Below are 69,530 nucleotides of genomic sequence, written 5' to 3' on the forward strand. Positions count from 1 at the left end.
CCCTCTGAACCTAGATTTGCAGCCAGGTGCCACTTACCCAGCACTCCCAAAGCCAGGCCCCCCAAGGCGATTCCCATGGCACGCCCTCTCTCATAGTCATCAGTGTAGACACTTGCCAGCATCCCAAGACCTGAAAGGAGAGTATGGAGTTAGCATATAGGAGACCTCTGTCTGCCTCTCTCACTGAATCCTTGATCTGCTAGTCCTTAGTCCACCATCCCTATTATGTCTTCAGGGATCATCTTAGATACAGTTGCAGTTTGAAGGATTTTGTAAAACTTAACCCATAGTATTTTAGAAATATTGGACCCCCCAACACCCATATTTTTTTAAAGATTTATTTATTTATTTATTCATGATAGACACAGAGAGAGGCAGAGACACAGGCAGAGGGAGAAGCAGGCTCCATGCAAGGAGCCTGATGTGGGACTCGATCCTGGGTCTCCAGGATCACGCCCTGGGCCAAAGGTGGAGCTAAACCACTGAGCCACCCGGGCTGCCCTCCCAACACCCATATTGCTCCCTCCTGTTCGCAATATTGTTGGAACTGCAAAAGTCCTTGGCAAGGGTAATATAAAATACCGCTGTCCATTGTTTCAGCATTTCATTGTATTTCCTAGCACATTTCCCTGAATGAATGGATATGGAGTAAGTCAAAGGAAATTCTATAAACACAGAACACTGTTCTATTCAATGGAGGTGCCCAATGAAGAAGAAAGTACAGAAGACATGTAGAAGACAGTATGGACTGGGCTCTCATGTCATTTACTCATGTGTAAAATGGCATAGAATAGCTACTTTTATAGGATTACATTAAATATTGTATTTGATGATACTTTGCAAAATGTGATAGTGTTACTGGTAGTATTAGCATTATTCTTCTTATAAAATGTTAAGGAGGAGGAAGAGAAAAGGTCATAGAAGGGCATTAAATAAAGGCTGGGCTTACTTTTTGGTTTTACCTTGGGCTTGCCTTGACCTTAGCTGGCTATATCTAAATATTATCAGAGGAAGTTATGTCAGACTTAGGGATTTAGAACACTGATGACAACTCTATAATTATCTTGTTTTTGAATCATAATTTCTGCCTACCAGAATACTTTCCTATCTATTCATACAAATCTTAGAGGGTAGTAAGATATGGTAAGAGGTGTGTGTGCAAGTGTGTGTGTGTGTGTGTGTGTGTGTGTGCGCGCGCGCAAGATGTCAGCATTACCTGCAACAGATGAAAATGAGGATCCAATGCCTTGAAGGGTTCGGGCCACAAACAGTAGGGTATAGGTACCAGAAAAAGCAAACACTGTGTATAGAGAATAGTAAGAATGCTCCAGTTAGCAAACTGTCTTTATTCCCTTTCCACCAGAAAATATGCCCATGATATTGTAGATATGAGCCACCATACATATGTTTTAATAAAGCATGATCACTGCTTCCTGTTTTTGGAGTTGTCTTTCTAATATCCCACACCTTAATCAGGATTGCATTTTAATTGACGTGAAGACAGAGAAACCACAGAAGCATAAGCCAATTCATCACTTCCAGTGGATGGAAGTCTGGATTTTCACATTTCCTGCCCAAAGCTCACAACATCCTGTCCACTGGAATCATGGCTGTCTGAAAAGTACAACGCCCTTAGACCCTACTTCTCAATTCTTCATATTCAACACTCCAATTTGACCTTTGCCATTGTTGGGCTTCATTGAGTCATCTACAGTGAGGGAACAAAAACTATATGTAATTGAAGGACCACAGGCATTGGGTAGAAAACAGTATCTTGAGATCCAATCAGATATTTCCTCTTATCTTATACTGGAAAATGTTTTAGCTAAATCAGATCAGTGAGTATGTAGCAAGTAATATCAAACATGGAACTATACTAGAAGATGTGAAATAAAGAGAATATTCAGCTCATGCTCTTTAAGAGGTTCCATCTACTCAAGACTAGCATACACAAGACTAAGTACCAAACAGGAATATGTTATCAAAAACTAAATTACAGGGCATTGGTGGTAAGCTTGGTAAATCCAGACATGTCTCATCTCCATTTCAGGACAATGCCCTCGAAAGAAAGAAGAATTCCTCCCAGAGTATCTGAATCAGCAGAATTTGAATCCCTTTGCCCTTTCATTACAGATGTATTTGGTTGTTTGATGTCTTATAATCTTCTCCCATTACTTCCTGACATGATCACACTGTCTCCCAAACATGCACATGCTTGGTCTCTCTCTCTGCTGAGCTTCCAGTGCTTTCTCCTAGGACTTCTGATTTCCAGTCTGCTCAAGGTTAGCTATTCCTATGTCCTTTTTTTTTTTTAATGTCTTTTAAATATTTTATTTATTTATTTGACAGAGAGAGGGAGAGAACACAAGCAGAGGGAGCAGCAGGCAGAGGGACAAGCAGATTCCTGCCTGAGCAGGGAGCCCAACCCAGGACTTGATCTCAGGACCCTGGGAACATGGCCTGAGGCAAATATAGTTGCTTAACTGACTGAGCCACCTAGGTGCCCCTATTTCTATGTCCTTTGAGAATAGTGTGACCAACTGTCTCAGTTCTCCAAGGACTTTGCATTCTGGGAGGTCCCTGAATTCCAAAGTAGGATGGCTGGTCACCCTATTTAGGAAAACCAAAACAATTTCTTCTTCACTTTACCCCCTAACATTGGTTATCATTTTGCTCTTAATTACATTACTTATGGCTCTCAGCTGGGGGCCCTTAAGGGTAGTAATGGACATCAGCAACTTCTTTTTCTTTTTTTTTAAATATTTAATTTATTTATTCATTAGAGACACAGAGAGAGAGAGAGAGGCAGAGACACAGGCAGAGGGAGAAGCAGGCTCCATGCAGGGAGCCCAATGTGGGACTCAATCCCGGGTCTCCAGGATCACGCCCTGGGCTGAAGGCGGTGCTAAACGGCTGAGCTACCCGGGCTGCCCCTTTTTAGTATTTTAAAAATCTTAAAGACATGCCACATAAGATTCCCTAAAGACCAAACATTTGTTAGAATTAGGCCAATTCAGTATAGTGACACTGGTTATGGTGCAGAAATAATGTAATTGCATAGACTTAAGCAAGGACTTCAAGCTAAAGAGTTTGGGATACTCTAGCATTAACTTATTTTGCAGGGTGTTTGTTATATCTCCCCAGGCAAGTATCATAAATTCCTAGGCTGGAACCAAGTCATTTCATTCTTTATCTTTCCCCAGTGACTTTTGCCATCAAGATGTATGCGTGCCTCATAAAGTTTTTTAGAGAGAATTCGAGTCACTTTGATGAAACGGAGAATCCTATTAGTTTTTAATTTACTGTTTGGCATGGGCTGAGATTTTAGAATTTCAGTGAGCATTTCTAACTTGAATTGCCTCATTTTCTTTGCTTTACCTAGAATTTTCACAAGTAAGCTGCAGTTCTCAGAACTTTACACATCAAGCTTCTGCTCTTTCCAGCCCTGAAAGCAATGGATTCCTGTTAAGCATTGGTTGATAAGAGTCAAAGCTGTACACTGAAAGGGAAGAAAACTTGAGGAGGAGGAATAGAAAAAGCAGAAACGTAACGAAAAGATGACAAGAAAAGCAGGAGGTATGTTATTGGGAGCAGAATCAGCAGAGGCATCAAGGAGCCACTAATGGCTCCAGATGCGGCCTTCTCTTTCAATTAACCTCTAACCCCCATACATCATTCCTTCTTATATTAATTCTCAGGGTCAATTTCCAAACAATATGTTTACTTACTGTTGTTATTCCATCTGCATTTTATTAGGACATTTATCTGATACTGGATAGACTGTCTTTCTCTTTCTTTGTTTCTTTTTTTTTTTATTTTTTTTAGCAAATTTATTTCTCTAAGCTATAACCTTTAATGTCCTTACTTGAAGGCAGTAGACTTTTTGGTATTACCCAGTTGCTATTATCCAATTTAGATTCTTTGTTGGTGGCTCTTTACCTCTGTGTATCAAAATAATAAAACTTCTTCCCAAAGATGGGATGTTTGTACTAACCTCATTCAAGGGACTACTGATACACACACACACACACACACACACACACACACACACACACACACAGAGTCATATCTATTAAGACAGCTTTTACAATTTTCCCCAGCTGAAGGAAGTAAAGTAGCTGTTCTTCTACAGCAGAATATACAAATTCCAACTAGACTGATTTGCCATTAGTGTTCTAATGCCCATATCCCAAACTGCAAACCATTTAAATCAGTGTCATAGGCCATTTAGTCAAATGTCTAATTAGCTAATTTGACCCTACTCTCTTCACTGTAGTGCATGTGATAAAATCAAAGGTAATCAGTGAGAGAAATAAAAGAGGAAGCAAATTACTTACTAACTGTGGAGAGAAAGAGGATAACAAAGCCAGCAAACATGGGGATATGATATCCAATCCTAAAAGAGAATTAAAAAGAAAAAGGATACACTCCCAATAGGCATGCATATACTGAAACTATACTTTTTCATGTAATTCGGAGCAGAAATGCAGTTATTTGAGTACATGATAAAAATATATTTCTGAATGCAAGTGTGCAGATGGGATATGACAACATTAATGTGTATAAGTAAATAAACAAACAAACATGCATATTTACCCATAGACCAGGATCAAAATCCTCATTTCCAGAAAGGATGGCCTAGTCAGAGTGTATATCCCTTTGAAACATCAGGATAATCTCAAACACTGCTAATAAGCCATTGCTCTAGATTGCAGTAGTCCTGCCTTCAAGCCATGTTCCAGAGTACTGAAATAACATCAGCAGTGTACTTCTGATCACTGGTTTGTTTTTGTTTTTTTTTTTTTGGTGGGGTGGGGGATCCTCAACAGTCATTATATTACCAAGAAAATTTGAAGCCCATGGCATTTCATCAATATCACGTTATCTTTTGCGCAGCCAGCTTTCCAAACAGCTGATTTCCCTGGAGACAATGAGTTTTCCCTTATAACTACCTTTATGATACCTTAGCCCATCATTTCTTATTCCTGAGCCAGTATCATATAGAGTATCGCACCCATTGAAATACCTGTTGGTGAGAGGTCCCACAAACGGGTTGACCAGAAGTTGCATCAGAGCCTTTGAAGCAAACAGAACACCAACCCGTACGTTCTCTTCCTCCAAAAACTCTGTGCCTTGGAAGCAGTTGTTTTGTTGTACTGGGATGGCTGCAGTGACTGGAGGGGGGATGGTGCCAGAATTGTCATCTGTCCATGTTGTGCCACTGGGTGCACTTTCTTCAACAGTCATGGTGTTGTTATCAAAGGAGAAGATGGTGGAAAAGGCAGAAGTAAGGACATGCTGAGAAATTGTGGTGGGGCCAAGGTACAGAGGAGTGTTGATTTCTTTGAACTCTGTGGCATATAGGAAGTTGGGTACAATGGGCACTGAAAATCAAGAAGAACAAGTGATAAGAACTAAGGATACTTTTTAACACTAATTGGTTCAGGGGGATTACTATGAGCTTTATATTCATGGTCAAGGAAAGTGTCTAAGTGACATGATTTGAAGTCTATTAAAAGACTGTGCCAATATATTGGTAAGTTGAATTTAAATAAAAAAAAAAAGATTGCCCAAATTCCAACCTGTATACAATTGATCCTCATTCTCCAAAATTCTGTATTGGCCAATCAGCTACTTGCTAACATTTAGTTGTAATCACAAATCAATACTCACAGAGTTTTCATAATTTTTCTTAGACACACATACAGAATAGGGGAAATTTCAAGTCATCAGATGTTTACTTCCACAGCTGAGGGCAAAGAAGGTAGGCTCTGTCTTACTGTTTCAGCTCTAATACAGAGATGACAGCATGAAAATGGTAGAAGCAAGAAAGTATAGTGCAAGAAGCACCAGCCCTGGGGTCAGTTGGACAGGACTTGAACCCCAACTTGGCACCTAAGGCAAGTCACATAACATTTCTGAACCTCATTTTCTATTTTGAGTTTTCTAAGCATAAAAATAGAAATTCTCAAGTCCACTTACTGCTGAGTTTTAGCAAAGTGTTTGTTGCCTGCTGGGGCCCAGAGCAAATTAACCCAAATTAATTATAATTTATTAATTATGAATTGATACAAAGACACCCAAACATACCCACTACAGTTAGCAGCATGTTGTCCAGGAGCAGAGCAACAAACACCACCACCAGTACCAGCTTCCGTGACTTTCTCCCCTCCTTTAGCAAGTGCTGAGGAGTGTCCAAAAACATCCTGAGCATGGTGACAGCTGGGGTGGGGCGTCTTCTCCAGTTTCTTATGAAAGGTCCTGTTACAGCTATAGGTCTTCTGCAGCCTTTATAGAAGAAAGGAGAAATCCTGTTGGGACAAAAGAAACTCACTATTAGAGTGAAAGGTACAAGTAGTTGCAAATACTAGGATGGTGTTGAACCATTTCTATGCCTGTGTCTCTGCTCACTTCTTATACATCTCAATAATTCCACCTGGTTCTCAGATTGCCTTCTAAGAAAGCACCGCTTACCAGCTTTTTGTATCTGGAATTCTAAGCAGATTCTAGCCCTGTTCACCTAGCTCTGTGTCTCAAATGCCTATCATTTCAATGGTTTATGTAGATATCTGAGGCCTACTTGTATTATTACTTGTTCAACCTTTCCTCTAAATCCATTCTTTTTAAAAACCAAAATACTGTTGTTTTAAAAAATAAATGTGCCATACCAAACAAATTATGGTTTGTGTGCATGCACCAACCCAAAATTATAGCCTATATGGTCTGTATTACCCCCAAACATGTCATGTGCCACAAGTGTTACTTGTGCTGCCCACAGAGAAACTTTGGGCTAGACCAACACTGTCAGTTCACAGATGAGAAATCTGAGACTCAGAATGCTAGAAGAGCTGTTTCATACAATTAGTATCAGACTGGAATGAGACTCCAAGCTTTTTAACTTGCAGGGTTATGTTCCACCACCTTCTCTTGTTCTGTGGTACTTAAAACACTTCTCTATTGTCTGAACCATAAATCCCTGCTCAGGAAGGTGTGTTACTGTGTGTAAATGAAATACTATCATAATTAGTTCTCTACTTAGGATTTCATGTCATTAGTCAGCATTAAGTCACAGTATTTTGTGAAACTTCAGGTAATGGGGATGCCTGGGTGGCTTAGCCGTTGAGTGTTTGCCTTCGGCTCAGGGCATGATCCCGGGTCCAGGGGTCAAGCCCCTGCACATCAGGCTCCCCGTGAGGAGCCTGCTTCTCCTTCTGTCTGTGTCTCTGCCTTTCTTGTGTCTCTCATGAATTAATACATAAGGTCTTTTAAAAAAAACCTTCAGGTAATAGTTTCAGGGAAGACTATTTCTGTTTTGGCTTCTGTTGTGGTATCAACAATACTAATCATATACATTTTAAAATATACTACTGTCATGAAATGCATAGGTTCTAAAATTTATGTAACCTTTGATTCAATAACTCTACTTCTAAGAACATATCTTAAGGAAAAGTTCAGAAATATGGCCAAAGATTTATGTTTAAAATTATGAATTGCTGAATTATTTATATTAGTAACTAGTATATTAGAATTATAATTATTTATATTAGTAAAAGCAAACATTTTAGTGGTGGAATATAAACAGCTCTTAAAATCAATTTTTAAAAATAATTTCAATGTCTTAGAAATACCCAATAAAATATTAAGGTAAAAAAGGGTATTAAACTGTTTTTGCAGCTTGACCTGAATAATATAAAAAAAATTATGTGTATACTTTAAAAGGCTAAAAAAATATACACTCAAGAATCAGCTAGTATAATCACTGGCTTAAATTATTTTCTTTTTGCTTTTCTGTAATTTCTAAATATGCTTTAATTAACTATTTTAATACAAGTAGTAAATAATTTTAAATGATTATCACTGGAGTTCAATAGTGAGCCTTGTTGGGAGTGTCCTAAGCCCTGGGTTACTCTGTTCTATTCTAAGACCAGAGCTAGGAGAGAAACATCATCCACACTACAGTTGTAAGTGACTAAGTGGTCCCCACCGAACCAAAATCCCAGATAAGTTTTAACCAGGGAAATGCATGCAGTGATTTCAGATCTTTTAATTCTCTATAAAAATAAGGTGTTTCTAAATGCAAATTTACCTCGGATACATAAGGAAGAAAATAAGAGATGAAAAAAAAAGGCAATAGGCAACTAGAAGATGTAAAATGGATAAGTACGATAAAGATAGATCAAAAAACCACAACCAAACGAAACAAAACCAAACCAAGAATTTGCCAACCAAACTTTACCGTAGAGTCAAAATTCTCTGTTAAGAGACACAAATTATAAGGAAGGATTAAATGTGTCCAGGGAAAGAAACATCTTACCTTAGAGCCCATCTTGTGTGAGGTACTCAGATACTGGCAGCTGTTAGCGGTATAGCAGGGACTCTGTTCTCTGAGTGGTTGTGCTGATGGATTTATTGCCACCTGTTATCTGAAGATGTCATGTGTGCCCTTTGTCCACAATGATTTAATTGGAACTTCCAACAGGTTTCATTCAGAGCCTTAGTTCCCTGCGTCAGAGGCAGGAAAGCAGGACTGGAGAGGATAAAGAGAGGGGGAAATTATTCTAACCAAAGATGGACTGGGCTGGGTTGTTTTTCATCTGTGCTTATCTATCATTGAATTCATTAACTCTTGCATAGGTCTGAATATAAATTGGAAGAGAGAATGAAGCCAGAGTACAGTTCCTATCCTTGCTATTTAGTCGAAGAGACTCCAATGTACTCCAGTTGCTTTCCGGGAAGAAACAAATCTTAAAACATCCACCAGACCAAAAGCAAGAAAAAACAAAAACAAAAATAAATCTATGCATGTTGTTCTCAAATCATAAAAATCCAAGCTCTATATCCTCTGTAAGGCATAGATTGAGCTGCATCTTTGCATCTCAATGCTAGCTGATTGCCTGGAACATAGTAGCCTCCAGTAAATACTCCTTGTATGAATGACTGAATTAATGGCTACAGGAGAGAGTGTGGCTCATCGTTAGGTTCTTGGAGTACCACTACAGTTCTTTATTTTTCTGAGATTAAGAATCATTAGTGGGCAAAAAACAAAACAAAACAAAACAAAACAAAACAAACAAACAAACAAACAAAAAGAATCATTAGTGGGGCAAAGGACATAAACAATTCACCAAAGAACAAGAGCAGCAGTAGAGGTTTCCAACTTATGGCCCCTCCTAATTGTTTTAAACAACTTGGAGACTTTTACTTTTGGCCAAAAAAGGAGTTTTAAAAGAAACCTAGAAAGAGAAATAAGGGGAAGAGGCAAGGAAATTAAGGGAGCATATGAGTTTCTTATTGCTGTGTAACAAATTTAATGGCTTAAAATAATACAAATTTATTATCTTAGAGATCTGGAGGTCAAAACTCCAAAATAGGTTGTATTGGCAAAAAATCAAGGTGTTGGCAGAACTGCAATTCTTCTAGAGGCTCTAGGAGAGAATTTGTTTCCTTGCCTTTTTTCTTTGAGCTTCTAGAAGAGACCTGTATTTCTTGGCTTGCAGCTCCCTTCCACCTTCGAGTCAGCAGCAAGGCGTCAGCTCATTTAACACATATTCTCTAGCTCCCTAATTCTTAGCTTCCGGTCTATTTCCTTCACTTACAAGAACTCAAGTAATTGCATTGAGCCCATCCAGATAATCCAAAATCATCTTCTCCATCTAAATATCCTGAACTTAGTCACATCCAAAAAAGGCTCTTTACCACATAAGGCAACACATTCACAGGTTCCAGGATTTGAATGTAGACATCTCTGGGGGCATTATTCTGCCTACTATAGGGAGCATAGCATACTACCCCCTCACACATGCCTTGGCCTGAGTCTTTATGAAGAGAGAGGGTTGGGGCCAAAAAATGGAGGAGACATATTTATTAAAATGTCTTTATTAGACATTTACAAGACTCCAGGCATAAGGTAGTGTCCTACATGAAACCCAGGGGACACTTCTGCAACCATGATGTCTACCCTAAGTGCAATTCTGGTACACTGAGGGCTTAGGAAAGCTACCAGCAAAGCAAAGCTATGACTAATAGTGAACACCAGCAGCAGAGGGCTTGGTTGGAGCACCTCCACAGTGAAGAAAAAACTGTTCTGAGTTTTTTTCCCAAAAAACCAGGGATGCCCCACATAACTGGAAAGCCATGGCTTATGAAAGCTGAGGGCCTGAGAAAGCAGGTACAGGTTAAAAATCATCATACTTTGTGCACTAATAGAAGCAACAGCAATAATAATAATAATAATAGTTATCATTTTTTGAGCATCTACTATGTAAGGTACGTTTCTAATACATGTATATATTTGTATTTATATAGATTGTGACAATATTAGTACTCACAGGCTAGCCAAGTCTGGGCTGTTCTCACAAATGCTCAGCACTGTTAATATTCAGAGTGTTGTCTATTAAATAGGAATGAGCTTTTATCTTCCTCTTGTTTAATTTTTTAAATATTAATTCCAGTGCAGATAACATATAGTGTTATATTAGTTTCAAGTGTACAATATAGTGATTCAACAGTTCCATATAGTACTTAGTGTTCATCGAGATAAGTGTACTCTTAATCCCCTTCACCTATTTCAACCATTCCCTTACTCACCTACCCTTTGGTAGCCATCAGTTTGTTCTCTATAGTTAAGAGTCTATTTTTTTTTGTTTGTCTCTTTTTTCCTCCCTTTGTGCATTTGTTTTACTTCTTAAATTCCACATATGAGTAAAATCATATGGCATTTGTCTTTCCCTGGCTGGCTTATTTCTCTTAGCATTTTACTCTCTAGATCCATTCATGTTGTTGCAGATGGCAAGATTTCATTTATTATGGCTGAATAATATTCAATTTCATTGCATATATATATATATATATATATATATATATACACCATCTTTTCTTTGTCTATTCATCTGTCGATGAACACTTGGGCTAAACCACTTCCATGGTTTGGCTATTGTAAATAATGCTGCAATAAACATAGGGATATATATATATATATATATATATATCCCTATATATAGGGGTCCATATATATAGGATTCCAGTGTCCATGTCTCCTCTTGCCATAAAGACCGAAAGAGGCTGGGCCACTCTGCTCCACCTTGGACTTCTGCAGCAGCCACTTTTCACGCCCTTCTGATGCCTGCAATGCGCCCCCACCCAAAGACGCTGGGTTGCTCCTCTTGGCTTTGCCCGTTGTGTCACAAGCCCACTTGTGGTTCTCCTCATTGGCGAATTAGTGTTTTTGAATTAGTGTTTTCATATTCTTTGGGAAAATACCCAGCAGTGCAATTACTGAATAGCAGAGTAGGTCTATTTTTAACTTTTTTAGGAAACTCCATGCTGTTTTCCACAGTGGGTGCAACACTTTGTATTCCCATCAACAGTGCATGAAGGTTCATTTTTCTCTACACCAACACTTTCTTGAGGGTTTTTTTAGCCATACTGACAGGTATGAGGTGTTATCTTTGTGGTTTTGATTTGCATTCCCCTGATAGTCAGTGATGTTGAGCATCTTTTCATGTGTCTGTTGGCCATCTGGATGTCTTTTTTGGAAAAAAATGTCTGTTCATGTCTTCTGTCCATTTTTTAATTGAATTATTTGTTTTTTTATAAGTTCTTTCTATATTTTGAATACTAACCCTTTATTAGATATGCCATTTGCAAATATCTTCTCTCATTCAGTCTGTTGACTTTTAGTCTTGTTGATTGTTTTCTTTTACTTGGCAGAAGCTTTTTTATTTTGATGTAATCCTAATAGTGTATTTTGCTTTTGTTTCCCTTGCCTCAAGAGATATATCTAGAAGAATGTTACTATGAACAATGTCTGAAAATTTACTGTCTGGGCTCTCTTCTAGGATTTTTATGATTTCAGGTCTCACATTTAGGTCCTTAACCCATTTTTTAAAATTTATTTATTCATGAGAGACACACACACACACAGAGAGAGGCAGAGACACAGACAGAGGAGAAGCAGGCTCCATGCAGGGAACCCGATGTGGGACTCGATCCCAGGACTCCAGGATCACACCCTGGGCAGAAGGCAGGTGCCAAACCGCTGAGCCACCCAGGGATCCCCCCCTTAACCCATTTTGAGTGTATTTTTGTGTATGGTATAAGAAAATGGTCCGGTTTCATTCTTTTGCACATAGCTCTCCAGTTTTCCCACCACCATTTGTTGAAGAGACTGTCTTTTTCCCATAGCATAGTTCTTGCCTCCTTTGTCAGAGATTAATTGATCATATAATTGTGGACTTATTTATAGACACTCTTTTGTCCTATAGATCTATGTATCTACTTTTGTGCCAGTACCACACTCTTTTGATTACTACAGGTTTGTAATATAACTTGAAGTCTGGAATTGTGATACTTCCAGTTTTTTTTTTTTTTTTCTCTTTCAAGTTTACTTTGGCTATTTGGGGTCTTTTTTCATACAAATTTTAGGATTATTTGTTCTAGCTCCGTGAAAAATGCTGTTGGTATTTTGATAGGGATTGCATTAAATGTGCATATTGCTTTGTGTAGTGTAGACATTTTAAGAATATATGTTTTTCCAATCCTCAACTGGGGATTTCCGTTTCTTTGTGTTGTCTTCAATTTCTTCCATCAGTGTTTTGCAGTTCTTAAAATACAGGTCTTTCACTTCTTTGGTTGAGATTATTCCTAGACATATTATTATTTTTGGTGCAATGTAGGTAAATGGAACTATTTTCTTAATTTCTCCTTCTGCTGCTTCATTGTTAGCATGTAGAAATGCAATGAATTTCTGTACATTGATTTTGGTTTTTTTTAAATTGTTTTTTAAAAGATTTTATTTATTTATTCATGAGAGGCCCACAGAGAGAGGCAGAGACACAGGCAGAGGGATAAGTAGGCTCCCCCTGGGGAGCCTGATACAGAACCAATCCCAGGATCCTGGGATCACAACCTGAGCTGAAGGCAGATTCTCAAACCACTGAGCCACCCAGGTCCCCTGTACATTGATTTTGTATCGTGCAACCTTACTGAATTCATTTATCAATTTTTCATCCTCTTTTTAAATTTCTTAATGTAAAAAAAATAAAGCTGGTGTATATACAATGAAATGCAAATTAATGTACTATTCATGCTATTAGTAGCTATACAAACAGATACAATTCTTTTATCAACCAATTTGGGTTTCTATCTTTTGTCTTTTAAGTCATAAAATGTTCATAACTTTTGACCCAGCAATTTCACTTCTTAGGAATCTATCCTAAGAAAATAAGCTAAAATATGCAGGGAATATTATAGGTACAAAATTCTTATCTTAGCATTTAGGGAAAAATTAAAAATATCAAACATCAAATATCCAACTATAAAAAATCGTGTAAGTATGTGGGCTTGAAGAACTTTAGTTGCTATTAAAACAGAGAAGAAAAGATTATTATGAAGACTACCTAGAAAAATTTATGCATATACATAGATATTATAATGGAAAGTGAAAGGTAGGACATAACACTTTATATATATTCATGGCAGAATTATGCACAATTGTCAAAAGGTAGAGGTAGCCCCAAATATTCATTGATGTATAAATAGCTAAACAAAAAGTAGTATATCCATATAATGGGCTATCAAAAGTGGGATATATCCATACAGTGCTTCCTTAAAAAGGAAGGCAATTCTGGGGCACTTAGTGGCCTAGCAGGTTGAGCAACCCTGTCTTGGTTTCATCTCTGGTGAAGATTTCCTGTAGGTTGGGAGACTTAGCCCCAGAGTCAGACTCCACCCTCAGCTCTGAATCTACTTGAGATTTTCCCCTCCCTCTCCCTCTACCCCGCCCCCCATGCTCTTTCTCTCTCAAATAAATAAACGAATCTTAAAAAAAAAAAAAAAAAAAAAAAAGGAAGGAAGGCAATTCTGACTCTGACACATGCTCATCTTGAGGACGAATCTTGAGGTCATTATGCTAAGTAAAATAAGCCAGTCACAAAAAGACAAATACTGTATAATTCCACTCATAGAAAGTATCTAGAGTAGTGACATTCATAGAAACAGAAAGTAGAATGGTGGTTTCCAGGGTCTGGGGGAGAAGAGGAAATGAGGAATTCTTATTAATTCATAGACTAAACTAATAGAGTTTCAGTTTTGCAAGATGAAAAACTGGATGTGTATAAGTATACAATGTAAGTATACTTAATACCACTGAACTGTATACCTAAAAAATTTTTAAGATAATAAACTTTATGTATATTTGACCACAACTAAAAAATGTTCAAAACTTTATGTATACTGTAATTATATACCCGTAAAAACTCCACTCAAATAGGATAAATACACTTATATTAGTGGTTATGCTAAATGGCAAATTATGGGAGATAATTTATTATCTAAGTTATGTGGAAAATGTAAAGATAAAAAATTGCCAGTAAAAAATAATAGCTCAGTCTATATATTTTTGGACTAGAGAACTCTGAGTCCCTGATATGGACTAATGATTTCTAGCCAGAGCAGCCTATTGAGAGCAATTTGGGACTGAAATGGAAGTTTAAGGCCCTTTGATAGTGGTTCTGTTATCACTCCAGTTAAAGTGGCTGGCACACAGCATCATCAGACAGTTTTTTCTCCAGATCAAATAACATGTATAACCTAATTATACCTACCTTTGCTTATGACTGACATGGCCTGCCAGAGCAGATGGTCCTGTAGCTCAAACCTAGAGGGTGCTTTTGTTTCTCATTGTTTCCTGTTTTCCTCACTGTTGAAATATTGAACAATCAGTTCAGACTTCCTCTTATATCAAGTCTATGTCAGTGTTCCGGCCTCAGACTAGAGGGGTTTGGTTCTCTGTCACAGGCTTCTGAAAAGAAGGCCAGGAAGATGTTACTTTATGGCTATGACTTACATGACATTGTAGACCCTATAGGGGCGGATTTATGTCCCAAAAGGCAGGGAATTGCTGCGCCTAGTAAATTGCTGTGCCTAGTAAAAGAGCTCATTTTAGATGAAGGAAAATGAGGTAGTTTAAAACCAAACTCAAAATAAGCTGGAACTTCATTGAATAATTGTATTGTAGGGACCCTGGTGGCAAACTGGATAATCAACGAATAAGTAGACTTGAGATTAGGAAAATTCAGCACTGCCCCATTCCCAACCGACGTCTCTTGATCCCTAGTGCTCTTGAGGACATAGCCCTGCCTATGGAGATAGCAAACTCAGAAATGTTTAAAACCAAAGAAGATATAAAATCTAGCCCCTGTGAAACTAGCTTCCTTATCCGTAGAGCCAGGTGCCTTCAAATTGCCTTGCCTTTAGCCAGGCCTACCAGAGGAGCCTGCAGCTAGCTGTCCCTTGACAATACTAGAGTGCCTTTGTAGAATTTGCCCTTAGGGGGCTTTTCTAGCTGTGGCTTTTCACCGATATCTCAGTTATTTCCTTTGTTTCCTCAGTATAGACCTAAGCCTCATACCCACAGGACTGCCTATCTTGTACTTTTTACATACTTTTACCTTAACCTGGTAATGTCTCTCCTTTTCTAGTTTCTTATTGCTTTTTAGTATGTCATTTCAAAAATCTTCCCATCAAGTCTCAGCCTGCTGTTTTCCCCCTTGATTATCAGGGTGCATCCTCTCTGCCTAGATTCATGCCCACCATGCTTAGGAAATGCAGCCCCAGCTACCTTTACCAGTCAGTGTTCCCATCTCCTTTCTTTAGTGCCTACCTTGGAGTTATGCAGGAGTTGGTTAAGAACAAGACTGGCCAAAAGCCAGAGCAGAGATATGATATTTTATAACACTTATGGCATTTTTCTTTGATCGCAGTTACCTGCTTCTAGACTGTATACTACTTAAGGGCAAGGTTTTATCTTCTTCATCTTTGCATTCCACGTGGCACCTGGCATCTTGCTCAGTAGAAGTAACTGATAACTATTTGTTGTTATTGTTCTTATGATGATGACAATGACGATGAACTTTCTTGCCTTTTTGAGTATCACTTAAGACTGGCAAGGTATTAGATGCCTTGAAGGAGACTTGCACTTTTCAGAACTTCACTGCTTAAGAATGGAAATAAGGGAATTCCACCTTCCATATGGAATTCAGCTCCCAATCTCACTCACTTTGACTGTATGAGCAGAATTCCACAAGCAGAGTTGAGAGTATTGACATCTATCACTGGCTCTTGGGATCTTAGCCTCAGCAATAGCTCCTTACTAGCCATAATTCATAGAGCCGGGATGGAAAATCTACCATCTCATGCACGACTGCACTGGATCAGAGTCTGTAGAAATATTCATGAATGGTATTGTCTCTTAAAAACAAGGGCCATGTTTTCCATAAATATCTTTCTATAAATACCAGGAAACAGAAAAGAAGCACCTGAATTAGCAGAGTTTGGGGCCTACTTCTGCTATTCACCGGGTATGAAACCTTGGATAAACTACTTGATTTCTTTGTGCCTCAGTTCACAAACTTATAGAATTGATGTGGAGATTCAACGAGTAGATTAACAAGGAGTACCTGTGAGACTGCCTAGCACATAGTAGTCATATAATACTAGAGTCTGTGAACTTATTTATCAGAGAAACAGTAAAACATTGACCCTGCTCCAACTGAACTCTACTTTGGAGTAGAATTTACAAACAATTAAGTTCCCTAAAATAAATTCCTCTTCTTAATGGACCATCCACCATGAACTGCTTCACTGCAGTTCTTGTTTACCATGATAATTTACATGCCTCGCTCAAGACTGTCATCAGACACTGAATTAATGTTCCTCTAATCCAAATGCTCTCCAAATTCTAACTGGAAAGATCTGCCTTTCCATGAAGACCAATGTAACCTAAGTAAATCTTAGGTGACTTTTCCCTTACCAGTTAGACAGACAATCAGTGTGTCATTTTATGCTGTTTTGCACGTTCTTTTGTCAAATCAAATGTGTTAATCTTGTCTCCACCATTTAAACTTAAGCTTCTTAGAAATAAGATTTTAGATACGTCACCTTTACTTTAATGCGACACTGGCCCAAAGAAACTGTCTGCCTGAAAGCACAAGGCTTGATTCAATGGAGTCCAGTCTGCTTACCACTTAGGAACAGAAACATGTCCTCTAGTTCTCCCAAGGCTTTCCAGTGCCTAGCACCATGTTGAGTTCATTATCAGTACTCACTCAATATGCATTTGTTGATAGAAAATTTTATTCAGGCTTTAACTGCACCTCTTTAATGAGTACATTGTAAGTAAATCAGGACTTAAGGCCTTCCCATTTAGGATGGTCAGATTCAGACATTGAGATAGTACAGGTATGTTGTCATGACAACGAGTGGGAAAATAGGGATGGTCCAGATCAGAATAAATCCTTAGAATTTTTCCTGAGAATCCCAGATGTTCTAAGTCTAGCTTGTCCCCAAGTCATCTTTGCAGCCAAAGTAGGAGCTTCAGGCAGACATTAATTCAGTGCCTGGGCCTTGGATTCTTATTTTAGAGAATTAGAATCCCCCGCCCCTCTGAGAAATAATTTAGTCTTTCAAAGGATCCCTAAATAGGGATGGAATAGACCATCTACAATTACCCTTCATCAGAGGTAATTTCCCAGACTTAAAGAAATGTATACATAGGTGACAGAGCTAGAACTGAGCAGCTATGGAAGCTATGGACAAAAAAAAAAAAAGATTCTAAAGTTTAGGAAGGTTAGATTGTCTTCTTAGCCCTGCTACTATCTTGCTTCTGGAATTTGGGAAAATCACTGTACTTCCCTGAACTTCAGTTTCTTCACCTAAAAAATGGAGAGTAAAGTCTAGTTGATTCCTAAGGTCTATTCTAAGCCAAATAATCATGAACTAATCTTAGAGGTAAAACAGTGAGTTCTCATTAAATGCTGATTCTGTGTCATGTCACTACTTTAACCCAGATTACTTCCAGGTCTCTGTAATACAGAACTTTCCACTTGCCTGATTGTATACTTATTTTACCACCCTCTGCCTGTTAAAATAAAAACTCTACCATTTTAACCAGAAGCATCTTAACATTCTTAATTTTATTACTGATTAAAAATGTAATGAAGGCTCATGCAAAAAAAAAAAATATTGACGGAATACAAAACCTCCCATAACTCAGAGACTACCACTGATAATATGTGTTCATATTCCTTTCCAATATTTCCTCTGAGGGTATGTGTAGATAATAGAGATTATACTGTACATGCCATTTCATATGGAATTTCAACTTAATACTGTATTGTGAAAAATTTCCTATGGTTAAAATATTTCTCTTTGTCTTAATGTTTGAATAGTACTCCCACACATAGACACATTAGCATTTATCCAACTGATTTCCTTTTGTTTGGAACATTTAGGATGAGAAAGGCTTTGACAAAGGGCAGAAAAAGAAAGGCTTTTTTTTTTAAGAAAGGCTTTGACAAAGGGCATCGAGAGTTTCAAACTTTTTCCCACTTCACACTAGAAGGCATGATACAGCCACTACCTGGTAAAAGAATTTCATTTCTTTTTCATGGATTTACATGTTTAAACATTTGTACCATTTGTTCAGTAGCCATTGTACTGATTATAGGGGGCCCTCTATTGTTCTCTCTCTTTCCAAACACATCAACGACCCCAGTGACAATGAAAATAACATAGAATAAAATTAGAGATATATTTTCAGGAGGTCAATACAATTTTCAGCCTATAAAGCTCACTTTTCTGTCTGATAGTCAGAAACACAAAATAACCAACACATCAACAACAAAGAGAAAATGCACACAACACACACACACACACACACACACACCCATACACACATGCAGGAATTAATTAGCTTCCTTTCCCAACTGCTACCAAAAATTTTATATTGATGATTTTATACTGGTTTTTGCCATGTTACAGGGAAATGTACAGTTCTGTTTATTTAAACTGCTGTGGTTTGTCTTCATAATGCTTTCCTTGATCAAAAATTTCCAGCAAGTCAAGAGAGAAACACTGCATATGGGGAAAATTAGATCACTGGCATGAGCTTTTCTTTCACTTCCCTTCTCTGATTTTCTTCCCCCAAAATCATTTGTGATAAAAGAATAAGCTTTTGCATTTCTTTTTTGAGATGTTGATTTCTAGAAACCTTCTTTTAAATCGTAGAGAACTATCACATAAAATCTTCCCAACTGCCATTTGGATGCTCAGAGACAGAAGGGATTGAGTCACGCTGTGCATTAGAAGATAGTCCATACTGAGACTGTAGCTGGTGACTCTGAATCTCATGTTTTGACCACATTCCCTAATGCTGGGGCTGGCTGGTCTTGCATTCCTTGGGGATAAAGTAAGGACATGATTTCAACAAATAATAAAGGAACAATAACCTGCATGCAGGATGAATATACCTTAGGGAAGAAAAAAAATCCTTCCACGTGGAAGTATGAGATTGGTGAAAAGCTGCTCATCGTTAGAAAAGGAGTGACACTTTTGGTTCATCTAATAGACATTTATTAAATGCTATGTGCAATTTGCCTTGCTAGGTACTATAGATATAAGACACTGGAAAATTACAACATACAATGTCTGCTTAATACAAACTAGTTAGGGAGACATGCCATTTATAAAAACTCTTAGAAAAGAACCTGACACATAGCAATTAATATGTAAATGTTTGATCAATCAGAGTATATAATAATAATGCCAGCTGATATATATTTAGCTTTTGTTGTTTGTCAAATTAATCTCTTTTAAGGCACTAATATCTCTTAAGGCTTACAAGTTTATGAGGAAGGTAGTCTCATGTTTCTCAGTTTACAAATGAGACCTGGAAAGAATAAATAAACAAATTTTTGTCCACGATCATAGAACTAATAAAATCAGGACTTAAATTAAATCTGTCTGGCTCCAGAGCCTCGAAACCATTCCTGAGGTTACACTCCCCGTGTGAGTAAATGTGAGTTTGGATAGTTAATGTCCACTTAAAAGGGAAAAAAAAAGATACCCCCTAAAAAACTGAAATTATCAATTATTTGTTTCACTACACAATGTCTCCTGATTTTTATCAGGGTACAAAAGTGTTTTATGCTATTGCAATTGGTCTATATTTATGTCTAGCTCTTTTTATTCACTATTATTTTGTACAAATAGTTCCATATACTTAAAATCCACTAGCTGTATATGTATACCAGTATCCATTAAATATAGAATCCTTCTACCAAAAATCTGTTAGAAGTAATAAATGAACTTACTAAAACTAAAGCACACAGAATTAATGTACAGAAATATGTTGCATTTCTATACACTAATAATGAAGTAGCAGAAAAAGAAATTAAGAAAACAATTCTACTTACAACTGCAGTCAGGAATAAACTTAATCACAGGGGTCAAACACCTATACTCTAAAAACTGTAAGACATTGATGAAAGAAATTGAAAATAACACAAATAAATGAAATGATATCCCATGCTCATAGATTGGAAAAATTAATATTGTTAAACTTTCCATACTACTCAAAGCAATCTACAGATTCAATGCAATCTCTATTAAAATACCAATAGCACTTTTCACAGAACTAGAACAAATAATATTAAAATTTGTAGGGAACCACAAAGACCCAAATAACCAAAGCAATCCTGAGAAAAGATAAAGATGGCAGTATAACTATCCTAGATTTTGAGATATCTTACAAAGCTATAAAATCAAAACAGCATGGTGTTGGCACAAAAATAGACATAGATCAACAGAACAGAATAGAGAGCCCAGAAATAAGACCACACTTATAAGGTCAATTAATCTACAACAACAGAAGAAGGAATATTCAGTGGGGGTAAAGACAGTCTCTTCAATAAATAGTGTTGGGAAAACTGGACAGCTACATGCAAAGGAATGAAACTGGGTTACTTTCATACACCATATAGAAAAATCGACTCAAAATAGATTAAAGACCTAAATGTGAGATTTGAAATCATTAAACTCCTGGAAGAAAACATAGGCAGTCATCTCTGACATTAGCCATAGCAACATATTCATGGATTTGTCTTTTGAGGAATGGGAAACAAAAGCAAAAATAAACTATTGTGAGTACACCAAAATAAAAAAAAAAAAGCTTTTGTACAGAAAAGGAAGCCAGCAACAACAACAACAAAAAAGACAACCTACTAAATTGGGAGAAAATATTTGCAAATGATGTATTCAAGTTATATCCAAAATATACAAAAACTTATAAAATTCAACACCGATCCCCCCAAGATATTTTTTCAAAGAATCCCCTAGATATTTTTTCAAAGAATATATCCAGATGGTCAACAGACACATGAAAAGATACTTAACATCACTAATTATCAGAGAAATGCAAATCAAACCACAATGAAGTATCACCTCACGCCAGTCCGAATAACTAGTATCAACAAGACAAGAAATAACAAGTGTTGATGAGGATATGAAGAAAAACTCCATGTGCACTGTTGGTGGGAATGTAATTGCTGAAGCCTTGTGGAAAACAGTATGGAAGTTCCTCAAAAAATTAAAAATAGAAATAGTGTATGATCTTGCAATTCCATTACTGGGTGTTTACCCCCCAAAATAAAACCATTAATTCAAAAAGTTATATGCACCTCTATGTTTATTGCAGCCTTATGTACAACAGCCAATATATGGAAGCAAGCTAAGTGTCCATCAGTAAATGAATTAAGAAGACATGATTTGTATGTGTGTGTATGTGTGTGTGTGAGAGAGAGACAGAATATTATTCGATCATAAAAAAGAATGAGATCCTGCCATTTGTGAAATTATGGATGGACCGAAGGGGTAATATGCTAAGTGAACTAAGTTAGACTGAAAAAAAAACCATATTATTTCACTTATATGTGGAATCTAAAATAAAACAAGCAACACACAAAGCAGAAACAGATCCAGAGGTTGCCAAAGGAGAAGGGGGTACAAGTATGATCAAAATGGATGAAAGGGAGTGAGAGGTACAGTCTTCCAGTTATGGGAAGAATAAGTCATGAGGATGAAAGGTACAGCATAGGGAACATAGTCAATGGTATTGCAATAGTATTGTAAGGTGACAGATGGTGCTACACTTTTGGTGAAAATAGCATAATCTCTATGTTGTACACCTGAAACTAATGTAACATTGTGTGCCAACTATATCTCAATTAAAAAAATAAAATTTTTAATAGCCATACACAGATATAAATACAAATTCTTTGTCCAGTTCACTATTGTTAGACATTTGCGTTATTATTTCATTTTTGCTATGATGAATAATAGTATTACTGTAACAAGCTATAAACATGGTTGTATTAACTTTGTTTAATAATCACATTCTTGAGATTACTGAAACAAATTATTGGATCAAACACCATGAACAATTTTGTGATTCCCTAACCCATATCAGGTTGCCCTATAGAAGGACTGGCCAATTTACAAAGCTAGGAGAAAAGTGTTGGTGTATCTCTTAGTCCCTAATCCTGTCAACATTTTAAAATATCATTTGGTTAGTTCTGATAACTTTAACAGATGCAGTGAAACCTCATGGTTGTTTCAGTTTGAATTTCTTCATTATTAGGGAAACTAAAATTTTTCTGGATTTTCCTATCTTTATTTTTCTATATGTAAAATATTTATTTTGACTTTTGTTTTTTTATATGAAGAAAATGTTTTTTAAAACATGAGGACAAGTGTCTAAATATTAATACTCTAATGAACTGAGGAACTCTCGTGTTCAATTTCAATTGACTAATATTTTTGAGTTATCTGTCAATTATATCATAAAAACCTAAGGAATTTTAAAATAAAAATAACTATAATTGTCCAAGAAGCTGGAGATGGTGCCAAGTAATACCAACTACCTGACACAATCATATAGAAATTTAACACCTGTGAATCTATAAATGGATATCTCATTTATCCAATTACTCAGTGATGCTTAATTATTTTTTCTTTAAGAATTTCAGGTTCCTTTGAGAATCTGATAAAAATTTATGAGTCATTTCCATGAAAAATACTCATATGCATAATGTTTATTTTGTATAAGGATTCTATTCCCAGATAATGACGCCTGTTTACAGCAATCTTAGACTTATCTCTATTATTTTTCCTTTCATAATGTTTCCCCTAAGTGTACTCTTCTCAACCCCATTGCCAATCCCCTTGCTCTGTATCTGAGATTACAGAAAGGTATAGCAGAGGAGAAGAATATAAATGGACACTTATCAGTGCTGTCATTAGAGGTCTGAGTTCTGTGACAGAGATAAAGCCAGAGTGCTGTGGAAGTGCTGCAGGAGAGCCATCAGTCTAGTTTGAATCATTCCTGATCACCCAGACCATTTCAATAACACCTTAACTGATCTCTCAGTTTCTTTCTCGTCTTTTGTCTCAGTTCTTCGCCCAGTAGAACAAGATGTTTTAAAGTCTAATTGGATAACATTATTCCTTAAAACAACTTTCTGCTAACCCTAATAAAATTCAAACCCCCATCCATATCTTCCAAGGCTTTATCTGACCTGGCCCAGCCTTCTCTCCTACTACTCTCTGTTTAGCTAAATTCTTTCTGGCTGCACTTTAATTCTACCTCAGGACTTTCTACTTACTATTGTCTCTACGTGATTCACACATCTTCTGGGCTCCCATGACATCCTTTCTCTTTTCATTTGGGTCTCAGATGGCTGAGACCTTGACTATACCACTTAAAATCTTCTATCCTTCACCTTGTTTTGTTATTTTTCATCATACTTGTCACTAGGCACTTTATTAATCTGTTGCTTGTTTTCTGACTTTCCCACTCTTTTATTTTTTTAAAGATTTTATTTATTTATTCATGAGAGACACACACACAGAGAGAGAGAGAGAGAGAGAGACAGAGACACAGGCAGAGGGAGAAGCAGGCTCCATGCAGGGAGCCCGATGTGGGACTCGATCCCAGGATCTGGGATCACGTCCTGAGCCAAAGGCAGATGCTCAACCGCTGAGCCACCCAGGCATCCCGACTTTCCCACTCTTATAAGTGCCATGAGGACAGAGACTTTATTTACTGGTATATGTCTAGGGCTTAGAACAGTACCCAGTACATATTTGTTCAAATATTTGTTAAATGTAAATAAAAATCAATTGTCCAAATATTTGTTAAATAGATTTTGAGGTTACATTTTTTACAGAACTGGAACAAACAATCCTAAAATTTGTATGGAACCAAAAAAGAACCCAAATAGACAAAGGTATATTAAAAAAGAAAATCAAAGCTGGAGGCATCATAATTCCAGACTTTAAGCTATATTACAAAGCTGTAATCATCAAGACAATATTGCACTGGCACAAAAACAGACACAGAGATCAATGGAACAGAATAGAGAACCCAGAAGTGGACCCTTAACTCTATGGCCAACTAATCTTTGACAAAGCAGGAAAAAATATCCAATGGGAAAAAAAGAAAAAAGTCTCTTCAACAAATGATGTTGAGGAAATTGGACAGCTACATGCAGAAGAATGAAACTGTACCACTGTCTTACACCATATACAAAGATAAACTCAAAATGAATGGAAGACTTAAATATGAGACAGGAATCCATCAAAATCCTAGAGGAGAACAAGGCAACAACCTCTGTGACCTTGGCCACAGCACTTCTTGCTAGACAAGTCTTTGGAGATAAGAGAAACAAAAGCAAAAATGAATTATGGAGACTGCATCAAGATAAAAAGCTTTTGCATAGCAAAGGAAACAGGCAACAAAACTAAAAGACAACCAACAGAATGGGAGAAGATATTTACAAATGTTTTGTCAGATAAAGGGCTAATATCTAAGATCTATAAAGAACTTATCAAACTCAACACCCAAAAAACAAACAAAAAATTCAGTCAAGAAATGGGCAGAAGACACAAACACACATTTCACTAAAGGAGACCTCCAGATAGCCAACACACACATGAAAAAATGCACAACATCACTAGGCTTCAGGGAAATACAAATCAAAACCACAATGAAATATCACCTCACACTGGTCAGAATGGCTAAAATTAACAACTCAGGAAACAACAGATGTTGGCAAGGATGCAGGGAAAGGGGAACCCTCTTATACTGTTATTGGGAATGCAAACTCTGGAAAACAGTGTGGAGTTTCCTCAAAGAGTTAAAGATAGAATTACCCTGTGACTTAGCAATTGCCCTATGAGGCATTTATCCAAGGCATACAAACAGTGATTTGAAGGGGCACATGTACCCCGATATTTCTAGCAGCAATACCCACAATAGTCAAAACATGGAAAGAACCCAGATGTTCATTGCAGAAGAATGGATAAAGAAAGGGTATATATATCGAATGGAATATTACTCAGCCATCAAAAAGAATGAACCATTTGCAACAATGTGGGTGAAGCTAGAGGGTATTATGCTAAGCAAAGTAAGCCAGTCAGAGAAAGACAAGTACATATGATTTCACTCATATGTGCAATTTAAGAAACAAAACAGATGAACATAGGGGAAGGGAAAGAAAAATAAAATAAAAGGAAACAGAGAGGGAGGCAAACCATAAGAGACTCTTAGCTATAGGGAACAAACTGAGGGTTTCTGGAGGGGAGATGAGTGGGGGAATGGAATAAATAGTTGATGAGTATTAAGGAGGGCACTTGAAGTAATGATCACTGGGTGTTATATGCAACTGATGAATCAATGAATTCTACCTCTGAAACTAATATATATATTATATATATTAATGAATGTTAATGTTATGTAATGTAATGCTAATGTTAATGAAATTGAATTTAAATTAAAAAATTTTTAAATAAATGTTGAGGTAAATACTTTAGGCCAGGTCATGATCTCAGGGTCCTGGGATTGAACCCCATGTTAAGCTTTCCATTCAGCAGGGAGTCTGCTTCTCCCTCACCCTTTGCTCCCCCTCACCCCCTCCATTTGTGCTTTCTCTTTATCAAATAAAGAAATAAAATCCTGAAAAAAAAAAGTAGAGGGGCCCCTGCATGGCTCAGTCAGCTAAGCTCCTGCCTTTGGCTCAGGTTATAATCTCAGGGCCCTGCATCAGTCTTCCTGCTCCTGGGGAGCCTGCTTCTTCCTCTCCTCCCTTCTCATGCTCTCTCTCTCAAATAAAGAAAGAAAGTATTTTATAAAATAAAAAAAATTAAGAGGTAGAATTCTCTCACATATATCTACATATATACTTATATATGTACATATATACATACATACTTATATGTAGATATATGTACTTTTCTACATTTGTGCTTATATAAACATATATATACTTATAATACTTCATATTTATATACTACCTAAAATGCCTACAAATTTATCTACTTTGCAGTTGCTTTTTAAAAAACTTACTAATTTAATTTGATATATATATATATATTTTTTTTTTAATTTCAACACTTAAGTCTATGCTGAATTCTTCAAAGGTTAAGGAGTACCTTTGACTTGATAGGCCATAATTTAGGAATGGACATCTAGATTATTTCTAGATTTTTGTTATTTTTAAATATTTCAATGAATATGTCTGTATATATCCATGTATATGTATATCAATATAGATCACATATCATATAATACTATGTGATGTTTATCATATATAATTGAAAATATTCATCATATATACTGATATAGGTAAATAGGTAAGTCTGACACCACCAAATTGCTTTTTAGATATCATACCAATTATACTTTTAGCAATAAATATGAAAATTCTTGTTTCCTTATGTTTTTGCCAACCTAATTATTGTCATTCTCAGAAATTAAAGCAACATTATGTGTCATACTGTTTTCTCTTTCTTTTCTTTAATTATTAAGACATACTAAATGATGCTCAATATCACTCAAAATTAAGGAACACTTGCTTCAGTGGTATGGTTCAAAAGAGCTGTGGGCATTTATACCAAATGGCATGAAAATGAGATTCACTTAAAATAGATTTTAAATAACCAAGTAATATTCACTTAATTTGTAATATACCCTCATGACATATGGTTCAAATCCTAAAATTTTCGCATATGTGAAAAAGTTTATTGCTCTCTTAAGCATCCATGGTCCCATCATATCACAATGGTTTTCTAACGGCCAAATACAATGAATATTTGTAATACTTTTATGACTTGCCTTCTCTTTGGTTTTTGGCATTATACAATAATCTGTCCTAAAGCTTTTCTCTTCCTTTTGCTTCTAGGACATGTGTTCTAGGTTTTCTCCAACTCTAATATCATCCCAAATTTGATTGCAGGATACTCTACATTTGTTCATCCCCTAATCTTAGTGATCCCATAGAAGTGGTCTTTAGCACTTCCCCACAGTACACCCATTCTCTGACTTATTTCTTTTATTTCTATATTACCTACATGGTGATAAGTCATGAATTTTGATCTCATTCAGCCTAGGTATCGTCTCCTGAGGCATTTACCTATATAATCAAATAGAAATCTCATTCAGAATACTCCACTGGAAACGTAACTAAACAGATCCCCAATTAGCTTTTCACTTTTCCTCCACCACCACCTGCAAAGTTCTTCACTTCCTTCTCTATTCCCCACCTAAAAAAAAGCACCACAATCAATTCAATCATTCAGGCCCTACCTAAGCCTGGCTTGTCAACCTCCACAACCACCTAGTCATTCTTATATGAGTTCTATCTCTTAAATAGTATCGACATATGTCACACTTTGTTTCACACTGCTATCAGTACCCTACATATTTCACCCTGTTTTCTGAATAGATGCATAAATGAATTCATTGGATTAGTAAAGTGCAAGAAATGATGGCACAAAGTGCCCTATGTCAATCACTAGAACAAATTCACTCATTTTTTTTCTCTTTCTCTTTTAAAAGATTTTATTTATTGATTGATGAGAGACAGAGACACAGGTAGAGGGAAAAGCAGGCTCCCCATACGGGACTCTGATTCCAGGACCCAGGGATCACCCCCTGCGCCAAAGGCAGATAGATGCTCAACCACTGAGCCACCCAGGTGCCCCTAGAGCATCTTTCTCTTTTACAAAGTGCTTTGAGGTTTCGTTATTCAAGGTCATGGAAATGGACACCAGTTGACCTTTTCTTCTCTGCGCTCGCCTTTCTTCCCCCTCCGTGCCTTCATGCGCCTCCCTTTTTTCCTTCTCTTCCTCTCTTATTAAGTCTTGCCTTCCCGGGACCCTCGCAACGCTTCTCCCTGCCGCCCCGGCCCCGCGCCCTCCCTCGCAGCACGCTGGTCAGCTCCCCTCGCCAGTGCGCGGACTCAGCCCCGCCCACCCCCGAGCCGGAGTCACGAGGCTGCAGGAGAGGAGCCGCGAGGGGGCGGGGCGATGGGCGGGGCGATGGGCGGGGCAAGGCCGAGGCTCCGCAGCGCGCATGGGCGGAGCCGGGAGCCTAGGCCACCGCGGCTATATCTGCGCCTGCGCGGCGCGGCTGCGGGGCCAGTCGGGACGGAGGAGACAAGATGGCGCTGCGGGCGATGCGGGGGATCGTGAACGGGGCCGCACCCGAGCTACCCGTGCCCACCAGTGGGCCGGTTGCGGGATCTCGGGAGCAAGCGCTGGCGGTTAGCCGGAACTACCTTTCCCAGCCTCGCCTCAGTGAGTATCAGAGAACGAGACGATTCCTGCCTTGCTCCTTACTTAGCTCAGCCTCTTGCTCCCCATTCACTTGCTCGGCGGGGGAGGGGGGTCTGCTTCCCCCCCCTCACCCCGCCCACCCTGCCCCTTAGTCTGTCTCTAGGAGGAGATCTGAGTGTACCTGGTGTTTTCGTAAACCTCGGTGGGTCGAGGGCAGGAGCCGCGGCGAGAACTTTTTCCCGGGGTCGGTGGGCTCCCGGCCCGTGCCCCGCCCTCCCCAACTTCCCTGGGCTGGAGCCTAGAGCTGGGCCCTGGCTTCTCTCTCCGAGGGGAGGCCGCGGCCTGGCCCCTTCAGTCTCAAGCTTCCCCTGACCTCATTTGGGTCTGTGGGGTCGAGGGAACGCCCCTTCCCATCTCCCTCCACCGGCCTGGACCTCCAGGGATGGGCAGGAGCCCCTGCGGGGGGGCCGGCGTCGTGCGATCGCTGACGTGGACGGAGGCCAGGCCCGCAGCCCGAGGGAGGTGTTCCGCGGAGGGGCCGCTGCGCCGGAGCACACCTTGATAGCAGAGAAGCTACGGCTGAAAAGTACCCTGCAGGTTATCTAGTCTAACCCTCTCGTTTTACCATTGGGAAGCTTAAGGTTCTGGGAGGGACGGGGACTTGCCAGACTTTAAACACTTAATTATTGACAGAGCAGAAACTAAAAATCTGTTTTTGTTTTTGTTTTTGTTTTTTTTAAATCTAGACTCCACGCTGGGCGTTGAGCCCAACCCGGGGCTTCAACCCACGACCCTGAGATCAAGGGTCACATGCTCGATGGACTGAGCCAGCAGGGGCCCCTAAAATTCCATTTAATTATCACTTTTTTTTTTTTTTTTTACCTTCGACTCTTCATTTACAGAGGAGTTCAACCTATCACAGTTAAATGCAAGGCTGTCTTGGGAAAGCCAAGTGTTATTATATGCAAAACTTATCATATGCATGTTTAAATGTTGTGATTATTTAAAGAAAAAATCCAAAAAAAAAAAAACCTACCTTAATAAATAAATCCAAAAAAAAAAAAAAACTACCTTAATAAATAAGCCTTTTAAGTGGGCTCCCCAGCCGTTCTGAAAGAAATGGATTTTTATTACCAAACAATACAGTTGTGGGGCATCGGTTCTCTTTGCAGCTTCCTTAAGGAATTGGGGATGAGCCCTGGAAATAGACTCTTTTCAAAACTTGGGAAAGCTGGTGTTTCCCCAGGTGGTGAGACTATGTTTGCTCTGGTTAGTAGCCAGAATGCCGGTTTGTGGGTGGCAAACTGGTTAAAAAGAATTTGAGATGAAGGGTTTCAGTCCAGGCGCTCTCCTGTCTGACTAATACCATCCTGATCTGTCGCTGGGTCATATGACAGCACTGCAGCGTGAGGAAGAAGGAAAACACAGTTGATTCCATGGTTTGCTGAGATGTGATTTTTACACTGAGAATTATCTGAGAGAATGCCTCCTGGAGGCTTATATAAGCTGAAGTGAATGTTTCAGGAAAATGAACAGATGTTGCATTCTTACATAGATTTTGACAATAAATTGATAACTAACAATTCATATTTGCTTTTATGAATTGCATTTGCATGCTTTGCCTTTCTTTGGGTTGAATAGATAGACGTAGTGGTGCTTCTAGGAGATGATGATAAGGGTGTAGTAGCCACTTTCCCTATAATTATTCATTCTGTGTCAATTCAGAGAGTATCAACTGAAATAATACAATTGTTTATAAGTAGTACTCTATGATTGTTAACCCTTAAGAGAAGTGAGTTTGGTTTTTCAGCATTCTTTGCGTGTTTAGCCGGTGGCTAAAGAATTCCAGATGAGATTGCTCCTGACAGAGTTGTTGCAATACAATGTTTCATACTGAAAGTCAGGAATCCTTTTTGTATCCTCAGTGCCTAGTACAGCGCTTGACACATAGAAGGTGTCTTGTAATTGTTTTATCACTTGCCTTTAAACCCCTTGTTCTAATAATTTATTCTTAATGTGGATGGAATCAGAATAGGGAGTTGGGACACTTGGTTGAGTTGCCTTTCTGTATCCTGGTTATTCTAAAAAGCATAAATGATACCATACTTAGACTAACAGCTAACTACGTTTGAATATCATTCTAATTTGTCACATTCTTGATTCTAGTTCCACAGTTTTCATTGCTTCTGAGTAAATATTGCTTAATCTCAATTTTTCTAAAGATTGATTATACCATCTTAGGTGGTACGTTATTGTAGTTATTTAATGTGAGCTTTTGAATGAAGGAATGGGACAAATAATATTGGCAGTACCACTGTACAAACTGGATCCTGTTTTAAAACAACTTCATGATTATAGTCTGTTAACAAGAAATGGAAAATGAGATCCACAGGCTTAAAATAATCTTGAGCACTTTAGTTGAATTTCTAAATTTACAAGGAAAGAAAACTTAATTGTGGTTTAAACTTTAAGCAAAATTCAGTAATACATATAGAACTTTTAGACACTGAACAGTTTGAATTAGATAATCTTGAGACCTTAGATCAGAACTAACCTTAGGTTTTTTATTTCATGAAGCAGAGATAGCCTTAGTAAAAAGTCAAGTAAATCATAAGGCCTACTTTTTCTAGAACCTCTCCCTCATTGCCCACCTGTCAGGGTGTGGGTCTGTGCTGTTCTTGTGCAATAGAAGATGATTGCTTGGGGTTTTTGTTTTGCTAATAAGGTGGAGGCTAGAGCACTGAATCTCTTCTTGTGCAATGACCGCCTAATTTTCTCTTTGAAAATTTCACAATCATTAAGTGGTGTTTCTAGTGTTGAACAATCTCATATCCTGCAGGAGGAAGAGGATGTCATCTGATAAAACATGTGCTTCTTAAAACCTTTGTAATATTGGTTTTGAAATATTAGTCCATAAATATTTATTGCCTCCTTGATCAGAATCAAAGATGTAACTTTTTGGTTGTAAAATGTGTTCACATGTAAAGTAAATACGTATCATTGTTGTCAGAAGTTCTGAATATTCCTTGCAGACCTAACTTCGTACTCATTTGGAAATTTTCATAATGAAGAATGGTCATTATTTTGGTAAATAGAAATTTTTGTATAATTTGTGAATGGGTTTTGACTTTTTTGGAAGAGCAGCTTAATGTCTTTGGCTGCCTTACTTGAAACTGTTCTCTCTGCTTTGGGCTGTTAATGGTAATGGTGAGAAAGTCCATATCAATATTGTCGAGAGTTAAAAAGTAGTGTTTGATATCATTTTCTCTTCTTGTATTTTTTTTAAATAGTTTTGTTATCATGAAAAAGAGCTGTAGTTGCTATATAAACTGTCTTCTAGTACCTGTTTGTAATACAAATGTTAGGAACTGTCATCTATATTTTTAATTATATTGTAAACTAAATTCAGAAATATTATAAGGTCATAGATTAGCAACCTTAGAATTGGGGAGGAGAAGCCAAACAAACAAAAAACCAGTTTTAAGTCTGGTTCTCCTATTTAGTAACAGATTTCTCAGAGCCTTATTGTAGAGTGGTGTATCAGCCTTGCCTACCTCCCAGCAGTTTGTGAAGCTGAAATGAGGTAATCTGTCTGAAGATATTCTGTGTTAAGTGTAAAGCACTCTTCAGATGTAAAGTTTGGTGATATTTTTTATTTAGTTTGAATTATAACATTAGCTCAGTTTGTGTTTTGTCAGTTTAATTTAAATCAAGTGTGTTGCTTAAGCTCTAATTTGTATCTGAAGTAGTCTCCTTGCATTTTCCATGCTTTGCAGTGAGGAGAAGCTGCTGAAGTAAGCATCTCCATTAGGTTCTCCCTTTTCTGCTTAAAAACTTCCAGCGACTATATTACCATTAAAGAAACATTGTTTAGCAGTAGTGACAAAATGTAGACACAAGAGAAATACTGTCCAGTGCATTAGTTAGTTTTTCTTTTTTCATAGCTAAAGTTGCAGACTCATGAAATTAATTTTGAGTGGTATAGCTACGTAACTCTTGCAAATAATTACAAGAGTGTACCAGGCTACAAAAAACAACCAGTTCAGTTTTGGAATTTGAGCTGTAGTACAGAGTTAAAAGAACAAGTGACTTTGGAGCCAGACTATGTAAGTTCAGGTCCTTGGGCAAGTTACTTGATTTCTGAGAGTCATTTTTCTCTTCTAAAACTTGGAATATTAGTTAACTCATAGATCTGTTATGGAGATTAAGTGAGAATTCCTGACAAATACTTATTAAATATATATTAGTGGTGTAGGTATTAATCAGTTAATTTGGATGATTATCTATAGGCTTTTTAAGGGCTGTATACATTGTTGCAAATTTAGAGACTGCTTTTGATTGAAGTAGAATCTTCTGTAATAGGAGTCAGGTTGATTCAGTGTTTCCAGCAAAGACAATGACTAGTTTCTTTCTCTTGGTCATGCTTTTGCTTGTGACTGGCAAAACTTCATAATTTAAATGAGCTTGAATTTAAACATGAGATTCTGAAGCATCTTTGTTGTAGAGGTTAAAGTTCAAAGGAGGTGCAAATCATGGTGGAAAAAGTAGAGAGAATTCTCAGAACCTGAAGGATTTTGTTGGTTAGATTTTATTCAAGACAATTGCCTCTAAATCTCAAAGGTAGATCCTCTCCCCAACCCCACCAGCCCGCACCCTACTCTTATCCCTGACTGTTTAAGTGAAGGTTTTGAGATGTTGTTTCTATATTTTTAAAAACTAGGTTCTAAGAAAGTATGTTTCAAATGTAGATCCCTTTGCATTTCTATATAGCAATTTTAGAAAGTCATTTAAAAACTGAATGCTTGAACACACTAAAAATGAGAACAACAAATAAATTTTTTTAGAGGTGGGAATTATTTTCAAAGTATTAGATTATTTTCATGCAATGGGAAGGATTTTCATAAAAGTAAATGTAACAGCTTAGACTTTTCTATAATTTAAAGGGAACAAATGATTAATTCTTTTACAGTACCATACATTCAAGTACTTTTTAAATTTGTGACTTGCCTTTTATTATCTAGGTTAAAAAATAATTTGGGAGCCTCTGTTGAGATATTTACAATTACAGATATTCAAGCAAATATTTGGTATTAAGTTTAAATGTCCTATGAGTGTGAATAACAAGTGCGTGCCCCGATACTGCTTTCCTACTCCCCACATTCGTACCAGGGCACTTGCTTCCTGGATGGAGAAATTGTTTTTAAGTTCGTAAGCCCCCTGAGTGGACAGATGGTTATAGTAAATGGTTTCCTCATTCTCGGGAGTCTACATTTGTGCCAGAAATCTCTATCCCAAGACCTCATAAGAAATCAAACAAGTGAAAAATTCTCAATTAGTTGACAGATTTTCATCACCTATTCAAAGCCTTCTAGTAAGTTTTCTTTAGACATTTACTCTTTTTAGCGGTTCTGATTATGAAGTGTGGTTAATTCTGATGCTGTTAGATTGTCTCCTGAGTGTTCTGTTTTATACCTGATCACCATTATGTTTGACATGTTTGTAGGTGTAGAATTGCAGGATAGCTACCCCTTTCTAAAATGAAGGATTTGGGTAGTTCCTTATAGACTAATAGATAAGTTATTGCTAGAGAGTAATTCACAGTGAAAATAGAAGCCTCTGAACTGACAGTAACACTTTTTTTTTTTTTTTTAAAGGATCTTGTTTGACCTCTGGTGTTTCATTCTTTTGTCACTCCCCTCTCCTAAAGCTCTTTTCCCTGTGGTTTTTATGACCTCATTTAATGATGGCTTTTTATCTCACAGATGACATTTTCTCAGATTTCGACATTTTCTCAGATTTCCTTTGTGAGTTCTGTCACTTATGCTTACAGTTTTTGAGGCTTTCCTTTCCCTTACCTACTTTGCTAAGTGTCACCTCTAAAGCATCTCCTTTTCTCTTCTAGGTTAGAACTACTGCTAGGATTTTGCTCTGCTCCACAAACCCTCTATACCACTGTTAAGCAGACCTTAACTCTGTCCCCCCTCTCCATATAAAACTGGGTACTCTTAAAATAACTCTGCCCCTCTGTGCCTCTGTTTTTGTATCCTGGGTCCTTAAGACTGACTGACGTATGGTAAGAATGCATAATGCTTTGGTTGGATGAGGGTAGATGGTGAAAAGGTGTACAGGTACAGGCATGCTTTATAAATTCAATAAAAAATTTTTGTATTTGTTTTCTCTGTTTTATAATAGGTGCGGTAGAGAGAGGAGCTTTTTGGTAATACTGCAGAGATAATTGGAGGTTGTTGTCCTGTTTGACTAAAGCTGATTCTTCTGTTTCTTTCCAGCATACAAGACAGTATCAGGAGTCAATGGTCCACTAGTGATCTTAGATCATGTTAAGGTAATACCACTATGATTATCATTTCACCATTTATGTAGTTAAAAACATGGCACTAAGTCCTTTAAATTTCATGTTAATGATTTTTAACCCACTCTTTAGTCTGAATGTCAGTGCTATATAGGAGATGAGTTTTGAAAGTCAGAAGACTGTATTCCAGTAGTGGATATGCAAATTTATAAAAATTTGAGGGGGGTGTCAGTTGTACTTCATAGATTTATTGAGGAAAAACAATAATAATCTGTGAGTGTGTTTTATAACTTTTAGGTTATTATATAGCTATGTGGCATCTTATGGCTCTTGTCACAGACTGCCATGAGTTTTAATTATTTGTTAATAGTATTTGTCCTTTTACTAAATTTTAAGGTCTTTGAGTGAATGAACAGTTACTTTTATCTTTGAGGGCCTGACACTGGAATTTAAATAATAAATAAACAAGAAGAAATTATCTCAACAGTAACTAAAAATCTTCATGCAAAAAACAGTTTTCTTAGATTGTTGTCAGGATCCTTAGTTATATGTTGGCTTTTTAGCCTCACCTATACATAAGAATTATAAACACTATTGCTGTTATCATAGATTACAGACCATAATTGAATACCCTAGGAAAAGCCTCCTACCTGAGCTCTATGATCAAAATATCTTCAGGAAAAAATAGTTTATATACTATGCTCTCTAGAACAGTAATTCTATACTGATTAGTGTTGGGGTGCGTTAGGGGGAAAGGCACACAATTATTAGTTTGTTGAGAAAAGTAATGATGGAAGTATGTTTGAGATGTGACTCCTCTGGAATCAGAAAATAAATTGAAAAACATTTCTAAAAAGAAAGGGCAAAGTGCATTGTCTCTTCAGTTTTATCACTTAAGATTATATTTCTGTGTATCACAAGGTACCTATACAGGGGCACCTGTGTGGCTCAGTGGTTGAGCGTCTGCCTTTGGGGTCCCAGGATCGAGTCACCCATCGGGCTCCCCATAGGGAACCCACCTTTCCCTCTGCCTATGTTTCTGCCTTCCTCACTGTGCCTCTCATGAATAAATAAAATCTTTAAAACAAAACAAAACAAAAAACCCCCACGAGGTACCTATGCAAATTAACCTCAGGATTAAACAGAACAAATTTACCTCCTGACCACAGTCTCCAACTAGTCTACAGTTTGATTCAAAGTCTTAATATAGTGCAATTTGTGCAAGATTTAGGCAGGTGTACATTAATGTTTTGTGAAAGAGAAGATCCTACACTTTTAATTTTGAGGGAAAAATAGGAAGCTTTCTTTGTTTTTTGTTTTTTTAATCCTTCTCCTTTTTTTCCTATAATCTTTATTAGATAACATTTTTGGTTCATATTTTAAAAACATGAAACTTTTTTGTTAGTATGTTACTGAAAACAAAAATATTCCCCACTGTCAACAAGCGTCCACTTTCAACATCACTGTCACCATGACTGCCAAGATGCTAGTCCTGCTAATGGGCAAAGAAGGTGTCCACGGTGGTATGATCAACAAGAAATGTTATGAAATGGCTTCCCACCTGCTGCATTCCCAGTACTGACCTTGTCCGTCCCCGCCCCCTACCACTCCCCACTACTTTTGCACACCTCTCCTCCCCAGACACACACGTACACCATTTTTATTTTTTGGGCCATTACCCCACACACCTTATTGCTGCCAAAACCACATGGGCTGGGGGCTGGATGGACAGACACCTCCCCCTACCCAAACCCCTCCTGTGTGTGGTTGGAAAACTTTTTTGTTTTTTGGATTTTTTTTTTCTGAATAAAAAAGATGCTACTGAAAAAACAAAACAAAACAGAACAAAAACCTCACTGAGACAACCGCCCATCACTGGGCATCAGACGCCTGAATGGCAGGTACCCGGTCAGTGTTACTGATTAAGGGTTGACTTCAAACGACGTCTAAACCATATTTTGGAGACCTCAGCTCCGGCACTTTCCTGGATGTGGGGAAGTACAGCCCTGCTTCTTCACAGCACCGGGCAGAAATCTTAAAGATTTTGTTTATTTGAGAGAGAAGAGAAAGAGCAGGAGCAGGGGGATGGGCAGAGAGAGAAGGACAAGCAGACTCCCTGCTTAGTCTGACACAGGCTAAATTCCTGGATCCTGAGATCTGGATCTTAGCTGAAGTCAAACTGAGCCTCACACGTGCCCCCCAGATATTCATGTTTCAATTATGTTAAACACTTAGAATAGAAGATAATGGTGAACAGTGGACTCTCCCCCAGTGGAACATCATGTAGTGGAGAAGCAAATATAATGCAGATAAACACGTCTAATAAGCAAGTGCTATGAAGGCTAAGTGTGGGATGCTGTGAGAGTAGTGAGAAGGACTTTAGAAAACATTTTGAGGAAATAATTTTAAGAGTGCTTAAAAAGTTTCGTTGAATGTTTGCTTGGAGTACAGCTCCAGCTGAGGAAAACTCACAAATAAATTACATATAGTTGTAGGAATGGCTTTATAACACCAGATTTAGAGTGGCTTTGTTTTTGACTTAAAAGATCAAGGAGTAGATAATCTTTCACAAATTGTGTCAGAGTAGAAGACCGAGACTGCTACTGAATTCATGTTATAAAGTTGGCGTATCTTTGCTTTCCAAAGCAAAGGGTGTACTAGAAAAGAAAGACAATTATCTTCACTTAGAGACACAGATTCCAAAATTCTTAATAAAAGTACAGCCATATATTGGAGTTAAGCAAAAATAACTATGTAAAAAAAAAAATCACTGGAATTATGACAAATAGAATTAGTAATACAAAGATGATTTGATGTTAGGAAATATATCAGTAACTTAGCTTAATATTCAGTTCATTAAGAGCTTGTGGTCTTGATAAAAATAGTGTCTGATAAAGTTACTCATTTCTTTAAAAAAAGAAAAGATCTTTTGGAAATATGGAGTAGAATATCCTTAACCTCTTACAAGATATCCAGCCATAACCTATAGCAAACAACATACTTAAGGAGAGACTCTGGTTAACGTTCTCCTTTAAATCAGCAGTAAGATGAGGATGTCTGGTTGTCACCACCACTGTCCATCTTTGTATTTGGAACCAAATAAAGGTGTTAGGAGGGAAAAGGGCCAGCTGTCATCATATCTTGGTCTTAAAATTAACGAAAATCCAAGGCATTCAGTGAGCAAACTATTAGAAACAATGGTATAACACAGAGTTGCTGGACACAGTCAGTCTACAGAAATCAGGAGTGTTGTGTATACCATAACTCATTATTTATAGAAAACCATAAAACTTTGTTGAAAGGCAAAAGGAAGACTTAAAATAATTGGAGATTCCTTCATGAATGAAAAGACTGAGTGGTAAATATATTGATTCCACTAGGCAACAGAATCAGTTAGGGATAAAGTAATTAAGATTAAAGATGTGGTGCAGGTATAAGCAGTTGTATCACTGGAGCAAAATTAAGCACCCTGAAACCGGGTCTTGTCACGCTGGATATTTGACTTGGTAAATGGTAAAAGCAGCATTACAAGTCAATGGGGGACATGTTGTGCTGCTTAGCAAATAGTATTGGGGTGATTGGCTGCCTATGTGAGAAAGAATGAAAATGAGAAAAATAAAATTGCATACCACAAACAAAGCCAATTGGATTAAAGGCCTAAACCTGAAGAACCTATTAGAAGACAAAACTGAAGACCATTTGTATGAATTTAGATTAGAAGGTTTTCCTAAACAAGGCACAAAAGGCACAAATCATAAAGGAAGACAAGTCATTTTATTACATAAAAGGTTTTGAAACTTTTGTATGATGAGATACTATAAACAAAATTAAAAGACAAGAAACGGTGAAAGCACATATTTTACAAAAAGGATTAATATCCAGAATCTATAAAACTCCTACACATTAAAGAAAAAGCAGATCCACTTGAAAAGTGAATAAGAGATATAAGCCAGTCATAGGTAATGAAGTTTGAATTGTCAGTGAGCATGAAAAGCTGTTCAGTATTAGGAAAAATAGGAAAATGCAAGTTGAATAGATGCTATTTTTTTTTATTTTATCAAAGTGGCAGAAATTAAAGTTTAATAATACAAGATTGGCATCAATGTAAGGAAAAGATGATTTTGTATACTGCTCAGGAAACTGTAAATACAGTTCCTTTGCGGAGTAATTTGAAAATTTAAAGAACGGGCATAGCCTTTATGTAGCCCACCACTTGGTAACCAGATACCTTAGGGAAAACACATATGGCATGAGGAGCCACGTGTTAGAATGCTCTCGTAGCATGTTTGTATAGTGTAAATTTGGAACAACCTTGAACTCCATTGGTAGAGAACAATTAAATAAAATGTGTCATTTGATTTCAACTACATTTGTTTTGTTTTAACATTAATTCTAAGATACCCATTTATTCACCTTAGCATCTCCACAATCAAAAGTTTCACAGTGGTGCACCGTATTTTAATTGACAGGTATTTTCCCTCATATCACTCAAAGTAGTGATGCACTTTTCAACAGATTATGTTGAAAAAAATGAGGTAAATATTACCATACATAACAGAATCTAAAATGCCAAGTGAAGAAAAAGAAAAGTTGCAGGATGATATATTTAGTATGTTGCCATTTATGTAAATAGAACACTAACATCTATTTTTGAAAACCTTTTAGTATTTTAAAATACTAAAAGTAGAAGAGGAATATATATTTGGTTAGGAGAATTTGAGGGGTGAGCATTTATCTTATGATAGCAATTATTGTATTTTTAATTGGCATTTTATTGCCTCCCCACAAAGTATACAGGTGAGTATACAAACGGCCCAGAAGCAAACATCAGTTCTGAGTAGTGGGAACATGGTTATTGTTAAGTTTTATGCCTTTTCTTTAGTCTCAGAGTTTAAAACATCTACATGGGAGAAAAATTTAATTGCTCTTTTTATGGAGCTTTCTCTGGACCTTATGCTGTGTTTACCATTTTATGTGCCAGTGTTTAAGTATTTTAAAGATGTTACCTGAGGATGTTATAGACTCTTAGTATATATCTGTGTGGTTTGGGGGGGTGGGGGAGCATATAGAGTAATATGGGGAGTTTTAAAATATTGGTTATTGATCTTTTATATTTTCCTGTATAGTTTCCCAGATATGCTGAGATTGTCCACTTGACATTACCAGATGGCACGAAGAGAAGTGGGCAAGTTCTAGAAGTTAGTGGTTCCAAAGCAGTGGTTCAGGTAAGTATCACTTTCAAAACCTGGCCAGTTGAACAAAAACATAAGGAACACCTCTTGCCTTTTTTAGAGATCGTAGCGTAAGTCTGTCTTTAGAGACTGATTACTGGCTGTGGGGAGAAAATATTTTTTCTTGTTGTCTTACCTAATGTTGGCTACCTGTATCCATTCTAGCCCAACAGCTCCACTGCCACTGGCAAATAACCTTTTTTTTTTTTTTAAATGGATAAAACAAAGCAGATAATCACATGGAAGGAGAGAGATGAAAGGCAGAATTTATAGGTTATGGGATGAAAACAAAACAAGGTCTGAGTCTGTTTCCTTAAGTTGTCTCTTATAATACCTAGTTTTTAATGTTACGAATTATAGGAAATGCCAGTTTTCTCAAATACGTATTCCCCTAAAAAGTGATCTAGAGCAAGGGTCAGCAAGATTTTTAAAAGGCTAGATAATAATTTTTTTAGGCTTTGTGAGGCCACTTAAGGTCTCTGATGCATATTCTTCTTCCTTTTCCTTTTTTGTTTTTTTAAACCCTTTAAAAATGTGAAAACATTCTTAGCTTTATGGAGGTGGACTAGTCATGATCCTTGGTCTATAAGTTGGCAGTTTGGTTCATCACCATGGACATCTCTTTGTTCATTATAATGAAAATAGTATCCCTTTATGTTTTTTTATATGGGCTGTTGAACAGACAAATAACATTTAAGTACTTACAGTCTAAATTCCTTTTGCCCTTCTGATTACTTGTCTTTCTCAATAGGTATTTGAGGGAACATCAGGTATAGATGCCAAGAAAACGTCCTGTGAGTTTACTGGGGATATTCTCCGAACACCAGTGTCTGAGGATATGCTTGGTAAATGGATGTTATTATGCATACTGAGCAGAGATCTGTTTTCTTTTAAACATAATTCCATGGGATGTTTCTTAAAAATTACACCTATTTGAGTCATAGTCCATTCTGTCCTGTCTTGTTACTGTTTCACAGGTCGGGTCTTCAATGGATCAGGAAAACCCATTGATAGAGGTCCTGTTGTACTGGCTGAAGACTTCCTTGACATCATGGGTAGGATGATAAATGGGTTTCTGTTTTTTGAAGAAAATAGCTTCTGTTTTATATCTTTGTCAAATAGTGATTTTTGTGATATTTTAAGTAGATGACCAATATGGTCCATATTAATTGCTCTAATGTTTAATAAATTTGTTTTCTAGAAATCATCTTAAAATTTTATATAAAATATTTTAAGATATTATAAAGTATTACTTGTGTATCTGAAATGTAGATACAAATGTAAATGGCTTCTAAATTAGGATTTTTCTCTTATTTGCATACTTTAATTTTAGGGATTTATTCTGCTACCATGTGTTTTGTGAGTCTACAAAAGACTATTGGAAAATTTCTTAAACAGTTTCAGATTTTAAAAAATAACTGATTTTCTAAGAGAAGAAAGAAAATCTTAATGTCTTAATTTTCTCTTTTGGAAATGCATTAGGCCAGCCAATCAATCCTCAGTGTCGAATCTACCCAGAGGAGATGATTCAGACTGGCATTTCAGCCATAGATGGCATGAACAGTATTGCTCGGGGGCAGAAAATTCCAATCTTCTCTGCTGCTGGCTTACCACACAATGAGGTGAGAGCTAGGTAGGCTCTGTTTGGTGTGAAATTTAACAAGGGAGAATTTCTAAATGCTTCATTTATTAGTAAGAAGCCAAATAAAAGGTTTTCAGCAATACTCACTTGTACCTAATACCATTTCGATAATACTCAATGTTACTGTTTATATAATCAAATTAAATTGAATCTTTATCCTTGCCTGATATCTATATTCTTGCTTACTCTTACAAATCTTTACAAAAATACAAAATAGCTTTTTTTGGGTAAAGTCCTTTAGAACATTACTTCATATATGTAATTGCAATTCCAAAAAGTTTGGGATAAAAGTTATTTTGATGTAGAAATAAATGTTATTTTAGAGCTCAACTCAGTTCTTTTGTACTGTCTCATCAGATTGCAGCTCAGATCTGTCGCCAGGCTGGTTTGGTAAAGAAATCCAAAGATGTGGTGGACTACAGTGAGGAAAATTTTGCAATTGTATTTGCTGCTATGGGTGTAAGTATTTTTTTTTTTTTGTTTTAGCGTAACAAATAAGATTGTTTATTTTATTAGAACAGTGTAGAAAACAAAACACACATACTTGGATTTATCTCTAGGCAGAGGAGTTACAACTTGGCATTTTGGGTAAACTCAGGATTAAAATTTAACATTGACTACAAAATTTAAGAATAATTTTCTTTATGCCCAAAGCAGACTGTTTACTCTGTTGGCTTTTGTTTTTGAAATTTTGGAGGTACTTGAAATTTCAAAAGAAGGAACAGTGTAGATCCATAGATGAGCCTTCTTCAGAAATACTGAGAATTTTTCTTCTCCCAGCACTGATGAACTCATTGCTATTTAGGTAAACATGGAAACTGCCCGCTTCTTCAAATCTGACTTTGAAGAAAATGGCTCAATGGACAATGTCTGCCTCTTTTTGAACTTGGCTAATGACCCAACGTAAGTAAATAGAGCTATTTCTTTCTGTTCACTCAGGCTTCAGATAAAAAATGGTACTTAAGGCAAGGAAAGTAAAATGTTACAGTGAAAGCAACATGGGGCTAGGAGTCTATTTCTTGCTGGTTACTTGGCTTTTGACGAATCACGTAGGCTCTGAAGTTCAGTTTTCTCTTTTAGAAAATATGACGAATAATACTTGTCTCATATAGTTATTGTACTTCTTAAATGAGAGAATACATGTAAGTTATCTAGTACCCAGACCATATTCAATAAATGATTCTTTTCCTTCTCTCTAGTTCTTGGCTGAGAACTAGCCACTCTTGTTTTTTCCCCTCCCTCCCTCTCTGTTTCTCTCTGTTTTGAGAGGGATATAATTTTTTTTTTAAAGATTTTATTTATTCATGAGAGACATGCAGAGAGACAGAGAGAGAGTGGCAGAGACACAGGCAGAGGGAGAAGCAGGCTCCATGCAGGGAGCCCGATGTGAGACTAGATCCCGGGTCTCCAGGATCACTCCCTGGGCCGAAGGCAGGCGCTAAACTGCTGAGCCACCCAGGGATCCCAAGAGGGATATAATTTGAATAATTATGGACCCATTTCTAAAATAATCTAACTTTGTAGCATTAAGTAATTCTTATGAAAATATATAATAAATGCTTACTTCTAAAGTAATAATTGCTTTATTTATTAAAATAAATTTATTTACTTAAAACTTAAACATATTTAAGTTTCCCAGAATTTATTTAAAACTTTGAAGGGAGGGCAGCCCAGGTGACTCAGCAGTTTAGCACCGCCTTCAGCCCAGGGTGTGATCCTGGAGACCCGGGATTGAGTCCCACATTGGGCTCCCTGCATGGAACCTGCTTCTCCCTCTGCTTGTGTCTCTGCCTCTCTCTCTCTCTCTCTCTGTCTCTAATGAATAAATAAATAAAATCTTATAAATAAATAAATAAATAAAGTAAAATAAAATAAAATAAATTTTGAAGGGAGACTATAATTTCCAGAATCATGTTGTTTTGTCTTTGGCCTTTTTATTGGAATAACAAAGGACTTAATGTTCCATTTCAGTATTGAGCGAATTATCACTCCTCGCTTGGCTCTAACTACAGCTGAATTTCTGGCCTATCAATGTGAGAAACATGTATTGGTTATCCTAACAGATATGAGTTCTTATGCAGAAGCACTTCGAGAGGTAACTTTTTTCTCAAAATGGATTACTTTTCAGAGTTATTGTGTCTCTTTAGTTTTCATTTTTCTTTAATCATGTTTTTTTAAATTCACTCATATATTAGTAGAATACCTTAATTGAGAAGGAAAACTGTCAACTTAGTTGAAATGATTATGCGATTTAAATCATTAGCCTAGTCATACTGTCACATCTCTATGCATTTAAGAATTTATTCTAAAAGGGAATGAATGATGCAAGCTCTTTGTTCAGTTACTCTCCCAGGATGTTCTTTGTCCAGATTGTCAATTTTTAACCCTCTTCAGAATTTCATTTTTAATAATGTTAGTATTTGAATAAATGAAGAGCATACTCTAACAGCACCCTGTTTAGAACTTTTTCCTTTAGAAAACTGGGTGTTTATTTAGGTGTTAAGATTCTAGCAGTTACACCCAGAAGTTTGGGGTGTTCATTATAATACAAGTTATTGAAATTTTGATTAAGTTACTCTTTTAAACATGTGAAAAGGGGAAAAAAGACTTTGAAGAGACCTGCTACATAAATATGTAGCTTCTTTAAAGTCCCTGAGATCTATCACCATATCTTACTCTGTTGCAATGCTTTTCCAGTAAAGGACTTTTTTTCCATCCATCACAGACCAGTAATTTTCTAAAGTACGATTAAAATGAGTTAGTAGAAAAGGGCATGCTTTAAAGAAGATACACAACTTATAAGCCTGGATTTTTTTTTTTTTTAAGCTAATTTCAACAGACAAAATTATTCTTAGATTGCCATTAGAGTTTTTCAAATGCTTACCCTACTTTCTGTGTTATCTCATTGCACATTAATAAAAGCTGGCCTGCAGACCACACTTTAAGTAACACTCCTATGGCATACTCTTTTGGAGGTGCCAAAGTAGCACCTAAAAGGTTGGGCTTAATGCTTTTAGAGTTTGGCTGTAATGTAATGTTCATGTCTCCAGGAGAAAGACTGTTCATAAGTATTATGTTGTGAAATGAATGGACTTCCTGGCTCTGTAATTTTGGGAAATTATTTAACTGACCCTTGATTCCAGCTGTAAATTGGGGTTAACAGCATTTCCTTCCTCATTTTGGAAGGATTGTGAGGATTACATTAAATATGTAAACCGCATCAAATGATTCCTGGTATATATTTCCTTCCCTTTTGACCTTTTTATCATTAGCTTACATTAATATGGCAAGATCCATGGCATGAAATAGATCTTTGAATTAAGAATGTTCTTCTAGTTCTAAAATAACTTCCTTTGATTTATAAAATTGCAAGCAGATTTTTTTCTAGCAAGTTATTGAAGATTTTCATTATGGTGATATGACTGTAGCAAAAAACTTTTGGTCCCCAGTTGTCAACGTTTTTGTTGCAGAATAATCTGAACTTGTATTGGTAAATTTTTAAATCTTCTTCTAGAGACAGTATTTAAAATTAAAAGATGATGCTTCCAACTTTGTGATTGAGCATGTTCAGGCAAACGTGTTCTAAGCTTTTCTTTTCATATTCTAGTATGTGACTTTCTCCTTCTTGTCTTACTGTCAGGTTTCAGCAGCCAGGGAAGAGGTTCCTGGTCGACGAGGTTTCCCAGGTTACATGTATACAGATTTATCTACAATATATGAACGCGCTGGTCGAGTAGAAGGTAGAAATGGTTCCATTACTCAAATCCCTATTCTCACCATGCCAAATGATGGTAAGTTTTTGGTCTTTGGATTAGAGCAGACCTAATCATTGTAAAGACTTGATTCTAAGAACATCTATGTTTTTGAGTTGAAAATTTTTAATTTCTTTCCTAGTGTTTACTTAAATTCCAGCTGGTTAACATCCAGTGCGATATTAGTTTCAGGTATAGAATTTAGTGATTCATCACTAACATACAATACCTGGTGCTCATCCCTAGTGCCCTTCTTAATCCCCATCACCTATTTTACCCATCCCCCCACCCACCACCCCTCCAGTAACCCTCAGTTTCTTCTCTGTAGTTAAGAGTCTGTTTCTTCGTTTGCATTTTCCCCCTATGTTCATTTGTTTTGGAGTTGAAATTCTTTGGAGGGCTTATCCTTTGAGAATTTCTTAACTAGTGATTTGTTTCTAAATGAAAATTTTCATTTGTAAACTGCCCATAATAATCTTCCTTTTATGGATGCCTGGGTGGTTCAGTGGGTAAGCGTCTGCCTTCGGCTCAGGGCACGATCCTGGAGTCCCGGGATTGAGTCCCACATGGCGCTTCCTGCCTGGAGCCTGCTTCTCCCTCTGCCTATGTCTCTGCCTCTTTCTCTTTGTGTGTCTCATGAATAAATAAAATCTTAAAAAATAATAATCTTCCTTTTATGGAAGAAGAAAAACAATTTTCTTTGTAATTAGAATTTTCAGTTTTCATTTATTAGGTTACTGTTGAATATCTGTTATTTGTGGGACACTGATCTAGATATGAGGAAATTTTTTTTTTAATTCAGTCTCTATTTAACATAAGTTAATCTAGTTGGATATTTTTATGTACATGCACCAATAAATTAAGGTAGCTTTAAGTATCAGATGAAGAGCACAAATAGTTGAATGCCACCAAGACTTTAGGGACAGATTGATCACCAGAAGCTGATTGAAAATGACTGTTTTATTTTGTATGTGAAAGCACACGGTGCAGTGCCTGTTTGAGTGTATGCTTGGAGATGAAACCAGTCAGTATTCCTCTTCTATTCTCCTTTTTTGTCCTTATCTCAATGTTTAGAAAGCACTTTTACAAGGCATTTTCAGAAACAATAATAACTCATTATAATTAAGCACTGTTTACATTTCAAGTATTAATCTCATTTGATCCTCGTAGCAACTTTCAGGTAAATGCTGTATTCTGAGGCACAGGGAGGTTAAAGTAATCTATTGAGGTTAAGAAGTGATAGCTTTAGAACCCAGGCAGTCTGATTTGGTAATTCACACTACAATGTCTCCGAGATGAACATTATTTGTTCCAAGAAAGTACCTAAGAAATTACTTTATGTAATTTAACTAACTTAGGAACATCTTCCTTTATAGAACTTTTTTAGCGCTGACCGCATAGTGGAATTTTGTTCATCTAACATTCCTGTATTTTCCATATTGAAATGGTGTGTATCCATCTGAAATAGCTTATGAACTAAGAATGTTTTTTCAGTATATATTAAATTGGCAATCCTCTGCTAGGGAACTTTGTTTAAAATGGAGTTCTATTTATATTTTGGAGAGAAATAACTAGGAGAAATGGTACTTTTTCTGAAAGCTGAGTTACCTTATGTGCTAATACGTATCTAACTGCTGCAACTCTGTAAGTAATACCATCCAATATGATAACCGCTAGCTACGTTTGGCTGTTTAAATTCTAAAGTTCACTAAAATTAGAGGAAATTTAAAATAAAGTTTTTTGCTTACGTTAACCACATTTCAAGTGCTCAGTAGCCACATTTGTCTAGTGGCTTAACATATTAGCACGGATACAGCACTTTTCTTTTATCACAGAAAATTATTTTAAAGAGCACCATTTTATGTAATGCTGTAAGTAATGCACACTCACTTCCTGTGGGTATGTTTGTATGCTGTGGACACTGAGACTAATGTCAGATGTCTTCTCTGGTAGATATCACTCACCCCATCCCTGACCTGACTGGATATATTACCGAGGGGCAGATCTACGTGGACAGGCAGCTACACAACAGACAGGTGTGTGACATTTCGGCAGTACTATGAAGCTTAAACATTGGCTCTCCAGTCATCCTTAGGGATTAGTGACTTTGACTTCACTCCTAGGAATTATTTTTTTAGAAAATAATAACTCATTTCTCATGTAATTGTCATCTCTATATACCAAAATCCTGTTGTAAGAGTAGCAGTATTAAGAATTAAGTTTCCACTTTTCTGTACTGTACCTTAAAATGGAGTCAGTGGTCTCAAAGAACTTTTATGGGTCTTCTCTTCCATAGTAATATCTACCAACCTTATTAATATAAAAAATTTTTTAAATTTTTTTTACTGATGTATAATTAACATTATATTAGCTTTAGCTGTACAAAGTAATGACTTGATATTGATATATATTGCAAAATGATCACTGTAAGTCCAGTTAACATCCATCAGTACACATAATTACAAAGTGCATTTTCCTTAAAATGAGAACTTTAGGGCAGCCCCGGTGGCGCAGCGGTTTGGCGCCGCCTGCAGCCTGGGGTGTGATCCTGCAGACCCGGGATCGAGTCCCACATCGGGCTCCCTGCGTGGAGCCTGCTTCTCCCTCTGTGTCTCTGCCTCTCTCTCTCTTTCTCTCTCTCTCTCTCTGACTATGAATAAATAAATAAAGTCTTTAAAAAAAAAAGAGAGAGAACTTTACCTAGCACTCTCAGATACATAATACAGTATTATGCATACTATAGTCCCTATGCTCTGGATTACATCTTTATGACATTTCATTTTGTAATTGGAAATTTGTGCATTTTGACCCCCTTCACCCATTTTGCTCAGCCCTTGTCTCAGGCAGCTACTTGTCTGCTCTCTCTGTCCATAAGCTCACGGGTTTTTTTAGGTTCCACATATAAGTGAGATCATAAGAGTATTTATCTTTTTCTGTCTGACTAATATCATTTAGCATAATCCCCTCAAGCCCTATCCATGTCATTAAATGACAAGATTTCTTTTTTTTTTTTTTTTTTAATGACTGAATAATCAAAAAAAGATTGATGGTTCTGTAACAGATGCCAACTTCTATTAGCTTTTAGGTGGAATTACTTACTGTTAATCTTTTTATGTGGTATGTCATCATATGAGTTAGAGCTCAGAAGGGTGTTTAGATTTGGTGCTATAGGCAAATGTTAAAAATCTAGTGAAAATCTGAAAAAAAAAATCTTATATTGCTTTTTGTAGACTTCATTTTTTTGAGTTTGATTCTTAAAGAAATACTATGCCATAAAGTCTCACTTCATTTTCTTACTAGCAAAAGATATTAGAACCCCTCTAGGAAACATCAGTTTTATATGATTTAAGGGATAATAATGAGTTTCAAAATGTTTCTGGTAATTCTTGAGTTTGTTCTTAAATGTATTTTTTCCCGTATGTTCTATGCAAGATTTACCCACCTATTAATGTGCTGCCCTCGTTATCACGGTTAATGAAATCTGCTATTGGAGAAGGTATGACCAGAAAGGATCATGCCGATGTATCTAACCAGCTGGTAGGTATATCCTTTTAAGGATGGTGCTTAAAGAAAAGAATACCTTTCGTAGTCCATTCTTTCTGCTGTCTTATATCTCTTATCTTTCTCCCATATCACTGTACTTATTCCCCATCCAAGTAGAATTTTAGTATAGGTTACATGTAGTATATATAATCATTCATTAGAATCAAGCAAGCAGTCATCTTTTTTTTATAAGGATAGATGCTGATAAGCAAGATTAAAATATGCTTGAAACCCACATCTAATGCTGTACAAGTAGTTTGTAAAATAAAAAATAAAAAAACAAACAAAAACAAGCCATAAGGCCATTTTAACCATAATTAGAATAGTCCTGAAAATTTTCTCTAATTTTGTACTTTAGAAATGAAGCAGTGACTAGAACACTAAGGGATACATACAGCTTTGTATATTCTGTGAAATCCTTGGTTTCTCTGATTGTATGAGAGTGTTCACCAAGCATAAATAAAAAAGGATGCTTTTGAAATGGTAAACCTTACTCATACCATGGATATTTTTCTTGACCTTCAAGTAGATTTCTCTGGGTATGAGTTCTGACTTTCAAGTGCTCTATAAAATGGAAGCTGATTGACATATTGAGGAAGTATATTTTTTAGAGAGTGTTAGTAATGCCCATGCCTGAAGATTCCTTTTTCAATGAGACTACTTAATAATAAAATCTTTCTGATACTTTCATATGAACTTTATGTGAATTGTGTTTGTAAATGTGAAATTCCATTTGTGGTCTCTTGTGAAGAAGATAGCTACAGATACTCTTAATATATAGCCCAGATTATTGTTAACATTTATAAAATCTTATTTGCGTTCATATAAATATTTTTTTCTCTTTAGTATGCTTGTTATGCTATTGGTAAGGATGTACAAGCCATGAAAGCCGTAGTTGGAGAAGAAGCCCTTACCTCAGATGATCTTCTTTACTTGGAATTTCTGCAGAAGTTTGAGCGGAACTTCATTGCTCAGGGTAAGATGACTATTTTCTTACAAACACAAACAAGCTCATGCATAGTTTTGAAGACTTCTTTCCCACATTTGCATTGGTTTCTACATGATTTTCTTTCTGATTAGAGAAGAGGGTTCTTCAACTCCTGTCTTTTTGCACTTAGCTCTCTGGCGCCCTCCTCTCTGCCTCCAACTTCATAGTCTGTTTAGCTTCCATCTGAATTTTTCCCTTCCTTACACTTGGCTGCTTCTCTGCCACCTCCGTTGCTGGTTCTCTTTCCTCCTTACCTCTCTGCAGTGACCTCCTCTTGCTTTGGGAAGTTGGGGCTTTTCAGATCAGCTTATTTTCATCTCCTTTTCTGATTTTGTATCTTCCTGTTCCTTCATTGTTTGTGTTCTCAAAGGCCTAGCTCCCTGTTCTTTTTGTGCTTCTTCCTCCTCCTCTCCAGCTCTGACTTTTTCCCTATGCTGGTGACTAAATTGCTGTGTGTGATACCCTCTTTCTGAAGTTCTAATCCCACACGGCCAACTAGGATACCTTTGTTCATGCTGCCATCTCTTCAGGCTCAGAGTGGTCAGAACCCAAAGTTTTTGTTTTTGTTTTTTAAGCTGGCCACCTGGCTAGTGATTCCCTTTTCATTTTATCTACCTCCTGCATGAACATTATCCTACCTAGCCCAAGCTCAATAATTGGGCATTATTCATAGCTTTATTCCTTTAATTCCCAGTGACCAAATATTTACTGATTTCTGTTTTTCTTATTTAAAATATCCTGTTCTGGTTTCACTTCCATTACTGAACCTTAATCCAGTGTTTCTCAAATTTTAATATGCTTTTGAATCAACTGGGGAGCTTGTTAAGTTGCAGATTCTGATTCAGTAGATCTAGATAGGGCCAGAGATCCTGTTTCTAGACAAGTTTCTCATGTGATACGGAAAGCTGCTGATCTCTGACCACACTTTGAGTCTTAAGACCTACTCCAAACCCTTGTCCCATCATCCTGGTTGTTAGTGCCAGCTTTTTCATCATTTTTCCTGATTAAATTTATTATTAATTCTATTGCTAGTCCCTCTACTGAAAAGACTGTAATGATTTTCATTACATAGCACATGTATAGTTTTCAAGCTGTTTGGTCTCTTCCTTCCCACTAGTTCTGACCTTACTGGTACTCAACACAGATGTGTTAACTTTGGAATAATGCATCACACTACACTCTTATATTTATTTGATGCATGTTTTATTAACACTGAATTCCACAAAATATGTATACTTTTTTTAATGGAAAACTATAATAGCTTAAAAACATAAAAATTGAAATTCTTCTGGTAGAGAAAAGAGCCCAGAATTTCAGGCGCTGATTCCTTGGTTAAGAAATTAAATTTATTTGCATAATAATGACTCTGCTATTAAGAATAGCTAGTAACAACTTTGAAAACAGCTGACCTATTCAAAGTGTTCAGGTGGCAGTCATCCTCTGTTCCTGGAAAACTGCCTTTTTCAATTCATAGACAAAACACTGGGTCTAGTTTTCATTACTCCAGGTATTTAGAATCCTACCCAGTTGTCCACAGAGTTGTCTCATACACACTAGATGGCCTGCTGCCTCTAGCTTGCAGGCCTCGCCCTTTACTCTGATTTCTAATGGTACTTACTCTTTGAACCCTCGCCTACACATTTGGTTGCATCCAGTGTTAAGAGACCTAACTGCTTTGTCTCTTTCTTTTTTTTTTTTTATAATACTTTATGCTTATAGTAGTCATACAGTGGAATAAATAATAACACTGATAAGTTGCAAGTAGTTTGCCTTTATTCATTCAATTTCAATTTTTTCTAAGGTCCTTATGAAAACCGCACTGTCTATGAGACTTTGGACATTGGCTGGCAACTACTCCGAATCTTCCCCAAAGAAATGCTGAAGAGGATCCCTCAGAGCACGCTGAGTGAATTTTATCCTCGAGACTCTGCAAAGCATTAGCTGCTACTTCATCGCTGGCTCGATACACTTGTGAAATACTGGTTCTGTTTTCTTTATTCCTTTTGCACTCCCCATCCCCCCATCTTTGTGTTGGAGTTTACCTTGTTACCCTGTAATTAAAAACAAAGAATAGGTAACATATTGTGCCAGTGTTGCAATGTTTTAAACTTCTAACAGACTTTAAAATATCCCCTGTTCAGAAAACCTGGATCATCAGTGCTTTTTTAAAAGTAGCTGCAGGGATGGAGGTACAGTCTTCCTATGGATGTGTGTGTGTTTGTACATAGTGGTGTAGTTAGTTGCCTAATAATGTCTTCATTATATGGTCTCCTCGACCTTACCTCTCAGCCCCCTCAAGAGTTATCATTGTCTGAAGTTATAATGCTTTGATCTCCAAGTTAGAGCTAGGATCAGGTCTGAAAGAAGCCGCCTCTCTGTAGAGCCAAGAGCCTCTTCCCTGAGCATTTGAGTTTTGGATTGTTGCTGTGCCCATAGGTCTGTGCTGCTGCTCTAAGCAGATGGTTTTTACTGTCCACCTGCTCTTTCCTATTTAATGACTAGATTAGAAAAGGAGTTTCCTTTTTCTCTTTAGTCCTTATGAGTTGGGACTCCTGTGTCTTACTGTTCTCCCTCCCTCTGAGTAACACAGAATCCTGCAGCTTTTGCACAGCTGGCATTGATCTGATAGTAGTGAGATGCCTTGTCTTAATGATCCGCACTGTGTTTCCCTGCAGAGGAATCATAATTAAAATAACTAATAGAACTGTTGCTTCGAAAGAGTTGGGGTACAATAAAAGAAGAAAGAAAAACCCATATCCATTCTACATTCTGACATGTTAACAGTCGTTTAAGTTTCTAAAGTGTTTACCAGATGCTGAGGGCAAGGTGGGGAGGAGAAAGCTCTTCTGTGAATGGATATTTTAAACTCTGTTAGCAGCCTTTGGAAGATCCCCTATTTGGTCCTGTTTTCTGACCCATCTCTACCTTTTCAGGGTAATCTTTGTGGCACAAGTGATAGCATTTAAAAGCTTTAGCCTTTTAATTCTCGCTCCTTGCTGTGAGCCCTGAGCTGTCTTCTATGCACTTCGGCTATGTCTACTGTTTGGTCTCTTTGTGTTCCTTGTTACTTGGTGCAATAGCAACTTCTTTGTGCATTCCATCTTTCCAGTTGTGTAAAGTTCTTCACTTTTTTCTCTGAGGGTGTAGGGGGTGGGGGGAGTCAGCATGATTATATTTTAATGTAGAAAATGTGACATCTGGATATAAAATGAAAATAAATGTTAAATTAAATGGAAGTTACCTAAAGTGACTCTGTATCTTCTAATCAGAAAAGCAGTATCAACAAATGGATATATAATATATAATAATGTACCTCTTTGATTTACAGTTTTGAACATCATGACCAGAGTTGTGAACTGCCCCCTATGTTATAGGGACATGGCCCAATTTTTATATCCCTTTCTACCCTTTCACACGCTTTCCACAGTAATAGATCTTCCAGCGTGGTGTATCTTTTTTAAAAAGATTTATTTATTTATGATAGACAGAGAGAGAGAGAGAGAGAGGCAGAGACACAGGAGGAGGGAGAAGCAGGGTCCATGCCGGGAGCCTGACGTGGGACTCAATCCCGGGACTCCAGGATCGCACCCTGGGCCAAAGGCAGTCGCTAAACCGCTGAGCCACCCAGGGATCCCCAGTGTGGTGTATTTTGATCCAAGTTTGAGAGTTACTGCAGGTGTTGTATAGCATTCTTTGTTTCAAATCTATCTGCAATAAATGATAGAGGATGATATAAACAGTAAATGAAATACATATTCAAGCAAGCCAAAACTTGCTTCAAATAAAATCTTAAATAGACGTCCAGAATATTAAGAAAACATGCTGGTTAAGGACCAGGGTGTGGCATCATGGAGGCCTTCCATTTTTCTCCCCTCTTCAATTCAAGGCAACTATTAGGAGATAACAGAGGAAGAGGCTCAGTCAGGCAAGAACTAGGTAGACCTGTGTTCTAATTCTGGTTCTGCCAGTAACTGTAGGACCTTGTTTAGTCTTCTGACAAATTTGAGTCTGTTTGCTTGTGTTTCTTTGAGGGTTATTATAAGGACCATAGATTCTGTGTATAAATGACTAGACAGTGCTCGAACCATAATTGGCACTCATAGTAGGCTACTTTTATTAACAAACTTTTATTAAGGCAGATTTGACTTAATATTCTTACATAATATAACTTAGGAATAGTTGACTTGGTAGCGCTCTTGTTAGTTATTTTTTAGTGGAAACGTTTTCTTTCTTTTTTTTCTTTTTTAAGATTTTATTTATTTATTCATGAGAGACAGAGAGAGACAGGCAGAGGGAGAAGCAGGCTCCCTATGGGGAGTCTGATGTGGGACTCAATCCTGGGACTCCAGGATCACGACCTGAGCCAAAGGCAGACGCTTAACCACTGAGCCACCCATGCATCCCAAGTGGAAACATTTTCTTGATGTACCTTTTTATACCAGTGATAAGACCAAATGAAAGGACCAGTTAAAATGAGGCTTTAACATGGATTCTCACTGTGATTATGTCATTTAATAAAGGAAATATTTCAGTCAGCTTAAAATACCTGGGAAGAGAAAAACTATCTTCAAAGGTCAGGCTAACTAGATGACTCATTAAACTTTTATTGCTTGCAGTTGACTGTCACTGCAGTTTGTGAGATTTCATGTAAGTGAAAAAATGTTTTCAGACTAACGTAATAAATACCTCACCTCACTGAGCTGTTTTATTCTCAGATGTCTGAGGACAACAAAACATTGTGTGCTTTTAAATTTTTCTCTTTTCCAGCTCTCCTGACAATTGAAGGCCCTTTTATAAACATCAGAAGTGTGGAACTCTGGTTCAGGCGAACATGGAACTGTCTCAGGAGGCAGTCTACTTAAGGAATTAACCTCTCTGATGGTTGGGGTATTCCTAACTCAAGGTAAAATGCTCTATAACTTTACCTTTTTTTTTTTTTTTTTAACCTTGGCCTGTTCCCTGGGACTCTTCCGTGTGATAACCCTACACTGCTTTAAAGATAGCTGTCACTTTTAAGTCTTCTTTAGTCAAATTTTCTTAATTAACCTGTTTATGGGTGATGGAATTTTTTACCTTCTCAGTTACTGAATAGGATTAAGACCCATATCTAACCTTCTAGAACAGGAATCTTTGTACTTCTAGTATAAGCCTTATGCTGTCCCCAGGAGGAGAAGTTCTCCAAAACATAGAAGCTCAGCTTATGAGAATCAAGTACCCTCCCAAGCATAACTCTGGAACTGAAGTCATGGAAATGCTGAACATGGTCTTCAGGACCAACTCCCATTGAGGCTAGGACTCTGAGTTGCCAAGCCAAGGTTACTGGAAATCTCAAAATGCTCTGAGCTAAGACATTCTGTTCTCTGGTTCTATTGTACTTTCCCCCAGGATTTGCTTATTCAGTAGCTCTCAGACGGAACTCAAGCACTAGGAAGTTTCATTAATGGTTTACCTAATAGATACTCGTTGTACAGATGAGACTCAGAAAGTACAGATAAGTACAAAGAAATAAGAATCCCATACCTGCCACTCAGAAACTTCACAGTTTCAACAGTCCTGGCTTTGCCAACTGTGGCTTTGCCCACTTAATCTTGTTAAGCCAAAACCCATGGCAATTATGGCTTCTTTCTCCCACAGACTATGTATATCAGATGATGTGAATCATGTCAACAAGAAATGTGTCTAAGCTACAAACTCTTAATACATACAAAACAGCAACATGTTCTAATCTGAGTGGTATCAGAGTTAAAACAACCCAGCTCACATAACAAAAATAATTTCAAATAAAATTCTGTTTGGGGATTCAGATGCAATGAAACGTCGGGACACCTGCACCCCGATGTTTCTATCAGCAATGGCCACAATAGCCAAACTGTGGAAGGAGCTTTCGGTGTCCATCGAAAGATGATGGATAAAGAAGATGTGGTTTATGTATACAATGGGATATTACTCAGCAATTAGAAACGACAAATACCCACCATTTGCTTCAACGTGGATGGAACTGGAGGGTATTATGCTGAGTGAAATAAGTCAATCGGAGAAGGACAAACAGTGTATGTTCTCATTCATTTGGGGAATATGAATAATAGTGAAAGGGAATATAAAGGAAGGGAAAAGAAATGTTGGGAAATATCAGGAAGGGAGACAGAACATAAAGACTCCTAACTCGGGGAAACGAACTAGGGGTGGTGGAAGGGGAGGAGGGCGGGTGTTGGAGGGGAATGGGTGACGGGCACTGAGGTGGACACTTGACGGGATGAGCACTGGGTGTTTTTCTGTATGTTGGTAAATTGAACACCAATAAAAATTAATTTAAAAAAAAATTCTGTTTGGGTCTCTTCAACCACCATGAAGGGATTTCTGGTTCCTTCCTAGTACTCCTTAAAAGTCCCTCCGTATTGGTCCACTCGCTACTTCTATCTCCTTCAGCTGCTTTGATCAAGGTCGCAGGCAGGTTTGAGGAAACTTTTCTTTCATGCTGCTTTCTATGCTTTTCCATCATAAGACTTCAGGAACCAGAGTGGTCAGGCTGTGGGAGGGTGAGGGAGGAGAGCAGGCTAAGGTTGAGCAAAGCGAACCTGAAGGCAGAGACAGGGTAAAGGCTGAAAGGTCTGTATGCTCTTATCTGGGCCATCTGGAGAGTGACTTGGCCCAAGAAATGTACCTCTGAGTGCTCCAACGATGCCAGACAGTTCCCTGTGTGTTTCGCCAAGGATTCTGAACGATAAACATGAACATCAAAGATGTTTTAAGCCAGGAAGGGCTGGATGGAGAAGGTTCAGGCTGCATGCCATGGTTTACATGAGAATCTGCTTAGGCAGATCATTATCTGGACCATTGTAGGTCATACAGGAGAATGGTTACTCGTGTGCGTGTGTGCGTGCGTGTGTGTGTGTGTGTGTGTGTGTGTATTTTAATAGCAGCTGTACTGATGTAGAATTTACATGCCACACAATTCACCCACTTAGAGTATGCCAGTCAGTGTTCTTAAGTATAGTCAGAGTTCTGCAACCATTACCACAATCAATTTTGTACATTCTGATATTTCCTCCCCCCAAAAATCCTGTACCAATTAGAAGGCACTCCCTATTTTTCCCCAACCCTATTGATCCCTGTGTGTTTGCCTATTGTGGACATTTTACATAAATGGAATTATATAATATATGGTCTTTCATAACTGCTTAACCTAATGTTTTTAAGGTCCATTCATGTCTAAGCATGCTTCTTTTCTTTTTATTACTAAGTAATGGTCCCTTGTATGGATATACTACATCTTATTTATTTATGCATCAGTTGATGGACATTTGGGTTGTTTCCACTTTGTGGCTCTTCTGAATGGCACTGCTATGACCATTCATGTACAAGTTTTTATGTAGACACATATTTCATTTCTCTTGAGTATATACCTAGAAGTAGAATTGCTGGGTCATGTGATAACTATGTTAATCTCTAGAGGAGCTACCAAACTGTTTTCCAAAGCAACTGCATCATTTTACATTCCTACCAGCCATGCGTGAGGGTAGGATTTTTTAATACCAATTTAGTTTGCATGAGAAGTGAGCAACCTCTAGAACTCGTATAGATGGTGTTTTTTAAAGATGTATTTAATGCCTTTTTTCAAAAAATTAGACCTTACTTCCTATGAGACCAAGTGCTTAATTACATACAGTAGGAACTAAAGAGACAGAAGTGCTACATCCTGCCTTTTTCCGTAGTTGCCTATGAAGCTGCATTTACCAAGCATTCAGACAGCTTTATGACTATATAACACTTTATCAAAAATAGACCATATTTTCTCTATTGTTAAATATTTGGGATAGTTTTAACTCTCATGCCGTGATGAATTTGTTGGCATATAAATAATTGTCTGTATTCTGAGATATTAAGAGATTTCCAAAAGTATAGGAAAAAGAATATAAACACTCCTAAAGCTCTTGACATATATTGGCACGCTGAGTTTAAAAGATATTTATGACAACTTATGGTCCTGCCATCAGTGTATGAGTATTCATTTCACTGTGCCCTCACCAGGATTAGGTGTTCTTTCTTGCTAAACAGAGTCAAAGACAATACCTTAATTTTATTAATAAAAACATTCCCTTAAAATAAGATACATAGAAAATTACATAAATCATTAATATATAGCTTGATGAATTTTCGCAAAGTGAACACACCTATATAACCAGACACAATTCAATAGACTGGAAATTTCCAGTCCCTCAGAAGTTCTCATCATACTCCCTTCCGGTGACCCAACCATTCCATACTCCCTCCCCAGGGAAACCACTATCCTAACTTCTGATACCATGGAGTGGAGGAAGCTTTGCTAACTTAATGCATTTTAAAAAATGTGTGTTATAATAATTGAAGCAAATCAAGTTACCACAAAATTCCCAACCTTTTTAGCCATTTGTGTTACTTTTGGAAACCTAGGACCTATACTTTGCAAAGATATATTTCCTTACTTTAAGGTCACCAGTTGGATGGAGAACCAAGAAGCCCACATGATTTCTATTTTTTTTTTAATTTTTTTAAATTTTTAAATTTATTTATGATAGTCACAGAGAGAGAGAGAGGGGCAGAGACACAGGCAGAGGAAGAAGCAGGTTCCATGCACCGGGAGCCCGACGTGGGATTTGATCCCGGGTCTCCAGGATCGCGCCCTGGGCCAAAGGCAGGCGCCAAACTGCTGCGCCACCCAGGGATCCCCCCACATGATTTCTAAATCCCATGATCAGTGAAAGGGAATAGAAGGGAAGGGAGAAGAAATGGGTAGGAAATATCAGAAAGGGAGACAGAACATGAAGACTCCTAACTCTGGGAAATGAACTAGGGGTGGTGGAAGGGGAGGGGGGCGGGGGTGGGGGTGAATGGGTGACGGGCACTGAGGGGGGCACTTGACGGGTTGAGCACTGGGTGTTATTCTGTATGTTGGCAAATTGAACACCAATAAAAAATAAATTTATTATTTAAAAATAAATAAATAGATAAATAGATAAATAAATAAATAATAAATCCCATGATCTTGAATTTGACCTGGGTCAGTGTGCCAGGCTTCTTGTGCCTAGATCCCTCTTGGGAATCCAGTGGCACTTTTTTTTTTTTTTTATCATCTTGCTTAGGTGATGAGGGCTTTTTCCTGCCCCCCATATACCATCAGACAAATCTCCAAGGAATGTCACTCCAGGATTCTAAGCCAGCAACAGAATTTTCACACAATGAATGAAACATTTTACCCAAGACAAGTCTACCACTAAACTCATAGCTCTACTGATCAATTTTTCTGAAAGTGGTGAACTCCTTTCTAGAATAGGATAGAATAAGTTTCTTAGGAAGTATCTCTTTACTCGACAGACCTGGGCAGAAGACTGGAATAGGAGAACTCCTGTTTTTCCAGGTCTGGGAACCCAGGACACTTTTCTCAGAAGATCAAGCAATCAATATTCTCTAGTCCCACCTTGTCTGCTCTGTTTCCTGGTCTTTCTCTTACACTGAAACCCAAAGGTTAACATACCAGAAGTGATGTCACCACAGATTCAAGAGACTAGAGCATGTACTTCTCTGCTGCTGCCATGTAAAGGGAAGAAATAAGGAATATAGGCTTATATAGGCTCTCGGAAGACCCAAGTGTATTGCTGTTTTCCGCACTATTTCCCAACCCCACTGAAGCCCACCATATCATAATAGTCTTTACAACTACCCCAAGATAGGCCAGAATAACATTATTCCCTTTTATCCAAGAAGCAGGAAAGTGAAATAATTACTTGGATTTTTTGGTAGAACAGGGATTAGAACTCAGGAATCCTGAAATCTAGTTGAGTGCCCTTCTGTCGTTCTCTTTCTTTGTCAGGAGTTGTCAGACTCCGGCAGCCTTGTGTGGATTAATCTTGGGCTTTGGAGAACAACAGGCCCAAGAGGAAATCTATGTTCCACCACTATATTATGAGAATTTAGGCAAGTTATTTACCATCTCTGGCCCTGTTTATCATATAAATGGGGATAATACCTACTCTAAACAGATTAAGTGAAAACATCACCAAATACCTAGCAGAATATCTAGGTTTGAATCTGGCTTTGCCGCTTTCTTACTGATTGAAACATTGTTTAATCTCTGGCCCTTCATTTCTATGTCTATAATAATATTCCTTTTATAAAAAAAAAACACTTATTTTATTGATGATCAACTTGTTCACCAGTGGAGACATTCAAGGCCCACCTCTCAATAACTAAATCAGTTAATTTTGATTTTCAACTTTATTTTTTTTAAAGATTTTATTTACTTATTCATGAGAGACACACAGAGAGAAGAAGAGACATAGGTGGAGGGAGAAGCAGGTTCCCTGCGAGGAGCCTGATGCAGGACTCGATCCCCAGGCCACGGGATCATGACGTGAGCCAAAGGCAGATGCTCAACCACTGAGCCACCCAAGTGCCCCTGATTTTCAACTTTAAATTATTCTGAGCAGGGGTCATCCCTATAATCACCAGGAGGTAAGAGAAATCAAAAGTAAATGAAAACCACTTTATAATGCATGATCTCAAAACAAGGTAGAAATATTAAAACTTCATGTTTCTTAAGAGTTTGTAATCTTAAGCCGTAAGTGTTCAGAGGAAGCTAACATGTCTCTTGTATGGCTGGTGAGATACTTTCTATTTTATTAAGGTCCGCACTGAAGCTAGATACTGAGTAACTTGCCCATAGATAGTACACAGTTGACCTGGGTTTAACTCACAGTTTGTTCTCCAAAGACAATGTTTTTTTTTAGGATAAGAAGACATGAACAGGACCTTAAGTCTTACTAGAGAAATGAGACCCATAGCCATAAAGGTGAGTCATAAGAGTTTCTTAGTGGGCTACCAGGCTTGTATCTTTAAACCAATCTGAGGGAAGAGGGGGTCAGGACTGGCAACTTTATTAGTTGCAGAGCAAAACAAAATGGCAAAACATAGTGACTCTACTGCCTTCTCTCCCCACCCACCACCACTGCTCCCAACCAGATTAGCAGGGACACCTCAAAAGAGCTGCCACAGGGGTGGCAGCATGGGACCTGGGAGATCCGATTATCCCACTGACCAAGAAGACCTTTCATCTTGCCATGTGATATCCACCAAGGACTAGGTCTCAGAGGACAGAGGTGGCAGTGACTAGGTTGCTCTCACAGCCTCGGTTCCTGTGGCTTCTGAGGCACCTAGGGAGGAAGATACAGGAACAGAGTTCAGCTCCAGGAAGCCTTTACCCTACAGGCTCCAGAGTTTCAGTGGCATAGCCCTGTCCCCTCCAGGAGAGGGTGCTCTTCCCCAAGAAGTTCTCAGAAAGGTAGTAGGCACAGCCCCAGGTAGCAGTTGGACAAGCTTGAGACAGGGAGCCCCCATCCCAGCTCTGGCTAGGTCCTTAGGCCGCAGGCCCCAGGCACCACGGCCCATGGTTTGATCAGCAAAGATCCTGCATTTCAGGAAATGCCTGGTTCGTCTTGCGGCTGGAGGCTGTGGACCGTGCCCTGTCGATCTCAGCCAAGACAGAGCAGCACCGCGGCCCTGGAAGAGGCAAGTGACCCTGGTAAGTGGTAAAGTGACCAGGGTGGAGTAGGAACAGATGAAGGGAACGGGAGGAGGAAGAAGGAAGGAGGCAATTACGCCTCCTGCATGTCTGAGTACCAAGGCCGCCCTGACAGCCATACGCCTGATGTTTTCCTCACTTAGCCCACCTCCCAGGGGGGCTGCTGGGACCTCAACCTCAACCCTCAACCCGAGGGCCCCCGAGTCCTAGCGGAGAAAGAGCCTGCCCAATACTGATGTACTGTCTCCAGCGATCCACGCAGTAAGCGCTGATTCCCATTTCACAGATGAGAAAACTGAGGCTTGCATGAGCTGCTGTGACCACAGCCCCACAGAAGCCGAGCACCGGCAACAATCACCCTACTCGTGCTTCTGCCAAACCCCGGCTTTTGGAGCAGAACCCTGCCTTGCTTTGGGCCTGGGGTTTCAGGTGGAGCCAAACCGTGTCCCTGGAGCGCCCCTTCTGCCAAAGGGACTTCTTATCAGCAAGTTCACCGAGTCTTATCAGAGCCATCAAACGTCCTGTCCCCTCCTTGTAAACTAGCTCAGATGGCCCCAGGCTGCCGGGAAGTAAGCTGCGGGTTAAACAAAGAGCCACTGGTCCCCCTCCCCTTTCTCCCCCCCCCCCCCGCCCCCCACATTCCCTGTGGGGACAGCAGGTATCTAAGCAAATGGTGGAGCGGGACCGCAGCTGCCGCCCAGCACATGAAACACTGTTTTCTTAATTCGCTCTCCCACTAAGTGGTGATTACCCGGACTGCCTGGGGCCGATCCTTGCAGCCACCTGACTTCAGCCCGTGGGGCACCGGGAGCGCAGGCGGGAGCAGCTGGCGGGGCCCTTCCCGCGAGGGGGGCAGGATGGGGCGGGCGGCAGATGCTGGGCACTGATTATTCGGGGTGGGGTGGGGGTGGGGGGTGGCTGAAGGGAAGGGCCAGCATTTGCACTTCAAAGGGGGACAGGCCCCAGTTCTCCAGTCGTGGGACCTGAGTCTATTCTGGGGGAAAATCAAGTTGCTTTGAGTGAGTTATACATTGGGGCCCACCCCTTTCCTCACTGGAGGGTGGTTTTAACTCCCCCCCCCTTCTCCCCCCCCCCCCCGGGGCCAGAGCTAAGGGGCTTTCGCTAGAGGCTCCCAGGGACCCTCCCCCCTCCTCCATCCTGCAGCTCTCCTCGGAGGGGGAGGTCTGCTTCAGGCTGCGCTGGGCATGAGGGACTCCCCGATTGGCCACCACTCCGAACGGATGCCCTCTGAGCTCAGTCTTCCCAACAACCCCTTGTTAATGGGCTGGCTTGTGTCCCCCAAAGAGATAGATTGGCGTCCTAACCCCCCGGTCTATGCAGGCTGTAAACACCGTCCACTGTAAGAGCTCTCAATACCCACCACCCATGGCAATGGGCGGCCTAATGGATCAGAGTGATCTTACTTGGAAATAGGTGTCATCAGTTAAGGCGAGGTGACCCCTAATCCAACATGACTGATGTCCTTGAAGAAGAAGAGAGAGACCCCGAGAATGCCATGTGCGGACACAGAAGCACAAGGAGGTCAGAGGAGACGCCAGCAGAGATTGGTGATGCCCCTTCAAGCCAAGCAGCATCACCAGCAGAAGCTGGAAGAAAAGGAAGGATCCTCCCCTGGAGGCTTCAGAGGGAGCAAGGCCTTACCGACACCTTGATTTCAGGCTTCCGGCCTCCAGAACTGTGAGAAAAATCAGTGTCCATTGTTTTAGGACATCCAGTCTGTGGCACTCGTTAGGCAGGCCTAGGACAAAAAGGTAGGTGGCATTATCCTTATTTAACTGAAGAAGAAACAAGCTCCAGAGCTACTCTGACTTCCTGACTTCCCCAGAGGCAGGAAGCTAAAGTTGGGGGGCCTCTTCACACACCACCCCTCTTGGCATAGTTTTGCAAGGGCCTCTGGATAGGCCCAGAGCAGAGTCTGCTGTGGCTACAGGAGACCAGCCCTGGTGCTACTCCCTGCCCCCTGCCCCCTGAACCCCCGTGATTAAGCCCCATGGGGATTAAGGTGTGGCCATATAATGAAATGGAAAGACTAGACTATAAGCAGCCCTCCCCACCCAGATCAATCTTCCCATCCGGGGGTCCCCTCCCAACCCTGCTGTGCTGTTGGCCAAGTTGGCCTGACGATTACTCCTGTGCGGGTCTTCTCCTCAGCCTGACAGTGGTCTTGAGGGAGCTGTGGAATATAGGTGAGGTTTGGAGGGGTGAGGTCCTGAGCTGACGACCAAGAAAGAATTCTTGAGATGTCTCTGGTGCAAAATGGTGGATTTATTAAAGCACGGGGACAGGACCCATGGTGGGAAGAGTGGCTGCTTATATACCTGGGAGTTGGGAGGGGTTTGAGGATAGCATACTAAGGAATTTTGGAAGCAAGGTTTACAGGACCTTGAGGGGGCTAAGTATTGTTGGGAAAAGGTCATTTATTACTGTCTAATAAACCTCAGTCATGAGAACCTTCAGATGTATCCTGGTGGGCCGCGTGCTTGGGGGATGATTGTTGACACGAATCTTGGGGGTGGGTTTAGAGATAAAGGAAATATCTAAAGAAATTTTTATACATTAAAGTAGACTCACAGGATCCTGGGGGTTGGGCTAAGATTGCCTTTTGCCCTCAGCAAAGTATTAACATTGAGGCATCTGAGAGAAGAGGAGGGACAGTTACTGTGCCTGCCCTTTTGGGGACACAAAGCAGAAGACCCCCCCCCCCCCCAAGCCCTGTACTGCCCCAATCTTCTTTCCAGGATGCTGAAGCAGCCTTCGTGATTTCTACTCACCTCATTAGACTGTTGAGTGGAGAGCCCTCAGTCCTCCCCAGGCCAGTCCCCACTCTCACAGCCATTTCTCTCCAGGCCTCTTCCCTGTCTTCTGTGTAGGGCACAATAGTCTGGAAATGCCTACCTCCTCTGTCACTTACTGCCTGGATGGTTTTACCAGGCAGCCTCAGGGTAAGAGACTTGCCATGTGCCCTCCAGATCACCAGGGCCATGTGGGTATCGAGGAATCCAGGTCCTTGGAGTTAAGGGGTTTGCTCAAGGTCATTTGGCAGCTGGCAATGGAGATCCATGGGAAATCTGACTCCCCATCCACAGCCCTCTGCCAAGTACTGAACACTCCAGGTGGCTGAGGACCTGTTGGGCCAGCTTCTGGGGCCACTGCTCAGTGGTTAACTACTTCTGAACTGGCAGGCTGGCTGTTAGGCAACCCACAGAACAACACAACACAGCACGACACAGCATAACCCCCTTAGCCCTCCCTCCCTTGCCAACTGTTAACTCTGGCTGGACTAGCTGCCCTGTATGCACCTAAAATTCCGCCACTGGAGAATAGCAAGGATCCTTACAAGTGTGTGTCAACCAGGCACATTGGAGATAGTCAACAAATGTGCCTTCTCTCCTCTGTAATCTGTCCAAATTCATGAAGTTTGGTTCTTGGCAGTAAGCATCACCGAGCATCTATACAGTGGTATTTTGGAAGCAGGAAGAGGGGACTTGTGAATGCAGCCTGTGCTTCAGCTTTGTCTGGGACTCTTGGTTTGGTCTCGGTGCCATCCATGAGGGCTTGGAGGGTAACTAGAGCCAGGATGGAGATTCCCCCCGACCCCATCCATAGTGCTTTGGTTTATGGTGCAGTGTTAGGAGGGGGGAGGCAGTTATAAGGATATAGAGAGGAGGGGGAGAACGGAGAGAGGGGACCTGGTGTAGGCCATGGTGGGTGGCCCAGACTCCCCACTCTAGGAAGAGACTCATTCTGTCACTTGCTCCTGCACTTCCCTCAGCTGCAACTCTCAGCTGAGTCCCTCTCTGAGATTTGCCTTTGGCTCCAGAGAACTTCCTGGCCCATAGCCACGGGGGTCCCCAGGTGATGGCTAGGATGGGGGGGGGCAGGTGAGAGGGTTGTGTAAAGGCCCAGCCCTTTCAGCCCACCTTACGTGAGGATCTGCTAAACCCTCTATTGTGACTGCTTCAAAGTGAAATGTTCCCTGATGCCCTAAATTTCAATATCAACTTAAAAACACCCAGAAACTAGAGAAAGGAGCACTGTCTTTTTTTATTGGTTTACTCTGCGCGCACACGTGTGTGTGCACGTGCGCACGCGCACTCATGCATGGGCATGTGCAGAAGAAAAAGAAATGATCTATCTTCCTAGGTTTATTCCCTTTCTGAAATAGTTATGCTGAATTGGTAAGTGGAAAAATACCCTATGAAACCAAGATTTTTTTTTAAAGATTTATTTATTTATTTGAGAGTGAGAGGGAGCAGGAGGGGGTGGGGGAACAGAGGGAGAGAGAGAAGCCGAAGTAGACTCCCTGCTGAGCTTGGAGCCTGATGTAGGGCTCAATCCCAGGCCCCCGAGATCATGACCTGAGCTGAAATCTAGTCGGCCACTCAACTGACTGACCCACCCCAGTGCCCCCAAGCTAAGACATTTGAAGATAGCAGTTTGACGTTGAACCTGGGAATGTTTTGCTTTTCTTGGGCTCAGGAAGCAGGAGGAAGGGTGGTGGTAATGAGACTGGGGAAACCACTCTTTGGGGTGGAGGGTGTTACTTTGGTTTTCCTGTAGGTGTCTTTCTGCGACACCGGCTCTTGCCTGGAGCTGGCCAGTTGGCATTACTGTGGCCCCTCCCGCTTTCTAAGTACAGTTTTTGAGGCTAATCCAAATGAGAGCCAGAGCCAGAATTTCCCTGGAAAGCATTTGCTTCCACAGGGGCAGGGCCCGGGAAACTGGTGCAGGACACTGGTGGGCCTGGAGGGTGTGCTCAGCCCCCTCCTCATTTCTTCTTTCCAGGAGTGGACAGGGTTCCCTCGGGCTCTCTGTCTATGTGTGACGGGCTTGGGTGGATTGTCCTGAGGTTCCTCCCAAGCTGCCCCTCCCGTCTGGTGATAACCAAAGCTGGGGCCAGAGCAGGCCAAGTTCTAAGCTGCTCAGATTGGCATTTTCAGGGGCTGGAGGATGGGAGGCTCTAGCAAGCTTGGGCCACTCTGATGGACAGTGGGGGAGAAAAGCAAGATGACTTGAACCAATTGACATTTGTCTACTAACCCTTGCTCCCATTTGGCACCCGCTTCCCCTCCACCCCTTAGCCTGGAGCCCAGCTTTCTCCCATAACCCCATTTTTTCCCAATTTGGGAAATGCCTCAGAAACCCATTCACTTACTCAGAGGTCACCTCTCCTGGGACATGCATGCTTCTGAAAGCTCAATCCAAAGATATACATTTCTAACAGTGGAATTTCAGGATTCTGATGGAAGGGGCCTGCACTGAGGGGAGGGTTGGGCCTCTCTCAGTATGTGGGACAGTGAGACACAGGAGCTCAGAATACAACCTTCCGTGGCTAGTCGGGGATGGCTGGATCCAGGGGTTAGAAGAAAGGTTAGAAGGAACAAGCAGCCTGGTGTCAGAGCGAGAGCTTGTGCTGTAGCCATAATTAGGCCCCCCACACTGGGGGCTGCAGGGTTACTTTGAGCAATAAATGCAGATGCCAGCTTGAGATGCCAGCCAGCCCCCAGCCCAGTAAACGTTAACTTCCCTCCTCCTGGGCATGGGCAGCACCCCGCTTGCCCTCACCATCTAGTCTGCTCTATTGCACATGTCTTCTTGCCTGGATGAACTGGTCAAGTAAAGGGAAACTTGGGCCTTGAACACCCAGGCTAGGTGTGTACTGTCTGGCTCTGGGCCCCCACAGCCTGAGAAGGTGCCAGCAGGTGATGGGTTGTGGCAGGCAGATTGTCCTGTCACTTTGGTGTGAGGACTTGAATTTGTCTCACCTGTCACTGATGGCAAATGCTGTCTAAGGCTACTTACAGCGAGCTCAATTAGCCATAACTGAGGCCGTGAGGGGTGGTGGGCACTGACGGGAGAATGTAGTGGGGACTCTGCATGTGTGCATATGTGTGTGCTGGGGCTGGCACATGTGGCAGGGCTGAAGGGGGTCTGTGATAGGAAAGGCTGCACCTAGGGGAGTAGAGAATAGGATTCTATTCTCTAAGTACTGGTTCCCTGTGCTTGTGGGGTTTTGGTGTCACAGGCAGGCTCCAGCCCAGACCTGCTCCACTACACCCCCTGGCAAATCCCTCTTTGCTCCTTTCTTCTGCCAGCTGTGCCCTCCCTCTCTCCCAGGGGTTTTGTCTGACAAGTCAGCCTTCTGGAGGTGAGAGGTAGGGAGGAAAGCTTGGGCGGGGGGCCAGTTGACCAGAATAAAGCCAGCTGTTCCCCAAGGGGTGGGCTTTTCCTGAGGCTGCTGCGGTCTTGGGCCCCAGTGTAGTTTAGCACAGCTGGAAGCAGTGACATTATATTAACAAATAATAATGGTAGCAATAAATTATGATAGTAGTAATAAAAATAATAGCAATACGTTAGCTAACTTTCAGTGGGCAGTATAGGTCATTAAATGGTCAAAAAAATCCTCTGAAGCACAGGTTAAGTAACTCATCCACTGTCATGAGCTCAGCAGTGGTGGAGTCTGGACATGAACTCAGCTCTGATTCTGCAGATTGAGCACTTGACCCCTTGCCACACTGAATCCCACTGAGGTATCTCTAGCCAGGTCTCAGGGTTAAGCAGAGGGCTGGGCAGCAGAACAGGTTTTTCTCACAAAGATCGTAACAGATGAGAGGAATGTTTTGACATTTATTGAACTTATATTGATGGTAGATGTGATGTTTCAGGAATGTGCTTTAGGTTTGCTGAGGTAGGTGCTGGAACCACGAAGTGGAGAGACTTGAAGCCAGCTAAGGGGATTTCACTTTATTTGGAGGTCAAGGGGGAGTCCCTAAAGGTTTTGAACAAAGGGGAGACATGGTGGGAGAAGCACTGGGTTTGGGGGGAGGTGATGATGGTGATAAACCTGCACCTTGTATGTCAACAGATTTAATGGACCAGAATGGGGGCAAAGAACCCAGTAGGGTTTAGATTGTCAAGGCGACTACCTTATGATTCACTAACTGGGTGACATCGGAGAAGTCCTCTCTCCTCTTTGGGTCTCTCTTTTGTCATCTATAAAAGTGAGGTGGTTGGAATTCGATGTCTAAGATGTCTTGGGCACTCGGGGAGTCTTTTGGTGACCTTAGCTGGCCAGAAGATGAAGAAAAAAGGATGGAGGGGAGGGCTCTAAGGAGATCGACAGGATCTAGGATCTGATTGGATAGCGAGGATGATGCAAAGGCAATGATGGGTCAAGGATGGCTCCAAACTGCAAGGAGAGATTGGTAGAAGAGAGAGATCCTGGGAGAACAGTCTGGAACAGTCTGGATTATATAGTAGGTTGAATACATTCCTGTTTGGGGCCCCAGCAAAGCAGAGCTCTTCCATCAAAACAAACAGACATTAAGAAAATACATATATGGGTAAGTTAATTGAAACTGAACATTTAACAATCACGTCACGTGGAAAGACGCTATTTTAACTTTCAGCATCCATATAAGGATTGTGTCATTTCACAAAATTTTGTTTTTAATTTTCATGTTTGGAAGGACAATGTTTGGCGTTGAAATCAAGCTTTTAGTGTTCTTCAATGAAAGGGATGAGAGCAATTGTTTCTGAGGGAGAGGAAGGTGAGGTTATAGGCTGCTCAGGGCTGCTGTGGGGGAGGTTTGGGACAGCAAAAGAGAAACTGAGGATGGAGAGGCACTGCCAATTCTCTGTTAAGAAGGTGTCTGCTGAGGCCCCCAGAAAAGGTGAGATTTCCAAGAGAGGAAACTTGGGAGGTCCAAGTTATGAAGGGATAATGACTGGCACAGTCTTCCAAAATGTTGAAATAAGAGGACATTTTGGTTCTCCAGTCTTCCTTTCCCTGTAACCAATCCCCCCCCCCCCCCCCCGGCCACCCATCTACACGCACCACCTGGGCCAGTTGGCTTATATCGTCCTGCTTATTTCCTTCATGGCATCTATCTGACTGAATTAAAATCATCTGATTTACTTGTTTACTTCCAGAAGGTAAGCTCCATAAGGAGAAAGGCTCTTGACTATTTTTGTTCATCTCTGTATTCCTGGTATCTGGAACAGGGCTTGGCATAAAGTAGAGGCTCAATAAATATTTAT

The 69,530-nt window shown here is 39.2% G+C and overlaps 2 protein-coding genes across 2 annotated transcripts in view; one reads left to right on the forward strand and one right to left on the reverse strand.

The window, feature by feature from the left end:
- SLC18A1 (solute carrier family 18 member A1) overlaps positions 1 to 8,383 on the reverse strand; it is a 25,025-nt gene extending 16,642 nt beyond the window's left edge. Inside the window, exons 1-6 of the mRNA XM_041767537.1 lie at positions 8,315 to 8,383; positions 6,091 to 6,311; positions 5,027 to 5,384; positions 4,338 to 4,396; positions 1,217 to 1,300; positions 38 to 130 (exon numbers count right to left, since the gene is read on the reverse strand). Coding sequence (XP_041623471.1) covers positions 38 to 130; positions 1,217 to 1,300; positions 4,338 to 4,396; positions 5,027 to 5,384; positions 6,091 to 6,214 — 718 coding nt within the window. The 5' untranslated portion in view covers positions 6,215 to 6,311; positions 8,315 to 8,383. The remainder of the gene's footprint in view (positions 1 to 37; positions 131 to 1,216; positions 1,301 to 4,337; positions 4,397 to 5,026; positions 5,385 to 6,090; positions 6,312 to 8,314) is intronic.
- Positions 8,384 to 28,291: 19,908 nt separating this feature from the next.
- On the forward strand, positions 28,292 to 51,993 carry ATP6V1B2 (ATPase H+ transporting V1 subunit B2). Its single transcript, XM_041767535.1, has 14 exons — positions 28,292 to 28,470; positions 34,737 to 34,792; positions 39,886 to 39,984; positions 40,742 to 40,835; positions 40,968 to 41,045; positions 41,473 to 41,612; positions 41,990 to 42,091; positions 42,438 to 42,535; positions 43,604 to 43,727; positions 45,273 to 45,423; positions 47,338 to 47,420; positions 48,817 to 48,921; positions 49,774 to 49,903; positions 51,717 to 51,993. Exons 1-14 carry the CDS (start codon positions 28,335 to 28,337, stop codon positions 51,854 to 51,856), a joined length of 1,536 nt encoding a protein of 511 aa, XP_041623469.1. The 5' UTR covers positions 28,292 to 28,334; the 3' UTR covers positions 51,857 to 51,993.
- Positions 51,994 to 69,530: the final 17,537 nt, after the last annotated feature.

This window comes from Vulpes lagopus, chromosome 8, assembly GCF_018345385.1.
Source record: "Vulpes lagopus strain Blue_001 chromosome 8, ASM1834538v1, whole genome shotgun sequence".
In the NCBI taxonomy this organism is placed as follows: Eukaryota; Metazoa; Chordata; class Mammalia; order Carnivora; family Canidae; genus Vulpes; species Vulpes lagopus.

Bases quoted from the DNA above. Each gene is read 5' to 3' on its own strand.
- ATP6V1B2 (XM_041767535.1), top strand. From the start codon at position 28,335: ATGGCGCTGCGGGCGATGCGGGGGATCGTGAACGGGGCCGCACCCGAG. The intron at 42,536-43,603 runs GTAAGTAAATAG...GTTCCATTTCAG, and splicing joins AACTTGGCTAATGACCCAAC to TATTGAGCGAATTATCACTC. The intron at 45,424-47,337 runs GTAAGTTTTTGG...CTTCTCTGGTAG, and splicing joins TCTCACCATGCCAAATGATG to ATATCACTCACCCCATCCCT.